Below are 69,971 nucleotides of genomic sequence, written 5' to 3'. Positions count from 1 at the left end.
GACTTAAAACTATCAAAACTAACAAATTATTTCTTTACAATCAAGAATCAATGGGCCCTATTGATCTAAACCACAAAGTAACAATGGAATTAAGCGTGAAATTGCATAAATATTGAAAAACAAAAGATAAACAATGTATGTTCAGACCTCCCAATCCATAAAATAATCAAAGTTTCACCTAATTTTCAACTAGAAAAAAAGGTTTCAGCCACTCATGGCTAAAACAAAACCAAAAATAAAGAAAGAGATGTAGAAGAGATGTGGTCACTTGCAATCCCGTATGTGTGTCCAAGGGAGAGTAGAAAAAGCATGGGGAGGCTCCTTATGTGTCTTTTTATAGTTGAAGGTGTTGCCCTAGGTCTCCTTGATGATGTGAAGCCTTCTTTTGAATTTTGAACTTTGAATCTTGATTACTTGGGAGGCAAGTATGTCTTGATTACTTGGGGGGCAAGTATGTCTTGATTACTTGGGGGGCAAGTATGTCTTGATTACTTGGGGGGCAAGTATGTCTTGATTACTTGGGGGGCAAGTATGTCTTGATTACTTGGGGGGCAAGTATGTCTTCTTGAGATTTGGCTTCCTAAACAAGCTGAATTTTGAATTCTGAATTTTGAATGTGCATCTTCCTGAGATTTGGCTTCTTGAATAAGGGAAATGTTTTTTGAAGATTTGAAATTTGAATTTCAAATTACTCTGCTGAATGTACTTTCCTTATTTAGCACTTTCCTTATTTAACACTTTCCTTATTTATCTTCACTTCAGCTGCAACTTGACTTGGGCAACAAGCTTATTCTCCTTTGTCCCTTTTTAGGCAGTTTTAAGAGCATTTTCATCAAATTACCTCTTTATACCATTTTCTGCAAAATAAGATCAAAACCACAGAATTAGAATTAAGCAGAAAAAGTGTGATAAAATTGTCTAAATTTGGTTCTATCATTTCATCATATATCATTGCAATATGTGAATCACTTCCTGCTTGCAGATTATTATGTCTGAAGGAAAATATTATATTTTTCTTATTGATTTCTCTTAGTAGAATATGAGGTTGTTATTAGTTGTTCATTTCCTGGATTGTCTAGTTCCTGATGCAAGGATGTGCAATCAATAGGTAGAGATTTCAATTAAAGTGCATCGTCCATTATCATGCATGATACAATTCAGGTCAACTCTTAATTTATCGTTTATGTTGATAGTGGGGAAGTTGCGCAAGGAAAGGGTTTCAAATGTATTGGGGGAGTAATGGCGTCTGAAGCAGTCTCCCTGTTGCGATGTTTCTATGAGCAAGGGAACCCTAATGGTAAGTAATTTCATTGATTCGGGGAAAATGCCATTATTTCTTTTGATGATTTCCTTCTTTTTCATTTTTCCTTTCTACTAATGCGTGTTTACCCCCCTTTTTTTCAGCTCCAAAGCCTCACAGGCCAGTGACTCTCCAGCCAGCAGATCACTAATACCTTTCATGCTGTCTATAGTCATGATTGAGGAGTAATTGGATAATGAAGAATAGTCATTATATCGTTATACTTGAAAATTAGGCAGACGACTGTTTAAGTGCAGCGGCATTGTAAAATGTTTGTTAGAAATTGAGAAATACTGGCAAAAGTTTTCGGAATTTAGCTCTCTTTTATCCTTTTTGCCCAACATAAGCAAAAATCATTATCTTTCCAATTGAGGAAAATGAGGATGTACCATACATTATAGAAGCTGATGGAAGCTTGGAGAAAAATTTAAAATGTAGTAACAATACTTTTATCAAACTAAAGATAAAAATTGAGTAATTTTATTAATACAAAGACTTGATTTGCTTCCCTGCTGGAGAGAACCACTAGCTATATTAAAAGAAAATAACAGGAAGGAAAAGGGTCATGAGAGATGGAACCGAGCGTCTAGCGGTTGCAAAAGCATCAATAGAATTGAATGGATGTCATTCCCTTCCATCTTCATCACGTTCTTTTGGTTAGTGCCTATTTAGATATGAGCAGTTGTATAAATTGAGGCCCTCGCTAATCTGAATACGTGTTTCAAAAGCCCTTGCAACTGGGGTTCATGGCTCGGGCTGGTTTTCCTGGAAGAAGCCCTCGCGTAGGGTAGATGGTGACTTTAAGCAATGCCATTTGGGTGAGAAGAAAAACTAATAATGAGATTGTATGTAAAAAAGGAGTTGGATCGTTATATAGAGATCCAGCAACATCTCTCTAATATTTCTGTAAGTAGAAAATTATTAAAGGGGAAGTTGAGCACGATATATCAAATTTATTATTTGTTTTATGCATGCAGCCCAACTAATTTAATTGGTTAATAAATCCAGACTATAGCATACCTGAAACAGCAGCTATAGCTACTTTTATTATTTGGGGCCATATGTCACTGGGAGTAAAGCCTTTCAATTTTTCTCAAAGACTTGCAGTATTCCCAGCATATATCTAATTAATAGTAGTAATAGCCTGGACTGGAACACTGGAAGCCCTTGAGGGAAATTGGAATCTCTCCATTGATATCCCCTACACCTGCTTGGAGGGCCATTCTAAACTTCAAAACGTTTTATTAGGTTATATATATAGGAACTTAATTCTTTTGTTTCCCTAGGTTCGATGGGTTGGCCACTACATATTTTAAATAAGTAGGTGGAATTTTACTTGCAGTCTAAGCTACAGTTTGCAAAGAATAAAACTATCACCTTGGATATGGACAAATTGCATCCTTCAAGAGTCAATTAATATCCCAATTTTCTATGCGAAATTCAACTTCCCTGGCTGAATTGTTCATTTGTATATAAATCTACAAGCAAGAAAAAGGTTAGAATCTACACTTGAGTGAAGAATAATTTAGAGGAGAGGGGAATCATTATATTAACCTTTGGAATATATCGAGAAAATGGAAGAGGGGAAGCATTGGCATGCACATGTAATCTTTCTATGTGTGTTAATTGGAGGGGAAACAAGAATTTTCCAACTGTCTTGAAAAATAAATCCTGCATAAAGACGCAAAAAGAAGTGAACTCAACTTTCCTTTCAAATCATGAGAGCTGTAATTTGCATATGATTAAGCATCCTTAATGAAATTAGTTACTCTATTGCAGAAAGAGGAGTGAAAGGTAAACTTATCATCAAACTAGCTGGCTAGGCTTATACATGCTTCTCTCTTGAAAGCTGTTCTGTGACTTCTGTTATTGCATATTATGAACTTAATTATGTGAGCAGAAGTAGAGGCAAATTTTCTACCTCTTTAATATAAGGGTCCTTTTTTTTCTTTTTTTAATCAGATATATGAATTTCACTTATCTCATTATAATTATTGTGGGTTAGTCTACGTAGAATGGGCTTAAATAAATATTTTTCTATTATTAATATTTATATATATAATTGATTAAGTAATAAATAAATAATTTAAATACAAGACCTGAAAAAAATTGCAGCTTTCATAGGAGGATGATACTCGAGTGATATCTTAGTAGGACTCCCACTAAAACATGCTTGTACACTGAGTTTTTCCTAGGAATTAACTAACATGCAACTTCGATTTCTGCAGACATTTGCGTTCTCCCATAATAGATAATAGTTAATATGCATGCATGCAATTGCAATTCATGACACAAGTGCATCACAAACGAATCCAGATAGCAACAAAGAATAGTGTATCATGCATGATTCTCTTTTGCTGATGGTGATGAAAGAAAACTACTTATAAACTTATTATTGGTGGGATGGAGTAAGCCTTCAATCCCCTTCAAAGGCTCCCAAAATTCTTAGATAAATCTTATGATTAGCCTGGAATATTGGAAGCCTTTGAGGGAGATTGGAACTTCTCCTTCTTCATTAATTCTCTCGGGTACAGCAAGGCCCTTATGTCTTTCTACGTATAAGCTTAATTTACTGGGTTTATATAATAATCCATCTGCTTAATTACTAAGAAAAAAGTTGATCGAATCCCGCCACTGCACTCTGTATATTTATCATCTGATTCTCCACTTCCATCTTTTTATCTTTTAGGTTCGATTCGTTCGCCATCATATCAGGATTTTAATTTGTCTGAAAAAAATAATTTGTATTAAAAAATTATTTTGTTATGGTAGTCAATCTCTAACTAGTCCAGAGTGCAAGAAATATTTGGCCAAGCTTTGAAATGGTTTGGATATTGCAAGGTGTCCACTTTGCGAAATTGACACACGTGTTTCAGGAGGTCCAATTATTCCTCACTTACCAAACGTGACTAAACTGTTTACCTTTCAGAAGTTCATTACGCTTGGTCTATACCTTCCCTTCCCTTCTCAACCTTCAATAATTGCCATGGTTAAAATAAAATTCCATGGTTCCTGCATTAGTACAGTCAAGCACAAACTCATGCACGTATTCGCCAACGCATACAACAAATATGAGATGGTTATGGTTTTTACCTTTATTTGGTATAAAGGTAAAGCTACCGTCCTACACAAGGAAGAGATGGCGTGCAGAGACTCGGAATTTAGGACTGTACAATCCAATTCCTATTGCCAGGTGGGTTTACCGGCTCTCGTGTTTTGATAGTGAAAATTAGGGGTGTGCATCGGTCGGTTCGGTTCGGTACCGAATCGAATCGGCCAAAACCGATTTAACTGAATTTTTTCAAATTGTAGACCGAACCGAACCAAATAAGATAAAAAACCGAATTAAACCGAACCAAATTGGTTCAGTTCGGTTCGGTTCGAAATCGGTTTTTGATCTTTTTCTCTAATTTCATTGAATTATATTATAATTTGGGCAAGAATTGATTTGAATCTAATCCAATCAATCAATCATAAAATCCAATCAATTAATCACAAAATCCAAATTAATCAACATCCTCTAACCTAATATACTTAATCAAATATAATAGTTAAATTATAAAATAATTCATAACAACATCAAAATATAACAGTAAGTAATTTACCACGATTGTGCAAGGGAGAGATGCGAGCGACGGCCATCAGGGAGAGATTCAAGCTGCGAGCGACAGCTGTGAGAGAGAGACGCAAGCCGTGAGCGATGGCCGCGACCACGATTGTGTAAGGGAGAGATGTGAGTGACGGCCATCAGAAAGAGATTCAAGCTGCAAGCGACAGCCGTGAGAGAGAGACGCAAGCCGCGAGCGATGGCCGCGAGAGAGAGACGCGAAAGATGGAGAGAAGAGACTCTGGCTTTGGCGAGTGGGTGGGTGAGTGGCTACGGGACTGGCGACTGGGTGGGTGGGTGGCTGTGGCTGCGGCACTGAAGACGCGAAGGATGGAGAGAAGAGACTCTGGCTGGCTTTGGCAAGTGGGTGGGTGGCTGCGGGACTGGCTACTGGGTGGGTGGATGGTCGTGGCTGCGGGACTGAACTGAAGGACGTGAACGGAGAAGGGTCGAGAATGGTGAGGAGTCTCCCGGCCGTCTGAGACTGAGGTTTGAGAGAGAGGGAGGTAGGTGGGACTTGGAAAGTGCCGATTGCAAAGTGAAAGTGATATAATAACCCTATCATAAAACGCAGCGTTTAAAGTTAATTCGGTCGGTTCGGTTCAACCAAATTATTTTGTCTCCAAAACCGAACCGAACCGATCAACCCGAAATTTTTAAAAATTAAAATCGAACCGAACCAATTTTATTTTAAAACCGAACCAAATTATTAAATTAAATCGGTTCGATCGGTTATTTCGGTTCTAACCGAAAAATGCTCACCCCTAGTGAAAATAGATTTACGTTCATGGGAAAAAAAATCAACTGCATAAATATTAGAAGCTATAATTTACAATTTTTGGCAGTCTAGCGTTAATAATATATCACGCCCATTATATATCCAAATCATCATCTGGATCCTCATCAGAATCTGGCATCTCATCATCTGAGTCACGAAAGTATATTATCTCACCCTCACCAGAGGCCTCATTTTTTTGAGGATTCCCAGTTGAAACAAGCGTGGCCCCATTTTTGTTTTCTGTGATAGATCTTCGACCATCATAAATTTGTATGGGTTTCCCATTTCCTATAGCACGCAAAAGAAAGGTTTTCAATATAAAAAAAACACCACAGGCACATTGACATTCACATTCACTAATAGAAAGGGGTAAAAAGTCAAATCTTTATTTGTTTTACACACCTTGGTGCTCAAAAGGGAGTACAACCTTAGCCCTTTCAGTCTGCTCCTTCTCTGACAGCTGTAGGCTAAACTGTACCTGTTGAAAGAAGCAACGATTCAAATAAAAGGAATGAACACATGAAAAATTAGTATCTGTTTGCTTTTTTTTTTATCTGAGATGATTCATGCATCATCAGTGTCCAAGTTAGTGCGCCAGTTCATTGCTTGAGAAGTTTGGTATTAACCATGTTCGTATAGATGATGAATGTCTGCATAATTGTGCCCGGAGAAGTATGTTATGTAGCATGTGAGAGAGAGTGAAAAGAGAAACTACTACTGACCTTTGGCAAAAGGCCTTGATTAATAGTTCCATCTTCAGGTGAAACAGGTGTAAAATTGATTCCTGACTGCTCAATATGAAATTCTTCACACTAACAGCAGAACAAAGAGAAAAATGTTAAAGCACTTTGCCGTACAATTGATACTATGCACAGACAGAGGGAGAGAGAGGGTCACCATCATGCGTACACGCCCATTTCGGCGCTTGAATCTGACATTAAGCTTTCCTTTCCCGAAATTCTGTTTCAACATAAAAATATTTTCCAAATCCCATCTCTGCCCCCTAGCAGATTGATTTAGTGGTTCCACATTGGCTACCATAGAGGAGATATATTCTACAGAAGATGTCACCCTCACTTCATGAAGGTCCGAATGTAGCAACCAATAGATGCAAGATACTTGATCTGCAACCAAGAAAAGATAGTGAACTGCATTTCAAAGTTGACCTCAAATCATACATTCAATGAACTGCATTTCATCATTCACTCCAAATATAACAGCTTGCATTTGCAGCCAGGAAAAAGGCAGCAGCAGATAATAGTGAAAGGAGAAAAACAATCAGAATCCCCGCAAACAGTTAAGAGTAAATCTAAGAAGAGCATAAAAATGTAATACCATGGCTACGAAGGTTGCTTAGAAGTCCTGCAACTCTTGACATAGGAGCGTGTCTTAACATTGCATTTACCTGGTTAAATTTGTGAAGACCACATTAGGTCATTAGAAGATGCATAGGGGAAAAAACTTGAGAAATCTTAAGCAAGGAAATACCAATACCTAATTAATTTTTCGATCGTCGTAGAGGTAATACATTTTGCAGTTGTTAATTTTTCTTATTCCAATAATCTTTCAAAGCAAAGGCAATCTTTTACTAGTGTAATTCATCATTTTGAAGTCACAATGTATTTCAATTGAAAAAAAAAACACGCATACACACACAAAGTCACATGTCTGCCAAGTAATAGTATGCTCAACATTGACATACACTCCTAAATCACACAAGTTCTCTCTCCCTCTCTCTCTCTCTCACACACACACACACACAAACAGAGAGCATCTATCTACCACTTGTCTAGAAGGCATATAGAAGTATTCTTCAACAATTTCTGATTCTGATAGGAATAAAATATTCCAAACTTGTTCTAGGACTATAAAAACACAAAGGAAGCAAGCACCTACATCCACTTCTGCACATAAGAATATATCCATAAATTTCTTAGCATTAATGTAGGACACTAGACAACAACAGTTGTCTGAAAAATGCCTATCCATGCAAGTTCTTTCAGAACATATTGGCATAGACAGGAAAAAGAAATTGGCAAATTGTAGTATACTCCCAGTGCACAAAAAACAGTGCACCTTACACTCACAGAAAGTTATTTTCCCTGAAATATGGGAAGTTGGTCCTATATTTATTAAAGATGGAGATGTGAATTGGGAGCAATAAATAATTTCCCAAAACCTCCTAGCACCACCTTGAGAAAAGATGACACTATATACAATGAGGCTTCCACATTACCACGAAAACACTTGCTCCTGAAGTATGTTCAGTACATGAAGGGAATTTTCCACACGTGAAACCTGTGAAGTCACAAGACTCTTAAAAAGAATTGATAAACAACCAAGCCACATGCCTATCCATAAGAATAAGGAATGTGACTACACATCCAAAGAAATAGTTTACAAGAATAAACACCTTATCACACCAGCTGACTTGCTTTAACCTCATTTCAGCTTCATAATGATGGCATTAGCCTAGTTCACACATGATAAAATATAGATAACAATAATAACCATCAGTAGCAGAATTACCGAGTCTATGGCAACTGAAAGATGAACTTTGCCTTGTCCAACCAATCCTGCAGGCACGATGCCCACACAAAAATTACTACAGGAGGAAACAACAATTTACAAGTTGTCCAAATTAAGCTACAGGTTTTCACATATAAATCACCTTTCCCCGATTCAAGAATTAAAGAGTATAAGTTGTCCAAATCCCTCACATCCTTACAAAGGTGGGTCATGCAAGAAGCTTCATCTGATGTATCCACTAGATTTCCAGAGTCCACAAGTTTATCCTTCCACCCGAGGGGATCCGTATAACAATCCAAAATCCGCAACCTATAACAGACAGTTAAGTTCACAGGTCTCCGTACATAAGTTTATTCCAACAGAAAACAATAACAATAAAATTCACATATTCTGCAAATATACACAATAGTAAAACTCCAGAACATACACCCTCAGCTAAAGATTTAATCAAGAGTGAAAGTCATTTATGTTAAATTTAGCACCTTAAGTAAATTTGAAAATATATACAGCCATGTGCACTACGTTTCCTATCCAAGGAAAACAAAGGAACAAAAAGAGAAAAGCTTTAAAATAAATAACGGTATACGCAATAGAGGAGGTTTATAAATTTCCCACATTTTCTTTTCCATTCCTTCACTAAGTGAATAAGAAGAAAGATTGAAATACATAAGCTACTTAAATTCAAAGCTTTACCATTTATGAGAGGAAGAAACATCTACTCCTCTCCTCTTCAGCAAGTCTACATAAAACGACGGGCTTCGTGTAAATGCAACAACTACAACGCCCCTGTATCAGACAGAGAAGACATGTATTAGAGGAGTATCACTCCAGGGAGAAAGGAATGAAAAATTTGGACTTACCGAGACTGGGATTTTCCGGCCAAAATAAAGGAGGACAATTGGGAGAGCACGTGAGCGAAGACGTCAAACCCGAACGGAGAATCAATAGCATCTCTTATAGTGAGAGCTGGTGCATGCTCTCCTTCAAGAGCACCATCTCGAAGGTTTCTGCAAATTGATTCCGCCATTAATGGCGATTTTTGGGAACTTGGAGGAGTCTGGCTTTGGAGCAGAAACCCTCGTTTAGGGCTTTGGAGTAGGTTTGAGCACTTTGCAGTTAAGTCCTTGAGGTTTTGTATTAACACCAAAATGCCCTATGTTTTGCATAAATGTTTTTCCCTTTTTAGGCGTTTTCTTAAAATTATGGTAGTATTATTAGATAGTAGGGTTTCAAGATCTGGTAATACAAGTTTAGATATGAAGAATGAATTTCGATTACTTAATACTAAAATCATAATTATTTAATAAAAATAAGTTAAAAGAATTTATGTAATATTAAGCAAGGGTGGAAGAGTAAAAATATTATTCTTATGAAAAATAAATAAATGAATTTTTTATACACATAAATAAAAAAGTTAGAGCTAAGATTTCAAATACATTGAAATTGCTTTTAAAAAAATATTTTCATTTTTATATTTTCTCATATTAATTGCTTTAATAATTCAATATTTATTTTTAATAATAAAAATAAGAGCATAATTACTTTGGAACTCGCGTATACACGACTGTATTACTTTGCTAAATAAATGTATTGTAACCGATGAAATTAAAATTTTATTACAAGGTCTGATAGAATTTATTATGGAGGCAAAAAGCAGTAAATCACTATTAAAGTCAAGGTCAAGGTCTTTGTAATGAATTCTAATAATCAAAGACCAAAACTAAGATGCCAAAATGAAATCACAACTAGAAATCAATTAAAAGGAAAGCTAACGTTCATCTAATCCATTTAATTAGTAATTAATAAAGAAATAGATTATTTTCAAAATAATGAATAAAATAAAATAAAATAGAGAAAATTTTGAAGGGGAAAGCGACGCCGTGTGAAGTCACATGATTATCGTGGGGGTTGAGGGTCCCACTTCCATACAATACAGAAAGGTACGGAACCGATTTTACAACCGGGCAATCTCCACCGACCCATACTCCCCTCTCTAAAATTTTAACGGTGAAGTGTCGGTTATCTTCGTCACAAAAAAACAAAGGGGATTCCGTTATGGCGTGGTACGCATCGTATCGAGAGCCACAAATGTAATGCCGTTTCTCGCGATGCAACCAACCAGACTGTCAAGTTGCGAAAACTCACGTTTGCACTTTCCTTCTCCTTTATCTATCAACCATTTTAAAAAGGGGCATTTCATTTAATGTTACAGTGGTAGTTAGTAGTTTTATGCCACGTTGCAAGGTTTTCGTCTTTATATTAAAACTAATCAGCTTTTAATTAGCGGTACTAAACTTTTTTTTTCCCTTTTTTGTATAAAATTATTTAGCTCACACACGTAAATTCACAAATTAACTGTGAGTTAAAAGTGATTGAGATTATTAAAATTATCTTTAGAAATGAGATGTAAATTTTAATTTTAGTTAAAACGGCAAGAAAGTCATATTTAGAAAATCAATAATGCAGTTTATTTTTTATTTTTTATTTTTTTAATATTTAAAGAGGGTTGAAGAATACAGAGATGGTGGAAAAGGAAGGAAATTTCGTGTGAAGAAAGTACGTTACGAAGGAAGGAAAGGCTTTATTGGCTTGAGAGATAAAGAAGAAACGGAAGAAAACTGTGTAGTCAGATCGGACCCCACAGCAGTTCTCTTCTCTATCTTCTCCCTCACTCAAGTCTCTCTCCGTAGCCTCTCTCTCTCTCTCTGTCAACTTGTTTCCCTCTCTCTTCATACCCTTTCAAACTCATCAAAATTCAGCCATTACATATACCCTTTTGCCTTCTCTCCATGGCCATTGCATATCCTTCTCTCATATCTGCATTGCTTTTCACTTAAATCTCTGGCGTTTTTACCAATGGATGCTGAGTTCAACCACCACTCTCACCATGGACCACTTCTCAGACTCAGATGCTCAGTTCAGAAGTATGATTGGGGCAAAACAGGCACGGATTCCCAAGTTGCTAGGCTATTTTCCTTGAATTCTGGGTCTAAAATTGAAGTTGACAGGCCCTATGCGGAGCTTTGGATGGGAACCCACGAGTCTGGACCGTCTTTTCTGCTGGATGCTGGGATGGAAAATGGGGCTTCAATTGGGTCTCAATGTATAACCCTGAAAGAGTGGATTGCCAAGAACCCTAATGTTCTTGGAGACAAGGTTTTTAATAAGTGGGGTTCTGATCTCCCTTTCTTGTTCAAGGTACATAATTCTCTTTTTATTTGTGTGAGGACGTGAATTTGTGTTTTTGTAATTATTCGCTCTTCTTTTTTCTTTTTGTTTTTTCAATAATTTTAATCATGGGCTTGTGAATTTTGATGTATAACTTCTGGATGTCCGTCCCTAGTGGAGTGTATGCTTTTGGGAACTGGAAGCAATAGATGCTTCTGACCGTCAATCGCAGAATTGGCCGCTCTAATTTTCCAAGTTAGGATGGCCTAAAGGCTAAGGTTTTATACGATCTTTTAACTATTATAAGTCCCATTTCCTGTACTGTCTTTTTGAGTATAATAAGGTAATAGGTCATTCTATTTACTTTCAGTCTTTCCTTTTTTGGTTCAGTAAAAATTTAATTTATGGAGTCAATTTCAAAATTTTAGTAAGATTTCATCTTCACGGCGATTGCTAATAGTGGAACATTTGATCAGATGTTTTATTATTATTATTATTATTATTTTAATTCTCAATAAGATATGTAAAATTCATCATATGATCAATCAGTTTTCTGGATTTTTCATTTTGGAAGTTTATGGGACTGGTGAGATCTCAAGGATTTGATTTATGGAGTTGTCTTGATGTTCACTATTTGTTGTCTTTTCAAGGTACTTTCTGTGGCAAAAGCATTGTCGATTCAGGCTCACCCTGATAAAGAATTGGCCAAAATGCTGCACAAGTTGCAGCCAGATGTCTACAAGGATGATAATCATAAGCCTGAAATGGCTTTGGCCATAACTGAGTTCGAGGCTCTTTGTGGTTTTATCAGTCTTAAGGTGGTTTCACTGACCTGCATAACTCAGTTACTTGCATTTACATACTTCGGTATTATTTTTGGTGATTATCTCATTTGTTTATTTTTTTTAGGTCTAAAAAGGATTAAAGTTCATCTTAATAAAAGTGATTCTTATACTTACTATATGAAAGATAAAACTCTCTTTTTTAACTGATATTATTATGTGCTTCATGGAGATTGTTAATGCTTTTCCTGTGAATTTATTTTACCAGCTCATTAATTTACCAGGAAAAAATTGATGTATCTTTTCAGGAACTCAAAGGTGTACTTCATAATGTTCCTGAGATTGTAGAACTGATTGGCAGAACAGAAGCAAACCAAGTTTTAAATATGAATGAGCAGGATGGAGAGGAGAAAGTAAAATCACTTCTGAGATCAATTTTTACCCAACTCATGTCGGCTGGCAAAGAGATAACAACTAAAGTAATATCAAAATTGAAATCTCGACTACACATGGAAAGCCAGGTAAGTGGAAATTTCTTGCTTAATGCTGGTATATTTATAGGGTAATCTGAAAGTTGTGATTGACATATATATAATCTGGACGTTGCATCTTGTAAGGTGTATGTTGTCTCCATGGTGAACATCTAACACTGGGGTAGGTAGATTATGAATTTGATAGTAGAGTTATAAGCATTGCACTGTTAAATGTTTTGATTTTTGATAGGTGATAAATCTACTTCTTTAAAAAATATGGAATGGCTGCTTCAATTTTCTGTAGTGGGGGTGTCCATATCTTGAAATATTCATTTTTATTTAATAAGGAGATGGTTAGTTGTATGCTTCCTCCTATTTTATTGGCCTTCCTTTGATTTTAATCTGGGTCTTTACATACTGCATCAGGTGAGGGAGTTGGCAGATAAGGAATGGCTGGTCTTGAAGTTGGAAAAGCAATATCCAGCTGATATTGGCATTATATCAGCCTTCTTTTTCAACTATGTGAAGCTTAATCCCGGTGAAGCATTGTATCTTGGGGCTAATGAACCCCATGCATATCTATATGGGGACTGTATTGAATGCATGGCAACATCAGATAACGTTGTGCGGGCTGGCCTTACTCCCAAGCATCGGGATATCCAAACACTGTGTTCCATGCTCACATACAAACAGGTGAGGAAATCATTCACATATTAAGGTTTTCTTTTTCATTTTCCTCCTATAAGAGTGGATATATGTGTTTCGTAGGTTTAGTTTGATATTTATTTTGTACCGGCCTTAGTTCCTCCGTTGAATTGCAATCTCAGTGTGAATGGGACCTAGCCAAGAGCTGCTATTATATTGCATTCCAACAGGCTATGCTCTTTTTTGTCCTGGGTAATTCAAATTTTTAAGATCAATGGCGTGATGCTTTACAAACTAGGAAAATTCAGGAATATCTCTTATTAGAATATTTGATAAATAGACATGTAGATTGGAGGAGTGATTCTTCGCAATGAGCAATTGGCACTTGAATATTTGTGTTTTTTTTTTTTGGAGGGGGGAGGGGGGGAGGCTGCGGGTTTGGGTGGTGGTTGTGGATGGAGTTGGTAAAGAAAACGAAACTCCTGCAGAGGAAGAAGAAACACAAGGTTAAGGTTGCCCCAACTACCTGCTATATTCTTTCATGAGCGTGTTAGAGGTGATTTTTTTTATCTACAGGCCCTTGCCTTGATCATCCATGCTTGTAAAGTTTTATTTAAAACCTGGTCCCCAAATTGTAGTTGATCTGCTTTGCTTGTCTTATTTACGCCCCCCCCTCTCTCTCTCTCAATTGACCAAGGTATAGGTGTTAATAAATCAAAGGTTACAGATAGGGATGTTCTTGCATTGGTGCATGTTATGTATATATGTTGATGCCTCTATGTGCAGAAAACAATGAAAGTGAATAGATGAAAAGAATGCAGTATAATGCACTGAAGTTTTGCTTTCTGATTGTGATGCAGGGCTTCCCTGAAATCCTTAAAGGATTTCCTCTGAGTCCGTATATAACAAGGTACCTCCCACCTTTTGATGAATTTGAGGTTGATAGCTGTATTCTTCCTAGGGGAGCATCAACAGTGTTCCCTGCAGTCCCAGGTCCTTCCATATTTGTGATCACAGCTGGGGAGGGAAGAATGCGCACCGCATCATCCAAAGAGGTTGTTAGTGAAGGAGATGTCCTGTTTGCACCTGCCAACATTGAGATTACCATAACAACTGCGTCTGAGCTGCATCTGTATAGGGCTGGCGTGAATAGCAGGTTCTTCCATATCTTGTGAGGGGGGAGTCAGAGCAGCTCTCAGTTTAGGTCGGTGATTTTCAATTAATTTTGCATGCCTCATGCTTTGTTCTGTCAACTTCTTTTATATTCATTTATGTACTATAATGTGATACTATAGATTGCATGTAAATGAAATGAAATATAGTAAAGTTACAGCGGGTAGAATCGCACCATTCTTAATACCCTGCGAGCTTCTCTTCTTCCCCATCCATACTTCATTGTCTATTATTGAACATGATAATAACGATGCTCCCTTGAGAAATTTAAGCGATTATCATTAGTGAGATTCACACCCTATCCTCCTCACACTAGTGGAATAGACCTTACACCAGTCGAAAGGAAATTCAAGCTCAGATTAAACCATTAAACCAGTTTATTCTTGGTCAATGCCTGGATACACAAGTTTCAGAGGAAATTACCAAAATGGCAAGCTAATCATGGATGAGTTCTTTCGAATGACATAAGATCTTATCTGCTCAAACCATTCAACCAGGAGAGAATAACTTTTGCGCCTTCCTCCCAGGAGCAATCTAACATCATGTCATGGGCAACTCCTTCAACACAGACTGGTGATACCCCATAGAATCTTCCTGTTTCTTGAAGTCCTTCGGCGTCCTGAAAATTTTTTAAGTTATTACTCTTGTGGTTTGAGGCAACAATATTGATCCAAAAAATTGAGAAAAAATATATTATAGTGGTTCATGTGCCATGGGATTTGAACAGCTCTGTATATTTCTGTACTCACTGAATATCTTCAAATAAAATTTCATTCGGAAAAACAATGGCATGGCTAAAATACATGGCCATCAACGCAGTAAAGAATTTAAAAATTTTAGTAATAATTACACAAGTTAGACATGATTACCACTATGAAGTCATCACTTGCTCCCACCACAAGGATTTCCATGCAAGATTTTGGCACTGAAGGTACTGGAAGTGATGCATTCAGCTTCCGGAGATCAAACAATGGCATCCTTGAACTTTCTCTCATTAGTTCCTGGTAACTGATAGGAAATTCATCCAAGTTTTCATATTCGAAAAAAAAAAACAAGCCTTTGATCGACATGCAGTCAAATAAAATTACAAGTTAAGCATTTTGAAACATTTATGCGGACAAAATATAGGAATCAGCCTTTGAATGAAATATGTAATATGAGATGACAGTCAAAATAATGGTCTGGGATCAACAAACATAATTTCCAGAAATCAAACAGCGGTTTCATGGTGAAGGACTGACATCATAACTTGCATCAGTAACACCATTATCAATTAAATTTTCCAGCTTATTTACTTCCAAGTTAACTCTTATTCAAGAATCACTGATTTTATAAAGCATTCTGGTCCTGCTATGACCACATTATGCATATATTGGCTCCCAAAATTTTAAATTGGGCATCATTTTAGCTCAGATAGTACGAGTTTGTAATTTGGAATGCCAGTTGACTTGCATTGCATTTTCTTATTCAATTTTGTGATGAAAAGCCTCATTTGGAACCAAGGATTTCTTAAGAACTTTATCCAATTGATTTCTTTTTTAATAATTTTTTTATTTGAAATAAAAGAATCCAATGCTTTTTAACTTAAAAATTTTTCATTTTACTAAAAGTTGAAGTCTTGCATGATTTTACAAGAATTCCTTAACTGTTCACGAGCATCGCTATTTCTTAAAGAGCCAATGAACTAACCGCATCACCAGATGATCCTCCATTGTTGATGTGAAAAATGTTTCCCTACAAAGAGAAAGATCAGTTTGAAAAGCTTTAGCTGCCAAGCTGCGTGTCACCTGCACATAGTCCAAATGGATTTTACTTAGTTATTAGTCATATTAAAAAAGGGAAGGCTTTTTCTTCAAGCTTGAGAGTGCAAAGCAAAAGAAAAGCAGACAATATTAATCAATTAAGAGATGAGATGATAACATTTTTCTTTAAGATGCACACAGAATTAAAAATTCTACAGTAAGTTTTTACAGATTAAACAAAGCATCAAGGATGTTAAATCATTCTGAAGAACTAGAATATGCAGCTGACAAATCCTAATGTCAGAAACTGAAATCAGAACTGTGCTCTAGGTGAGTGACAAAGGGCAATCAGAAAGAGGATGCTAATCTAGGGTTCATAATCCATTCCATGTCCCAAGATGCATGAAGGAATAAAGAGCTATGAGATTCTTCCTCAGAGTCTAACATGACTACCTTAAAAGCAGCAATAGGCTTGGAAAAGAGATACCGCCACACTAACCCACTGCATAGAGAAGCAAAACTTCAGTTCAGGCTAATTAGAATTCAACTAAAGGAACATATATCCTTTGATATTTCATGAATTTACCTATTACCCGAAGGAGGTACAGAACAGACAAGCACAGCTCCAGCGAGAACAGGGTACAGCTTCTTCATTTCTAAAATTTAGCCCATTTGGAATAAGAACAAAGTCAGCATAGGGTGAAGCTGTACATTTTCAAAACAATAAAATAGTCTATATTACTCTCATTTATATTAAAGCTCTTAAACCTGCAAGCTCAAGCTTGTAGGTGAGGGCCAAACATAGGTTCAGTATCCTTACCAAAAGAGATTTGCACCTCACAGCTAACCCCTTTAGGAAGGGCTTTGTCCAAATAAATTGAAGCATAATTAACATTTTTTTGGTTCTTGACAATATATGCTAATGAACAAAGTGGTTCAATGCATCCGTTACAATAATTTTAGACTGTTGACATGAAGGTTACCTATCAATTTTTCGTTCCTAATATTTGCAATATAGTACTGAATGATTAGCCCCCCAAATGAATGTCCAAGCAACACTGGTGGCAACTTGAGATTTTTCTGGATGAAGTGAGCAACGTCACCTGCATGTGTCTACTGCAGAATTTGTATGTGAACAAGATAAAAGAATAATTTAAGAATTTTCAACTATATGAAGCAGAATATCTAGAAAATAGAATAGAAGACGGAAAAATTAATCAAACTAGGCCACTTAAAGGTTTTTTCTTCCAGTGAAGAGCCAAAATACCTGTAGAGAACCAGCAAAAGAACCAACAGGTCCATCACTTTCACCCTGTAGATAATTGGAAAAGGAGTGCCAAGTCAGTTACACATTAACAGCTTAAAATATTCCAGTACTCAAGCTAACATATCTTGGCACCACTGTTCAGAGATAACAACCTTAAAGTGTTATGATAAGAAGAAAATGCTTATGGCTTTTTCAAAAGGAAGTTGTTAAATAAATGGCATACATTCACATGCCAAAGTCCAGACAATTACAGTATGCAATTTTTTTAAATATAAATTAAAGAAAATATTCTATTAAGGAAAAGGAAAATAATTAAAGAATGTTAAAACGAACTTATACAGTCTAAACAAAGATACTTCTCTTGCTTTATTGGAGTTTATTGGAAGGACTGTATTTTCTTCAAACCCAGTAAATCCATCCAAGAAGCAGATGAAATGTGAAAGAAAAAGTTTAAGCCCATGTTTAGAATTAAAAATTTCACAAGAATTCAATTCAATTTATTTCTTTTCTATCAATTTTCTTATTTGGAATGGAAGAATTCATTTCTTTTTAACTACAAAATTTTCATTTTCAAAGAAAATAAATCATGCCAAATAGAGGGTTGATTTTGATCATCAAATTGATTATTTATTTTTTCAGTAGAATTATATACAGAAAGATATTCATACAATGGAGAAATAACAATAATAAAGCTGCATTCCGTCTAAATTTTCATTTGAAGAACAGAAGAAAGCCTTACAGCAGAAAAGCTGATTATCAAAACTAAATATTAATGAATCAGAAAGGATCAACAACAAGAAGGAAAAGAGAAATTTTCTGCTTTGCTTCCCAAGTTTTTATGTGGTCAGGTCTATCCTCACAGAACCTTGACATCAGCTCATATACTCCCATCTAAATGGACTTCTATTTACTTTCTCAAGATCCCAATTATGAAGGAAGACTTAAATTACCACAAATATCTCTCAATACCGCTAAATTATCAACACGAAGCCAAACAATAAACAGAGAAAGAGGAAAGCAACAAGAAATAGGAGTCATATATTGAAAACAAGAAAAAAAATTAGTATCAAAATCAATCAAGGCCGAAACACAGAAATGGAGCAAATAAACATGATAATGATAAATGTAAATAAGAATTGAACAGCCATTTAGCAAAATATACAAACAGATAAATGACCTGACCCAACAGGCTAAGGGCGTAGCAATCATAGCCACAGCTTGAAAAGAAAGGGAACCAGTGCTCAGCCCAGCACCAAGCCGCATGATAACTTCCATGAACAAAAACCAGAGGTGGGTTTTCACTGCTTCTCTTATCTGTGTCCGTATTACTATTGCCTACTGTACCCTTTTGCTCAATCACCTCTATGTTCAACCCAGAAGGAAGCTGGTGGAAGAAACGAGTCTGCGCCTGCTTTAACTCGTAGGGAATCCTCATTTTGTGGGATTTGTTGAGAACAGCAAGGGGCTTTATGGTAATTCTACGGGATGAGAGATTTGGCTGGAAGATAGAGATAAGAGAAGCAGCCATTGCTGTCAAGAATCAAGCTCAGCTAACTCACCCAGTTTCACTCATAGATAATTATCTTTATTTTATTATTTCTTGTTGCCTAAAAGGTAACAACCGTAAATTCAAAAAAAAAAAAAAGGTAAACCGTAAAAATTTTAATTAAACTTTTTTTTTTTATCGATTTTCAGATTTAAGATGACAAATTCAATTGTTTTCTTCAAAACTTCATTTTAAAAGCGACAATACTCATGCATAATTATGCATAGTTCTATAAATTTTTTATTAACTTATTTCCTTACAAATGATTTTTTAACAAAATGCCTACTTTGCTTATCAAGTAAAAAACATCTGTAAGTTTGTTTTTTAATGTATTTATAGTAAGGTATATAATTCATTTTATTATTTTGGATTAAACTTAATCTAGACATAAATTTTTCAAAATTGAAAGGTTACATGTTTGAGTTCAGCTCATGTAAGAAAGCCTCTTGCAAAGATAGCCTCGTGCATGGGGGATACCCTGAGCCTCCTCGTTTATCAGGGGACAAATATTGAAGCAGGTTAGGATCCTCTATAGGGTCAGGCATACCAATGTCTCCCAACCCATTCTGTGGGGTCTGCTAAACTCCCACCCTATATATGCTCGCATAGGGCACTTCCAAAATTTTAAAGAGCAGGAGAATCATTATCGTATCAACGTTTCACCATTTATGCTCAAGCAGGGAAGTCTTTCATCTTTAGGGGAAAAAAATCTTATGGAAAAAACCTGATAACTAATACTCCACACCACTGGATATGAAAAATTTTGTCAAGACTGAATCTATATACTTGTAGTGTAAGATAAGAGTGGAACTCACAGTAAACCATATAGACCTGGTCTAAGTAAGTTTGTTCACTAGTGGATATATATATAGACATATCCTTTACATGGGCCTACCAAACAAGTTCAGCATCAGAAAATGAAATTTCCACTTGGAGCTTTCATGCTTTCAATTTTTTTACTTAACTGTAAAGCAAAACATTATGGCAGTGATACCCACATTTTCATATAGCTAATATCCAAGTTACTATTTATTAATTAATAATACAAATTAAAATCTTGCAATAATACACATTTGTTTGCACCTTACTTATAAATTCTACTCTCAATTCCTTACTCACTCCCTCTTCCATTAAGGGTCTAAGAAGCACTCTACCTGAAAATTTTCTTCATGGCTGAGTTTACAGAATATTTGCAGAGGCTCAGACCTTCTCAGCCTTTCATGGAGATGGATATGAACGCCCAGATGTTCAAGCAACTACCAGAGATAAATTCAAGCCCCTTAGAGAATTTCAGTGTCCCTGACTTCTCAGTAGACTCTTTCTTGGCCCACCACCAACAACCACCACCAGATCAATTTCCAGCAAGCTACGATCACTGTGGTTTTTCAAGTACTTTTCATCAGCCTGACATCTTGAATTCTGCACCAGTGGTTCACGCTGTCACTTCCACCTCGAGTCAGAATGTTTTAACTAACAGCTGCAAGAAGAGAAAAGCAGATGCACAATCAATCAGCAGTTCTTCCAAGAACATTTCTCCTACAGCCTCTACTACCAATACAAAGAAAAAGAATGTGTGTATCTGTCTGTTTCTTAAATCTTTTCTTTAAGTTTCAGTTTCTAACTTTCCATATCCTTCCAAGCCGATAAGTATTTGTTCATGGTATTCTCAGAAGTTAGGCAGAGGTAGAAAAGGGAAGAACAAAGAGAAAGAAGTAGATGAAGCAGAAGAAGTTGTTCATGTTAGAGCAAAAAGAGGCCAAGCTACTGATAGTCATAGTATAGCAGAAAGGGTAAATTTGCATATACTCAATAAAACTGAAATAGTATCTAATGGTTTGGCCAACTGGACAGTCAAAGAAGTGAACAATTTGACTGTAAAGTTGTTTGTTATGATCAGGTAAGAAGAGAGAAAATCAATAACAAGTTGAGATGTTTGCAAGACCTTGTCCCAGGATGTCACAAGGTAGAACTTTCATATGAAAATTTTGTTTTATATATGCATGTTACTACACATATTTTCTTTGTTTTAAACATGAAACCTGACATGGGTATCTGAACTCACAGTCAATGGGAATGGCAGTCATGCTGGAGGAGATTATCAATTATGTCCATTCATTGCAGAACCAGGTTGAGGTAAGCCTAATATTTACAAAATCTGATGGGACATATTTTTTTATGATTTTATCTTTGAAGTTGATAAATTCACCTGCAGATTTGACAGTTCTCATTTATTGTTATTATTGATCTTTTTTCTTCCCAATATTCAGTTCCTTTCTATGGAGCTTGCAGCAGCAAGTTGTTCTTATGATTTCAACTTGGAAACAGAATCTTCCAGAAAGGCTCAGGTGCTTTTTTAACTTTAGCTTTTTCTCAAATTAAAAGACAATAATAAAAAAAATAAGAAAAAGAAGTAAGAGAAAAGCCTCCTGATATCTTGGGTCCTTACTAGGCTGCCTTATTTTGTTTGCCTAACCTATTACAAGATATGGTCAATAGATTCTTTTTTTATTAAAAAAGATTATTTTCTTAGTATCAAAAAATATAAAAGCAACCAAGAAAAGCAATTTCGAGCAGTCACTCTCCCACCAAAAACACAAAGCCATGTTGAGCAAGTGCTGCAAGTGCCATTTCATGTATGAATCCATTGTATCTCACAACTCACAAGAACTTGCATGAAAATAAATTAAATGTTATTTATATTCTGGACAAGTAAGAAAATGAAGCATCAATGATGCAGGGAACAAATTCACCTGGGGCACAAGAGAGGCAGAAATGGTGGAGAGAAGGAAATGGAGAGCTGGGTTACTTCCAATCAACATGGTCCATTTGACTGGTATTTTTTGGCCATTAGTGTGTTGTTGCTAGCTACAGAAGCACATGAACATGCCTCCCATCCATTTTCCTACAAGACAACTGTGTCTCTATATATGTAGCAGACATGCAAATGATATTTTCGTTACTTCACAAAAAGGTCAAGAAACAAATACAAAAAACGAAGAGAATTATATTTCTGTTTATTTGTCGAATTTTAAGGGTTTGATTTTCTTTTCTTTTCTTTTCCAATTTGACTGAAAGAATTTGTGGTTTCTAGTGTTTCTATACATGTACTGATATTGACCTGTCGACAAGAGCACTGAACCACAGCTGGTCCTGGATAGATCTTGACTTCTCTTGTATTGCCTCTTTTAAATATTTATGTCCATTAATTATGCGTCATTTTTTAAACATTTTTTGTCATTTGAATGACTTGGTGACCCTAATTGCTCAGTTTTACCAGACACTTCCACATGTGAGTCCTGGTTTTTTGGCCTTACAAGCAAGAGAGATATCAGCAGCGAGTTTGCAACTGTTGACAGAATGTGATCAACGTCCACTAATAATGATTAACTAGCTATAATTTAAGCATGATAAGAAATTTAACATTTAGCTGTTCAAAATGATAACTAAATACTAAAAAGTGCTGATTTAAACAAGCATTATTCATGATTCCTGTTAATGTAAAATTTGAATGTGATCATTAGCTATTAATGAAAAAATCCTATGGCTGATGAGCAGCTGGACCAAGTATGCTACAGAGAGATACAAGAAAAGTCCAAAAGGAATAGACTTTACAAGTAGTGGCTGTTTTCTTTTATTAGCTTTCTGTTGTCTGTTGTTCTTTTAGGTGATAAGTTTTACATTCATGGGCACATGTTGATGTTAACAATTGCTGTGAAGTCCATCAATTAGAGGAGGAGGCATCACCCCATCTAATCAAAATTGCTTCTTTACAAAGGCTTAATGACACCATCTGAAACTAGACCATTTGGTAAAAGATAAACACATCTGTTGTGATCAGTTTCTATCAGATGAAAACCTCAGTTTGCTTGTGGAAGGACAAGCAGACTTTCAAATAGAAACATAGAAAGGACTTTGGAACATCTAATTAAGAATTATCTCAAAAACATGTCCTACAAACAAATGTATATCTCTATGAACAGAATCTCATGGATGTTGCCAATTCATATAGCTGAATGATTGTAATGAATAAATGTAGTAGAATAATTATGGAGGCAATAAAGGGGAAAAAATGAAAATTTAAAGATGCATTGCATCCAAAGATATAAGTTAGAATACAGCTTGTGAATGGGCCATGTTATGCTCACAAGAGGATGAAGCAATATGGGTTCAAAGATTTCTTAAATGAAAAGTACCTTGAGAAGAATCTTTAAATTGGCCATACTACCACTCAAAGTAAAAAAATAATAATAAAAAAAAAGTTTATTCTGTGTGCATTCTCTAGGAAGAAATTGAGAAAGTAACCTATCTTTTACATATTTCAAGAACTGGCTTGGAAATGATTAACTCATATTTTCATTCTACAAAGAAACCAAATGTTTATTTAGCAAAGGCTACAATTCCCTGTTGGAGGATGTGGAATAACAATAAACTTATTTTCTCTGTTGGAAATCAATTATAGCAAAAATTCAATTCAATATCAACTTTTTTAATTTAAAAAGAAAAGGGTGAAATATTTTCTAATTTGTGGCTTGTTAAAGTGAATAGAAGAACATTATAGATAGCATTGATTTGATTGTGGATAATGTGGATTGATTTGATTGTTGATAATGGTGATGCCTCATGAGTCTTTTCCTTCCATTTTATTCTATCCATAGCCAAAATTTCTGTGAGCTCTTAATTGTTTATAACCCTTTAGCCCATGTCATTTCTTTATCTTCCTAATCTTTTTTCTGACACATACTAGGCTACTACATGCATTTGTTATAATTTAAACAACGAAAACAAAATTTTAAGCAGTCTTTTTAACCACTAACAAGTTTGATGTATGAGTATGCATAGTATAAGAAACTATTATAAGTGGTGAGTGAGCAAAAAGGTATTGTTCAAATTGGCCACCTTAACATCCTCAACAATAATTGATAGCTTTATTATTTTGGAATTAATATATTTAGAAAAAAGTTTTTTCTTAATAACAAATTCAAAGATAATACCAAAAAATTCTATATATGTGTTTTAAGAACAATGGAGCCATGTATAAAATTTTGAAGTGACTATGAAGAGATGTTTATGTTTACATGTGTGTATACATATCACTATGTAAAGATCCATTTTTGGTTGTCTACATGTCCCTCTTGTCTGTTTGGTTGTCTGATTGATTTTAGTTTCTCCTACATTCAATTAATAAAAAATAAAATTTTATATTAATACGTAAGTTCTATCATATATATATTTTTTTAATTTTAAACTTATGTTAAAATTATATTGGAAGGGTGTTGAGTGAAAAATTTTCCGTTCACGTTATTCTAATTAGTATTATTGTTATTGAAAAGCCCAACTGTGTTACAGAAATTAGGCCTTCTAAATCCGAACCATTCATACTCCGGCCCACGTATGGAAGCCGAGGGCCCAACACCGTTCAGGTTCAATCGGCACGGGGAAAGAGGAGAATGCGTGCGTGCGTGCGTCCTCTTGTTTCTTGAGAGACTCGGTTTCGGTTTGTTCAACACTCTGATGCATAGCATTAGCATCGCTGATTTTCGATTTAACAGTTTTTAATTCAGCTATTCTCCTTTCAGTTTCTGTATTTCATTACCGAATTAGCTGCAGAAATCGACACTTTTCGAATCAATTTCCTTTAGTAGAAAGGAAAATGATGTCTCCAAAGCAGACGAGTGAAGATCGAGGATCTCCTAATTTCAGGTGACTCGTTACTCTGAACCCTAACTAACCTTCTAAGGAAATGCTGGAGACTCTGCCTAGTATTGAATTCATTAATGCCTTTCCAAGAATTCGTAATGTTTCGCTTCCTGTCTTGTGGTAGTTACTTGGTACCGCAAAAGTGATGTGTGGTATGATAAATATGGTGCTTTATGTTATTTTCTTTTGCTATACAATCTCAGCGATCAAGTAGAGCATGAATGAGAATAGAGAAGTGGACTGGTTCTTTACTTTGGGACCATTTATTTAGCAGCATTTCTGAATTAGTTACTAATCTTATGACTAGTTGCTTGATTGTTAAGGAAATTGAGGCAAAAGAAACCGGGGTGAAGTGTCCCGTTCTCATGCTTTTAAATGTTTGATTTAGCTTAGCATATGAATAAAACGAATAGAGGAGGAAAAAGGAAAAATCTTAAATAATCTTAAATTGACCTGAGCTAGGGAAATGGTTACATGAAATTTTTCTTGAGAGTTTAATGTTCAGTCTTCACTTAAAAAATTTATGTACTACATGCCTGAGGTTCAATAGACACAATGGAATTTTCCTATGTCCCTAAAAAGAAAGAAAGAAAAACACAGAGAGGCACACACACACACACACAAGCAAGTACTTGCTTAAAATATAGTTTACCAATTTGCATATAGAACAGCAATGTGCCTATTTCTTCACTTCCAATTTGATTTCACTTAACTTCTACATTTTAACTTCAACTCTAAAGGTCTAAATCCTGTTTGATGCTGCAATTTTTCACTCTCTGTTATATTTTTTCATTTATTATTTGCAAATTTTTAGTTAGAAAATGTGTTGAATTTGGAATGGAATTATTCATTTTTTAGCATTTTATTAGTTTGGATGATGTGTTTTTTTTTTCTTTAGTTGCCCTTAGTAAATCAATTTTGATTCAGAATAATGATTTTTTTTTTTACCTTTTTACAGGCACACTCCATTGCAGATAATCCATATTATTGGAAATTTCTTGAGAATATGGTCAGTTTATTCCATGTATCGCTATTTGTCCCAGACTGGAGCTTCAGTGGTACTTTTTATCTTCAGTTGTCTAGTTCCTTCGTCCATCCTGTTTTTAGTTTTGCAAAAGCCATGGAAAGGCAGACCACTCTCTAATCAACAGGTTAATCAGGAATTGCTTACTTTCTTTTAGTTTTAGTATACAAGTTGAAGGAAACTGAAAGATTAATTAACATTGTGGGATTCCTTTGATCCACTGGATCACCCTTTTCTATTCTGCAATTTTTGCTTCTTCTTACTTGGTCTTTATAGTTGTTCAGGTAGTGCCATCTATCATAAACGGTGCCATAACAGCTTTATACTTCATTTTGTGGGGAAAGGGCCTCAAGTCATGTGGACCAGTTAGGTAGGTTTAACTGCTTCCAGAATCATTGTTAATGCTCTTAAGTTCCTCAAGTGCTTACCCCCTTCCTCTTCTTAATTTGAGAGGTCATGTATGGCGATTGAGATATAAGCAACCTCTAGGAATGATATAAAATTGGATATTCTAAGTGAAAATTATGTGCATATGTGATGTGGGATGCAGGATATTCCTAAAACACAAGTTTTATATTAACTTGTGCTCTAACCTCTAAGACTAATGCGGATTGACTTGGACTATCTGGAGTCTTGTCTTTTAAAATTCTTATTCTGCCAATATTTAGTCGAGGCAATTTGACATGCTAAAGCCACATCTAACCTAGCTTTTTGCTACCTCCCCAACAACACCCAAAACCATTTCCCCCCCTTCCTTATGGATGTATTCACTCCAACCAAGGGATATCAACCACAAGTCTTGCAGGAAATGGTGTATGATGTGTGCATCCGATGAGAAATCAGTGGATCATGTTTTAATGCTTTTCTATGTGGAAAGGAAGTTGGGATTATGTTCAGCCTTTTAGATGTTCTTGTTGTGGGTTTTGTATTGTTATGTGTTGTTCAAAGCCACTGTAATTCCTTGTCAAAGTCTTAGAAAGTACATAGATATTTGTTATTCATTGTTCCATTGTCCTGTATTATGTTTAACTTGGTGTATTGTGTTCTTAGTTGTTACTATTCAGCATTTTGTTGGTAGTTAGACACTAGTTTATTTTATTCTTCATTCTGACTGTAGAGCTATTTTGATGGAGTATTCTGGTGCTGTACTTGGAGTATTATCTGCTACATTATATGGTCGAAGAAGTCATCTCTGGAAAAAGGTATTTTTTAATAAAATTTCTTAAAGCAAGTAAGAGTGTAGAATTTTTATATTTGGTATGTTCAATGTGATTATGTGAGATCTCATGCCTTATAGATCCCTTTCAAATTCTAAAACCATTTACAATTCTTTTCTTTCTGAACTTCCATTTGATTCTTAATAGTTTAATACATATACTAGAATGGTTCCTTTATGGTCTTATACTGCTGATAGGATAGCAATGCCAAATTTGTTTTGGTCAGTTACCAAGTATAATAAGGTAAGTATCTTGGTGTGTCTATCTGATCTGATAATCAGCTTCACTTCACCAGTCAATTGGTATTGATGGCTTTAATTTAAAAGAGATTCTTTTTATTTTATCTCACTTATTCAGTGGATATTTTATCTTCTACCAGGTAGGTGGGCTTGTTGCAATGTGGGCATCTTTCTACCTTTTATCTCAAGGGTGGGCTATGGCCTCATATTCACCTTTTTATATCCTTTTGTAGTTTGAACATTTACTTCATTTTAATAAGCAGTATTGTTTTTATTTTGGGGTGTTTTTTATTACTTTATTTCTTTCTGTTCATTCATGTCAATTCTACAAACTACCTCTTGTTAATTTAATGTGAAAAATACCATTCAAAGATACTGATGATACTGAGGATAACACTGAAGAAGTTTTGAGTATGACAGCAATGGTGGTTCCTATCCTTGCTGGAATATTATCAGCTTTAAGAAGGGTGATTGCACGGCGTGTTTCACTCAAGGTATTAATGTTCATCTACCTACATTATTGCTTGCTTTCTATTTTGGCAAACAATTTGAAGTAGCTGTTGTTTAATCATTAGCTCTTCTCTCTCTCTCTCTCTTGTGGGGGAGGAGCGAAATGGGAAGATATCAGAATGATGGTGGCACTTTATTTATTGTGATTGTTCTTTGTTTTTAGAATCAACTTAAAAGGAGGCTTCATGCCATAACCATTACTGCTGCAACATGTTTTCTGTTTCCAGTGGCCATGTGGGACTTCATCATTGTATGTCTATTTTGATTTGTTGTAGAGTTATTTCCATGTTTAATCGCTGTGGCTGCCTTGATTGGAAATAGCTTGCTGCTTCCTTTTTTTATTGCAATTTTTCAGGGATCAACTTCTGATAGCAGCATAGAGTTGCCATTTTCAGCTTGGGCATTTCTGAGCACTATTCTTTTTGGAGTTATCTTGATATTTTATGTTGACAGCATTGCAGAAGAGAGGTAATTTTTCTTTATAGTTGCCTTTGTTCTGCTCTTGACTTTTGGTTTACTCATGAGTGTTAGTTTTTTATGAGTAATTGGTGTATGTTCCCTGCTTGTGCATATCTGCTCTTTGCTTTCTTATCATAACAATTGCCGGTGCCCCTCCATAGGCTATGCATAGTTACCTGAAATTATTTGATTTCATTTTTCTTATTTCTATGATAAAGTGTTTCATTTACATGTCAAGCAACTATTTCCCTGGACCTGCCAAATGACTGTTTTTATAAACCAAACATATCTTAGGCACAGGTACCAGGCTGTAGACAATGTGATTTTTCAAATATCTTATGATAAGGCATCAAGGGCACACTAACATTCCATTGACTGTGTCATTTTACTGCTAGTGTCAATTTGGCAGTTGATTATTTAATCCATAGTCCACTATGCTGTAGGTTTCATACTAGGAGACATAGTGAAAGAAAAGTTAAATGACACAAGTAATCTGTTACAAATTTAATGACATTTAGAATGATAGCATGATTATAGGAAGTTGCATGGTTAATTAATGATGAACCAATTTTGCTTGTTTGTAGATTGCACATGGTTTTCTCTTCTCCACGGCACTTAATGGTAGCTGGAGGATGCATTATTATCATGGAGATCGTCTATAAAATGGACTTTTCTCTACCAGGATTCATCATCTGCTCATTAATTTTGGGATTTGGTATGTGCAAAATTCTTTCATTTTGTTCTGTTTGCGGTTGTTTTTATGTTTCCATATGGTGTGCATTTTATTTCTATTTTTAGAACAAATTGATCACTCATGGATACAAAACGAAGCCACTTTTTTTCTTCAGGTCAGACCACTGTTCATTACCTTTTAGACTTGAAAGTATTGAAAGCATTTCCTTTGAATATGAATAATTCTTATATCCAGAATACATATACTAAATATACTTATATACACGTATATTGAATATATATATATATATATATATATACATATTGAAAAGTAGTTTTGGCAAGTGTAATATTTGTTTCGGTTTTTCGCAGAGTTTTGAAACTATGGTTTTGCTCATGCCAAATATTATATATTTTATTTTATGATTTTCATTCTTATCATTTCCTTTATCCTATACTAATGTCAATTAATATGGAAGAAACATTTCAAATTTCTTGATTATGTGCACGCTTATAGAAGATCAGAAAGAATGGAGTATTAAACTGATTTCATATAGAAAGATTAAGGATGAATACTGCGTTTATAAAAACTCAACTTACAAACTAACAATAGTGTTCAAAACTTGACTCATCTGATTAGGCTTCGTTGGACAATTGACTTTTGGAGGACAAAAGTTGAGGACCATAAATGTGATCCATTTTCATGTTCATTTCTTGATTGGCATAATTTTTTGTTCATATGGTCCGCTTGCAATTAATCGACATGTCATATGTGGAATTGGTGTAGGCATTTATGAGGCAACCTCGTTGGAACGAAGTAAAAAGGGTTCTTTTCAGCATTCGGATCCTTCAATTGGCATGTTGGAAGAAGAACAAATACAAGCGTCCTCGCTTCCAACTTGAAGCATGCCATGTTTATCTTTCAAAGTTGTCGAATCTACACAAGCACTGGGCATCCCCGTCCCAGTCAGTGAATTGTTCCCATTTTTATATGAAACGTCTCCTTTTTCTGAGGCAAATGAAGGATTTTAATTGAATATTCGGGAAAAGTGACAAGTCTAGTTAGAATGTCCCACGTACATGATTCTTATCGATTGCTGATTGCTTTTTGTATTGAAGTGTACATAAATCATGTAAATGCATTTGAGGCACTTGATTTCTCTTTCTCGAACTGTTGTAGCTTTTATACGTTTATAAGCTTCCCAAAACCATTTTACTCTTATCAATATTGCGTGCACTTTTTCCTTCTTTTCTTTGTTTCTTTGACAGTCACCCTATCTTGAGGGATTTAAAATGCCAATTACCGTTAGTTTCATATAAGAATTGTGTTGATGATAAGATTTTCGCTGGAGATCGGCTTCTGATTTGTGAATATTAATTGTACATGACTACATATGCTCCTAATAAATCTATCATTTTGCTTTTAGAAATGAAAAGTCGTGTGATTTTTCATTTATGATAGAGAGAATGAAAAGGTTCAATTTCTTGCAACGAGAAGAGAGAAGCATAATGGTCAACAACTGCATCTGCGTTCAAATTGGAGAAATTAATTTAAAACCTCAAATGAATCCGTTCAATTGATTTTGCATAGAAGAACGAACAGATTACATGCCATGTCTAGTACTTCCGTCGTTTTTTGTTAGTGCTCTAGTGATAACATGAGTAACAATTCCAATGGGGCAAAACAGGAGACACAGAGAAACAGAATGCCGAGTCTCAATTTCATTTTCCAATCCATCATGAAACACTTGCCTGGATAAATCACAACGGTGTAAAGTGTTAAACTTGGAAGTGAAAGAGACGGGGAAGGAAGTAGAGAGGGAGAGAAAACTATACCTTGCGGCAAAGAGATCAACAGCTAATAAGTGAATCCAAGCTGAAGCTAATGTCATCTCACTGGAGAACATCTTAGCAATACCAGATAACTGTGTACAATTAAATCAGAACTTCTTAAAATTACCTTCTTCACAATGAATAGAGATAGCACAGAAATTTAAGAAAATCACAGATATTTATGTTTATGTTCACACCTCCGGTAACCAGTATTTAGTTGCAAACATTAGGCGTAGCGTGTCAGGTGTCCAGGAGAGGTATAGAAGATACGCATACAGAAGTCCAAGCACAACATATGGCATGCTACTTTCCATAGATTTTCTAGTCTGCATTACACATAATTGAGTCAATTATGTGCACAACTTGAACTGCGGACACAATTTTTTTACAAGAAAAGTAGCCCTGAGTTAATGTTTACAGTGGAGCATAATTTGTCCGCTGGAAATATTGACTTGAAATTATATTGACTAAAATGCAACAATTGAAACCTTTACAAAGGAAATATTGGAAAAACATAATCATGATTGAAAAAGAAAGAATATGATTGTGAATAAAACAATATCTGATAAGCATATTCTTCATAAATATTTTACTTATTTCATGAAGAGGTTAAATATTCATATCTGATAAGCATTTATTTAAACCAGTAGCAAAAGCTAAAGAGATTAAGTTGGAGTTCCCCAAAACATACAGGAAGCATACCAGTTCTGCTTTAGGAGCTACCACCATGAGGGTGTAAAATGGGAGAACAGCTGCAGTTCCTAAAGTAAAGACACTGCTTGCGATTTGAGAATTTGTCAACCCTGTAATGCCAAGGAATTAGAAAATGATAAAAAGCAACTACCACAAGTTTCGGCTAATAGCCATTCTGAAACATTCCAAATGATATGTAAACAAAAAATCATATATGCTCTATTTTATTCTTTATTCATTATAACGTGAGAAGCCAATGCAATATGCACAACAGATGCAAGACAATAAACATAATGGGTAGAATTTGCTCCTCCAAGTAGCAATAACAAGTAATGATCACAAGCCTCCCAACACAGCACACAAGTAATATCACAAATAATCGAGTCTTGTATACATATAAATATCACTGCGGTCTCTTAGTACAACATCTAAAGGAATACAGGAAATAGAAAGGGGGGGAGGGGGAAGAGCTTAGTTGTGGATATTTGGAGAAATATAGGTCCCTCTTCTCTTCTCTTTTTTCAAGAGAAGAAGGAAAGAGGCACAAAGAAAACAAACAACAAATCTGCATCACCTAGAGAAGGAAACAGTAACTGTGCTTATGGCGTAAATAATGCAAACCTCGGACAATATTCTGCATAGATTTCCCATGCAAATACAAAGAACAGAAGAACGGACTTGCTTGGTAATCTACATAAAAACATATTATGAGTAATGAACACACAGCTATACAGAGAAAGGAATTACATGATGCATGCACTCTGGAGCATTTTTGACAGACAGTGAATCTTGCAAGTTTTGGTTGAATAGTGATTCTTGAACCTCCCAGAAAACTCCAGTCACTAAGTAAGTTAGCTTCCACTCTTGCAACTCGTTGGCCAAAAAGTTCAGTGGTATTACTTTTGAAGGAGAACGAGAATTTTGGACCAACCTTCTCAATTTGCTGAGATCTTATATTCCGCTCTGGATAGCAAATCTATAAGAAATGAAATTTAAACCTTAAGAACTCAAGCTCATGAATGCAAACTTAATTCCCTTTTTGGTCCACTCTATTGGTAATCCAAACCAAAAGGCAAATTCAAAGCAGCAGAGCTGCTTTAGAGGTGAAGACATGAAAATTCTATAAATCTGTTTCCCATCTACCACGTAAATGAGATACATATGATCAATGATGAATCATAATCGAATACCGAAAGAAACAGAATATAAATATATACGAAAATGCATGCGTTACATCAGTGAACCCACCAGACACTGATGTAAAGTTGGTGAAAAGGACACAAAACTTAATTGAGTTTCTTGTCAAATGCATATTTCAGGCAGCTGATATATAAAAACATGGATACTACTGATTAACAATTCTAAAACATGGGCAAGATATTTAAAATGGTAACCCCAAAATATCAATCCAACAAATGGGGGAAAACAGCCATATTAAATTTGCAGGCCAACTTATTTATTTTCAAGGAAATTCAATTACCAACTCCAATCCAAAAGAAATTCGTCCAAAAATATCTGGTCTTTCATATTAGAAAAAGGGATTCGGAGGTGAAGTGAAGAAACAAAATATCACCTTCAATCGTTGCAATACTACAGCACAGAAAACATATCCTCTAGAAAATAATAGTAACTCAATCGCGTAGATAAAGGGAAGACACAATTAGAATACAAAAGAATGAGAAAAGCACCCAAAAAAAAATACCTTGAGCGGAAGTTGAGGGAGGCAGAAGCAAGAAGAGAAGGCCATATCTGGAGAAAAATAGAGATATCCAACAATAATGGCCTCTTCATCCGTTTTCCACTAGCAATTTAAAAGTAAAACGAGACACCAAGTACGATGAGGTGGGTACTTCCCACTATAGTAAATGAAACGGGCACGACGACGCTACTGCAAAGTTTGGCAAACAAAGCGAAGAAAGCCGCATACGGCGCACTCAAACCGCATATAGTACTCACACAGACAGTAACCTAATGAATAGACTGATAACAGAGTACCCAACAGTATTACTGCTCAGGGCAATTAGACGACAAACACCGAAACTTCTCGTGTACTTATATTCAATTCAAACGTTTTAACTTTTGTTTCTATATGTAATTTCAACTGAACTTTAAAGTAAATATTAAAAATTTGATATTTAATATTGAATTTATATATATATAAATTACATAAAAATAAAATAGATAAATTTAAAATTTATTCAATAAATATTAATATTATTAATAAATTAATTTTTTCTGTATTTTTAAAAATTTAATAATCATATTTTTATTTTCGTCAACAAAATAGTCTTTTTATATTCATTAAAATTTTCTGTTAAAAATAAATAAAAAAGGGAGAAAATTTTTAAAATTTAATTTTATTCTCAAATAAAATCTCTTATTTTGTCCTTAGATATTGTTATTATTAATAAATCAGTCCCTATATTTTCAAAAATCTATTAAAACGTTCTTATTTTTTTTCATATCTATTAAAACGTTCTTATCATTTCTTTCCGTCAATTAAATAGTTCTTATCTTTTTTTCATACCTATTAAAATGTTATTATCGTTTCTTTCCGTCAACGAAATAGTCCTTCTCATCGTTTCTTTCTTTCAATGAAATCGTCTCTCCCTATATTTTTAGAAATTTATTAAAAAACTTTTATCTTTTCTCATATTTATTAAAATGTTATTATCATTTTTTTCCATCAACGAAATAATCCCTCTCATCGTTTATTTCCTTCAATAAAATCGTCTCTCCCTATATTTTCAGAAATTTATTAAAATATCATTATCTTTTCTCATATCTATTAAAATATTATTATCATTTCTTTTCGCCAATGAAATAGTATATATCTTTTTTCACATCTATTAAAACGTTCATATCGTTTTTTTCCGTTAACGAAATAGTCCCTCTTTCTCAAAAAAGAAGAAAAAAAAAAAGAAAATGATGATGATTAAGAGAATAAGAATAAGAAAAAGAAGAAGCAGAAGAAGAAGCAGAAGAAAAAGTCTCCTCTTCTTTCTCCTCAAAAAAAAAAAGAAAAAAAAAAGAAGGAGGATGAAGAAGGAGGAGGATGAAAAAAATAGAATAATTTAGTCTTTTACTGTATTTTTAATAGAAAAAAAGATAGAAGAATTATTTTATTAACAAAAATAAAATATAAGGATATTTTAATAAATTTTTAAAAATACAGAAATTCATTTATTAATAATGTAATATTTAGAGACTAAATTATAAATTTATTAATAAAATAATTTAAATAATAAATTTAAAATTAAAATATTTAAATTGACATGATCGGACAACACATTTAAACTGGCCTAATGAAAAAGAACAAGCTGGTGGAGAGCACTAAATAAAGAAATAAAAATAGAGACAAGAGCTTAAAATGGACCCACTAGCACAGCATTGTTTGGTAGTTTGCGGAGGATCCGTAACTGGGTGGATAGGAGTACACATGGGGCATTGTCGTTTCTCTTGCACATGGTGGAGTCCTTGCACGTTACAACTTCCAAGGTCGTAGCCATGTGGCTGCTGATGGACGCCGTGACATGGCCTTCCTTACTAAACTAAAACCAAACCGATTTTGACATCAAAATTTTAATTTGATTTAATCTGTTTATAAGTTTTTTTTTTCTTAAATTTGCAATTCATTAAAGATAAGTATCATAAGGCATGAGGCCTACATCAAGCATCTGAACAGAAAGCTAGAACCAATAAAATTAAAGTAAGCAAAGGGAAGCTCAAAATTATCCCTAGGACGTGAACCAAGCACTTGACCTGACCAATAGATCCAACAGAAACACTAAAACTCTGCCTCTATTATGGTTGCTCGAGTCAGCCAAATAGGAAGGGATCCCTTAATAGAGGTAGATCTCCACAGATAAACAACTAGAAGACCTGGCTTTAAGACACACACTGAAGCTGAAGCATCACCAGGAGACCACCTGAAGATTCGCAACCACTGTAGCTCACAAAAATAGAAGGCCCGCACAGCTATAAACTGGATACCGCTTTGGTACGTTCGGACTGTAAATCAAATTGAAATTAAATTGATTAAAATTAAAATTAGATCAATTAATTAATTTTAATTTTTAAACTGAACATAACACGGTGCAGTTTTAACAGTAAATCAAATTAAAATTAAATTGATTAAATTTAAAATTGAACCAATTAATTAATTTTAATTTTTGAACTTGATAATAACTTTAAATTATTTATAGAGGATCAGTTATAGTTCTTTTTCCTGTGAGTTAAAATTAGACTCAGATTGGAATTGACCAGCTCAAATTGATTGTCCTATTCTATTTTTTATTTTTTAAATAAATTAATTTAAAAATTTATATATAATCAAGTTAAAGATAAATTTATTTTTAATTTACAAAATATATTATTTATATTTAAATGTAATATTTTTTTATTTTTTTATATCATGTAAATAGATATATTTTACCGTTTATTTATTTAATAAAATATATATGCAATAATATTTAAAATTCATATTTATTTTTTTATATCTTATTTAAAATTTTTATTTTTATTTTTTTTAATTAAAATTAAATTAACTATTTATAATTTAAATTTAATTAAAATTAAAACCGAATTTATAAAAAAATAAACCGTGACCGGTTTAAAATCAAATTAAAGTTATTTTGAATTATTTTAAATTAAATTAATTTTAATTTAATTAAAAAATAAATTGAACTGCTGGTTTCAAATCGAAACCGGCCCATGGCATCTCTACTACAAACACCCAAATCTAGGCTTTACTGGTAAGGAGCCACCGTTAATAAATGAGGAGATCATGCTTAAGATCGAGACCACTACTTTGACCATAGTAAAAAAAAAACTACATGCAAACCAAAAAGGAACCAGCTTATAAGTAGTGTTGTTCCTCCACCTTATTTTTTAACCTTATAGAAAAAAAAAAAAAAAAAAAAAAAACATGTAAACTTATTAATTATAATAAATTTATTATGATCAAAAGGTATAATAAAACACCATTATCAATAGATATATAAAATCATTCTATATATAATAATTGTATTTTAAGTTTAATATAAATGGGTCATTGAAGCCTAGAACAAGTTCGTAATGACAAAGGCCAATGGCCCAAAAACAAAGCCCTAGAATTATGCTTGGTGAAGGAGCTATGCTTCCATCAAAAGAACGACGCCAGCAGCACTTGTGGATAAATTAATTTATAGATGAAGATATATAAGACTTAATTTTTTTAAAAAAAAAAAAGAAAGAAGAAGATAGTGGAGAAATTCAGTGAAAGGAGCCAACCCAAAACGTAGAGCACGTGCTTAGTTTGTAATGATGGTCTAATTAGGAGCAAGACACGTACCTAAACTTTGACTGGAGAAGTAAGACGATCCCAGCGGTCGATTATGCTTACGCGACTGATGTGGCCTGGGACAGGGATAGGGACCCGCTTCATTTCCTTGCTTTGACACGGTTTCCTCGTTCTCCGGTGCGAAAATGGCGGTGGTGGTCTGCATTTAATCAGCCAAGCTTAGCTGCCTTCTCTTCCTTTTTCTCTCTCACGTTGTTTTCCTACAAAAATAATGATTTTGTCCAACATCAGTTTCCTGGAACAATGGTGTCAGATTTTACATGGATTCCAGCTACCTCCAGCTGCGTCTGTTCATCTCCATTTTGTCCAAGTCAAATCCTCGCTTTTGATTTTTCAAAATCCCAACTTCCAAACACTATTTTTATTTAATAATATTTTTTTCCGCTTTAATAAAGTTTTTCTTTAAAAAAAAAATAAATGACGCTTTTTTATTTGTAAAAAAAATTATTTAATAGTGTTTTAATTTTTTCAGTCATTTAGAATTATTGTTAAAATAATTTTTTTAAATATATTATTCAAAGAATATTAAAAATTAATTAAAAAATAAATTTACCGATAATTTAAAATAATTTTATTTTAAAAACATTTAAAATAGTTTTTTAATGTACTTTTTAACTCTTTATCCTAATATCGAACATACATTTAAAAATTTAGTTTACTGATGAATGCACCTAAATAAATTTAAAAGCTTAAATTTTATTATTTAATTTCAAAAAAAAAACATAAAATCAAAAATATACTTAATACCAAAGTAAAGTTAACTTTGAATGGAATACATGCTTTCAATATAATCTATTCTCTATTACTTAAATGAAAATCCTTAATTATATTTAAGTGTTATCATTGTTTTATTTAAAAGTCATTAATAATTATAATTTTAGACAACGATAATTCTAAAAATAATATTCAATTAAGAATTAAAATACTAATATTTAATAATTAAAATAGATTTTAAAAAACTATTTCTTATTATAAATAATTATTTATTATTCCAAAAATCACATAATTTATATATATACAAACACTTGATCCTTTTTATTTATTTATATATATATATATAAAAGCCAAACTCCAAAAAATCAAAAATAAAAAAACGCCTCCGTTTTTAGCTGTTTTTACCGAGTCCACAGCTACACAACATCCAATCCATCCACCTCTATAAATCCGTCTCCCTTCTTCCTCGTGGCACCTTCTCTGGCTTTCTTCGACCGGAGGATTCCTTCAGGTAACTTTTCATCTTCTCTCTCTCGCTCTCCAAAACATGTATAGTCATCTGTAGAATTATGGTGGTTTCCACTTTAAAATCAAAATTTTCCTTCACAATCTGCAGATCTATACTTGCTATTTTGTTCTGGTTTCTCTTTTTCCCCAACATTTCTAGTCAAATATTAAAATAAAAACTTTAATTTTCTAATTTTGGATCTGATCTGTTTACTCTTAGCCGTGTGTTCTCTTTTTCCTCTGTTGAACTATTCTATGGTTATTCTGTTAGTGATCTTATTCTTAACGGTCCCTGCAGAACTGTTTTCATGGTTTGTTCTTTCTCTCTGTCCCTGTGTGTACTTTGTTTTTTGTTTTGGTTTCATTTGTTCGACTGAAGGAAACAGGAAAAAAGGGGAAAAAAGGTAGGGTTCGAAAATTTCTCTAATGTTTGTAGCTTGATTTGGTTTGGATTGGTGTAGTTTTGACTGGCTTTGGCTTGCGAGAAAAAGCTTTTTCTTACTTTTTTTTTTCTTGGAGAGTTTGAGGTTAGATCTGTGGTGGAATTTGTCAGATTTAGCCTTGGTTGGTGGGAAAGTGAAGAAAAATCTGAGAAAAAAAAAGAACACAAACGAATTTGAAAACTCTTTTCATGTTTATATTCTTGGGATTGCAAATCTAAGATAATTCAACTCGACACATTTAAGCCTTGTGGTTGGATATGATGATACGAATTTTGTTTCATTGCCTTTCGTGATGTGAAGTAACATTACAATTATGTTTGGTAATTGTCTTTGGTGATCTGTTCAGTGGTTATTCTGTTGGTTTAGTACGAGTTAAATAGTTCATTAATTGATCTTTATAAATGGTTGCCAGACTTAAATCCTCTTTTATGCATGATTTATCTGACATTTGTGTATTTTGATATGGACAGGCGTTCTGTAGAATTATCGTCAAAATTTGAAGATGAATCACTTTAATCTTCATATGAACGCCATTGCCTCCTGTGATGAGACCGAGAATAGAGGCTTGGTTTCAATTTGTGATTCCAAGGGTCCTGTTGTTTGCCCCAAACCGCGCCGAGTTGCAAATCTGGCTAACTATTCCAGCAGGACTTTGAGATGGCACACGAGGTAAAATTTATTTTCTAGTAATATTTTTGCTTGCCAATTGAAGTTTACAACTCTGACTGTTTTAATGTTTTTGTGTTTTCTTTGAATAACAGTCGTCAAGCTGAGATGTGTGACTCAAAAGCTGGGGCAGAGCTTCTGGACATTATCCTCATGAAGGTAAATTTTCCTCCTCCAAACTCTGCAGCTCGAGGTTAATATTTACAAATGCCTAAAAGAGACGATGTTTTTTTGGATCACTATTTCCCAACTGAAATTTGTTTCCTGCTCTTTTATGTTATTTATGGGCATCCTCTATGAGATGTGCTTATTATTTTTCTTAAGATTATTTAGTGAGCATTAAATATTTTCTCAGATAGGATTCTATAGGATGCCGGTCATTTTGAAGGTTTGTGCCAAATTGAGATGTTTTTTTTAAATTGTGGTGTTTCTCTTAACAGGATGGTCATGGGACGGAACAATCTGCCGCCCATGTAGCCTCACCACTCCCATTTTTTTGTGGGTCTCCTCCTGCCCGGGCTGCTAACCCAGTAATCCAAGATGCCCGATTTGGAGATGAAAAACTTACTCCCATGTTGCCATTGTTGATTCCATCGCCTTCAAGTTCATCTTCTCCGACATCACGCAAAGGAGGATGCATGAGAATGAAGTTTGGGCTTAAACCAGCTGCAGTTAGAGTAGAAGGTTTTGATTGCCTCAATAGGGATCGCCAAAATTCCAGCATCCCTGCTATGGCTTAGGATTCATAAAGATTAATTGTACATAGAAGGAAGCTGAATTACCACCAGATTCACAAAACACAGCAGTCGTAACAAGAGGGAAATTGGAATCTTTTTGGAGAGAGTAAAGAATTGCTATAGTAGTGTATATATGATATGTTTTTGCTGGTGGTCATTACTAATATCTCTGTAATTAGTTTGGTTGAAGAAAGAAGTGAAAGGGAAAAAGAAAACCTTGTGTTCTTATGAGAGGCTTGAATTTGTTTGAGAGCTAAGCTCTTTTGTAATGTAAGATAAAGAGGGTTAGTGTATGGGAGGGTCTTTTGGTTTCATTTGATGATCACCATGAAAAATTTCTGTATAGTTCCTATCGGTGATTGAATTTTGGTCATTTACTCTCTATGTAATTCATTAATTGTAATGGCTTCATCTTTCTTTACACCCTTACCTTTTATATTCATTATTATTTTTGGATTGAAGGAAAGAATAGAGTAAAATAAAGTCTAAATATATGAGAGGAAAAGGTCATTTTATAAATTGTAAAATTACTGTTTTTGAAAAATATATTATAAACTATAAAATTATATGTCATTTTAATATTTTATTCTTTTATTTTCTTTTTAAATTTTTTCTTCAATTTAAGTATGATATTGATATTTTTCTTTTACATTTTGTTTACTTTCTTATTTTTCACCATTCCAAATAAAGATTAAATTTGTGAGAGAGAATTGTTGCCCCTTTACCCGGCCATTACTCCAAGAAATGATTAGGACATTCTATCCCTACTGGAAGCATGACTTGGCTTGAATGTATCAAATAAGATTGCTCTCTTATAGGTGGATTGATCTTCAAGACACCAAATCGATAAAGACTTAAATTTGGTTCCTGTTACAGCACAGCTTTTTGAACAGTGTGCATATATGAATATGATGATGGACCTTGCTAGCGTGATTTATACATTTGTCAACGCAGCGTACCTATCACAAAGAAATTGTAGTCTAAACAATTGAAATGGAAGACAATTTTCCTTTTGAATAGATGATGAAAAAGAATGATATAAAAATTAAATTCCATTGACTTGGTTCTCCTGCTTTCGCTCTAAGAAAGAGAATGCCTGATTTGACCAAGTAATTTTTAATTTTCCATCTTTATCACAAGTTCCACAGCTATCTATCACTAAGAGGAATCCTTGTTCCCAATAATTTATGGTTTCCGTATTCATCGACCTCTGAATCTCTTCCCCAAATCTGATATTTTGTGGCCATCAATCTTTTGCAATAAGTATTCATGCTTCGGCTTCTTTTCTTTCTTTTATTTTTTTTTCTTTCCTTTTCTAAAATTGCAACTTGTTAACACGTCATACGACTATGTGTATTATTTTATTTATTATTATGAAAATTTGTGATTACCGCTCCTTCAATCTAACTGATAAAAACACGCTAGAAGAAACAAAATTTACAAATGCAGCGTAGCAGTGACTTTCCTTCAAAAAATGGTTCAGTTCCTTCAAAAAATTGATCAATTCTGCACACATATCCTTCAAATCTCTGCTCATTCTATATTTATTTAAGGTGCATTTGTTTATGAAATGCACAGACTCCTTAACCCTCAATCAATAGTTCTGTAGAAGTTATCTGCAAGCTGTTAATTTTCCTTGTTAAAAAGCCTATAAAGGTGTCTTCTCATTTTGAAAAAAAAAAGTTATTTCACAGAATATATATAATTGAACTAGGTTGAAATGGGCGGAGATCTTAACCATTGATGATAACATAGAATCTACTGTACTCAATAGTTATGATAAAACTCTCCATAAGGAGATTATACCAGATTTCTGCATCACCTTCTCAACCTAATGCCATTACCACCCATTCTCCTACCAATATTAGCCATATTGGATAACTAGAGGGTATGTGTTTTTAGATAAAGAACCCACACAAGAATTCATATCTTCCTTAAAAATCTTGCACCATTAAATTTCAACTGCAGAAAATGGGTAATGTAAATTTGTTTGAATTAAATCAAATTAATGATTGTATATTGTATATATATCTCAAGGCACAAAAGAATGAGAGGATTGGACTGTGATTATTGGATCATTTTGAATATCTTTAACAGGTCCAAGGATCCCATTCACTGCAAATTTAATCGTTGGCCCAATTCATATTCATTGATTATCAACCCAAAGCCCAGCTTCAGCTTCAGCTTCGGTGCCTCACAACCCACTCAATAAAATATAAATATTTTATTTTCATCCAATTTATATTTAGATGGGAAGAAAATCAGAGCAGTCATTAAAATATTTATTAAAATTAAATTAGATTAGGCAAAATTTAATACAAGTTGTGTGTGATTAGATATGGTTATGAAATTTAGGAATTGAGTGGGACCCGGTGCGGGGGAAGATGAGGCGCCCGTGTTCCTCTAGCCTTCTCCAGCAAATACCAGAAACCAGTGTTGTGTTTTAAATCCCAAAAGTGGTAACACAACACTTGTTCCTTAAAACCAGGAGCTATGACCATGACTCACGTCTCTTCCTCCCCCATGTGCAACTTCTCTGTTTACGCCCCCCTCCTCTTCTTCCACCTCATTCCTTTGACCTCTTTTTTCCCCCACATTTTTCTTAATCTAATTATTGAATTCTATTTAATTATTTTCTTTTAAAAAAAAATATGAGAATATATATTATAAAACCGTGAGCAGTTGAGCAGAAACAATGTAATTAGATTCTGAAGTTAAGCTCTTCAGACCAGTTTGATTAGGTCCAAGAAACACCTGGTTTTGTCTAAATAATAATCATCATCAATCAGGAGGGGATAAATCTAAGAACCAACAACATTAAAATATTTACAGGAGGGAATTTTATATTTTAATTAAAAAAATATGAAATGGATTAAAAAATTAAAATTTTATAAATTTAATTAATTTAATAAATAAATAAAAAAATCTGTATGCCCTTCAATTTTGGGAACCCAAAATGGCAGGATTGATTAGGTGGTAGCTATACATCAATGCATGCTTCTTAAATTTTCTTCTACATATACAATACAACCAACAACCCTCCTTTGTCTTTTATCAGCTATCAATCTCTTCTTTCTTTTTTTGGCTTCAAAATAATTAGATGTTTGATTAGGAAATCACAGACATTGTTCTCTTTGTTATTATTGCCTCCAAAGGAAAATTAATAAAATATATATTATAATTATTAATAATAATTTTATGATGAAATTAGGGCTTAACTAATTAAAGAATTGAATGTTAATTATATTTTCCACTGCCTTATAATAATAATAATAATGAAGGAAAGTGGGTGACAATTTTCTATTTATATACAGAGTGACGCAGCAAAAAAAAAAAAAAACTTCCAATATTCACTCACAGAGACAGCCCCTGGTTTTGCTAAAGCAGTAATTAGGTTCCTAAATACCTGGAGCTAATGCCGCTTTCCGTTACACCAAAACCGTCAATTCCATTCCACGTAACCACTCAGCTTTTGTTTTTTATATTTATTTTTTACTTCCGTCTTTTAACATAACTTGAGATAAGCGAGTACTATAACGAAATTGTAATTTGTTAAAATTAATTAATTAAATTTATTTTATTCTATTTTTTAAAAGAAAACATATTAATCAATTTAATTTTTATAGAATTTTAGTTATTCATATCATTTAGTTATCATATTTTTTTTGAAACTCATGACATTTAATTATTATATTTTAATTGTATATAATGCTGTTGATACAATTAAGTTTAATTTTTTTGAAACTCACCAAGGATTTAGTAATAATTTATATTAAATTTATTTTATTTTATAAAATAAATACAAACTCATTAATTTAACAATAATTAGGTAAATAATTATAATTATAATTATAATATATTAAATTAGTAATAGTAGTGTATTATAAATAAATAAATATCTTTGGTGATACAATTATATAATTGGAAAATAATAGTTTATAATTTTTTTTGCAAAATCTATATTATTTTCATGAATTATAACACATTGTTTAAATATTTGTATTTTTCAAATTATGTAACAAAAATTACAAAACTAACATTTGACTAATAATTTTAATTTTCTTAAACGCCAACTGGACATATTGACTTGATAGACTCATGGACCAAACAAAGAGAGAAAAGAAGAGAATGGTTTTACACGTGGTGGCCTCACATTTTGCATGAGGATACGAGCGGAGCCGTAGTCTCCGACTTTCACTTTCTGGCCAAACTCGGCTGGGTTGTCCCCCGCCCTAACTCCAATCATACAAATCACCCACCTAAACTCCACATTTTCCATTTCCCAATTTCAAAATTATATTCCGTTAGAACGATGGTGCATAAATTGGATTGAAAAAAATATTTTTTTTCAAAAATTAATTATTTTATTATATTTACTACAGGATGTCACGTGTATTATTATATTATTTATTATCTCCAAATTATTTTTATTTAATATCTCTTTTATACTTTCTAGATTATTAAATGAATTTAACATATTTCACAAAAAATAAAAAAATAGTTTGGTTAAATGGGTCTGCTCTCCGAGTCTCTTCTAGTACTAGGTGTATGCTATAAGCCATGAATCAGCCTAGCTGGCTAGCCTATCCTCGCTCTCTAAGCCTCCTAGTCTAGACACCTAGCTAGGCCTTCTAAAACGATCCCACCAGGGACAACCACTTTCAGCTGCGGTTAGTTTTTTCATGTAAAAATTTTCCTATAAAACTGGGGAGTGTTTAATTTTGCACAGTTGCATTTTTGTCTTCAACCCTAACAGACAACCTCTGAAAAAGTGAATGCCACGCGCTGCCTATATGTTTTGCATGTGTTTTTGGACACTATTGCATGACACGGTCCCCAACCCCCCACTTGCTTGAACTCTCCAGGCCTGAAGCTCTCTCTCGGTTTCCCCAAAAAAATCACCACTTTCTCTCCTAATTTTCCATTTCTTAACGCCTTCACAAGCTGTCCGCTCCTGGGTTTAATCATGGTTTTCTCGCAAGCTTTTGTTCTTTTGGATTCACAAGCAGCCAAATTTTGGTGACTGCATCGAGTTTTGATTTTTACCGTCAGGCTTTGATCCCCTAGCCTCTCTTTCCTGGAAAATTTTGAAGCATGCAAGAAAAGTTTTTTTCTGTGGAGCAATATTATTCCTTTAATGAGAGAAAATTTAAAAAAAAAAACTTGTTTAGGTCATGTCAATCAATAATAAAATGTTGGTGGGTGTATGAATTTGGGTAATTGCTCATCATGATAGCTTGCAAATATCCTTTAACTTTAGCTTTCATTATAGGTTAACAATTTCTGGATTACTTTATCTAATCAAATATATCCTATTAAAGTATCTTACTTATTCACATTACTTGTCATTTTCTTTCATTCGATAGAATAATCTCAAAGCGATTGAAATTACGTATTAATATATTTTTTTTATTATAATATTATTTCAAATAAATTATTTTATAAAAAAATAATTTAAATAAATTTTTTATTTCTTTTAAAAATATTTTTAAATTAAAAAAAATTAAATTGAATTAAAGCAATAGTATATATATTAATTTTTTGGGCTAGAAAACAAGTAAATAAAGGCCAAGTCCAATGATTTAATGGTACAAAGAAAAATAAAAATAAATTAAATATATAGTGATAATAAATTAAGGTTGGGGAGTCATTGTCTTCCAAATTCTTTGCAGCCGCCCATCAATTAAATATTGGAGGAAATTATTAGATGTGGAACACCAACAATGGGGCTATGTACAATTTTTTCAAAACAATAATTAAATTTTAATTTATTGATTTGATTAATTTAAATATTTATATTAAATTTACTTATTAAAAAATAAATTAAAGAAGAAATGAGATGAGTCATCTAATATTGACTTCAAAACTTATATTGAATAAAATGTTGCATATCAGCATAAGTAACAGGTCAGATAAAGCTAATTATTACCGCATCTCTAAAATATTTAATTATATATTTTTATCATTAAAATGTAAAAATAAATTTTATTTATAAGTTAAAATTTAAACATATCAATAAAATAATAAATAATTAAGTTATTATATTGTAATAAAATTAATGCATAAATTTATTAAAACAAATGAAAAATAAATTTATCAGTATAAAATAAATAAATACAGGACTATTGTTAGATTATCAATTAATTAGATTTTTCTTCGGCAATTCAACGTCAAGCAAACACGTAAATTAATAAAATAATTAACTTATTCTATAAATTATCTGTTAAAATTAAATTTTAAAAAATTATTCTTAATAAACTCACAAATTTAATTTAATAATAAATATATATAAATAAATTTAAAAAAAATTTAAATTCTACTATTTTAATTCTCAATTTTCATTTTAAACATAATAAAATATTTTTTTCTCCATAAAATAATTACACCTTAGTTTTTTTTTTTTTTTTTATCAATCTCTGCATATAGTATTAAGCAGGGCCCGTAATAGGGCAAATTTATATCCAAGTTACCAACCAACTGGGTTCGAAAAAGGGACAAAAATCATTAAACAACAAATAAAAGACAATAAACAAGGATGGAGGTTAGATGATGAGAATTTATTACATAATAAAAATAGTAATATTATATAATTAGCGTTTAAATACGAATTTTTTATTAATAAATTGGAAATTTACTAATGTATATTTTATTAATAATTAGGATGTACTGATATTATTATTAAAATAGAGCTAACGGGAGGAGTCTAGAGTTAAGCAAAAGTTAAAATCTAATCTAATCCAAGTTGTGATGCCCTAAGATGATAAGCACAACAGACAAGCAAAAAGCCCCTTCTCTCCTCCAAAACCGTTGGCGATGCGCCCACAGACCCACACTCCCACACGTTACACGCGCCCACGCTCACTTCCACAAATCCGGAAACCGGTTACTGGTTTTCTTCCAAAGCAGTTTCGAGCACACGACCTCCCGAAAACCAGGAGCTTTAAGTTGTACTATTTTTTTAAAATTTTTAAAATTTTATTTTTTTAAAAAGCCCGGAGCTATCCCCACAGTGGACCCCCCTCTTTCCCCAATATGTGGCGATTCGACCGCACTCTGACACCAAAACGTGCCTGCCACGCGCTCCTCTCTTCCATTCTTAATTTTTGAACCCATTTGCATGCGTTTCTTAACCTTTTCTTACTCTCTATTGTACACCTGTTCTTTTTTTCTTTTATTACCATTCTACCCCTAGTTCGTTTTATTCCCGCATACCAAAATTATAAATTACTTGTAATAATATAAGAGATGCCAAAACAATATTTCTAGTTTTTTTTTAAATTAAAAATTAGAGATTAAAAAAATAAAATATGAGATTTTTAAATTTATTTAGATATATTTATTATGATATTAAATTTGTAAGAATTACTAATTATGTCATTTAGTATTTATAAAAAATAAATTTAAAAAGATATTTACTAATTATATTTATAACATTAAAAATAATAAATAATTTATTATATAAATAAAATAAATTATTATATTAAATATTTATAATCCTCGTATTTTTTTATTAAATATTTTTATGATTTATAAACGATTAATTTTTATGATTTATAAACAATTGATTTTTAATATTTATCAGTATTTTCTTAATAGTATTGTTTTTCAATAATTGAATTTGAGTTGAATTTTATTACTGCTATCGAGATTTGTCGGACTCTTCTAAGTTTCGTAGTCGAGAAAATCAAGTTTATTTAAGATTTTTACGAAATTGGAATAGTTTCGGTGGAAGAAAGAAAAAAGAATGGAGGAATTATGGTTGAAACTTAAGGGTAATTAAGGAAAAACAAGTGAAATCATTGGTTACCACGCAGAACAGAACAAGCAAATAGGAGTTTTGCTTGTTTGTTTAGATGTTAGCAAGCACGCAATGCAACAGTGTTCACCCACCAATACTAATGTGAATTGGGTTCCATCTAGTGGGAGTTGTCGTCACGCTCTCTATGCGAGACTGATGGAAACAATCCAACATCCTATAATCTCAATTAAATTTTTTTATTTTTTTTAATAATGTTTAAAAAAAGTTTGTACAAAACCCCAACCTCCTTGATTGTGGAAACCAGTGTTTTGGAGATAAAAACAAGTTGCGTCCCCAGTACCTCTAAACCCAGCGGCTTCTCTTCCTTCTTAAATACCCACTTCTCTCTTTTCATTCTTCCCCCCCCAAATCCCACAATCTATTCTCTCTACCTCCAAATTTCCCATTTCCTCAATTATTTTCTCCCAAAATGCGGATGAGTTGTAATGGATGTCGAGTTCTGCGCAAGGGCTGCAGCGAGAATTGCAGTATTAGACCTTGCTTGCAGTGGATCAAGAGCCCTGAGTCTCAAGCCAACGCCACTGTCTTCCTTGCTAAGTTTTATGGCCGTGCTGGACTTATGAACCTCATCAACGCTGGCCCTGAACACCTTCGTCCTGGTATGTCTCTGATCATCGTCGTGATGGGTTGATTATTTTTGGTTTTAAGTGGTTGAAGATGAAATGACCTTGTTTTTATTTTGTTTGGTTGCAGCGATTTTCAGGTCTTTGCTTTATGAGGCTTGTGGAAGGATAGTGAACCCGATTTACGGGTCTGTTGGGTTGTTGTGGTCTGGGAGCTGGCAGCTCTGCCAAGCTGCGGTTGAAGCCGTGCTAAAAGGTACGCCGATCACTCCGATCAATTCTGAAGCGGCGGCCAATGGGCAGGGACCTCCGTTGAAGGCTTACGATATTCGTCACGTGTCCAAGGATGAAAACTCTGCTGCTTCCAACGATCCCAACCGAGTGAAGACTCGTTGCCGGGTCAGGAGAGTTGTGAAGCCGAAAGTTAGTGATAACAAGCCATGTGCTGGTGTTGGGTTCGGCTCTGTGGTCGAGCCAGCACGGGATGAGCTAACTCGATCCACGAGTCACGAGTCATCGGTGAGTCACCAGTCGGAGTTGGCAATGGTGGATGGCGAGAGCAAAGAGACGGAGAGCATGGTCTCCGTGGAAACAGCTGAGGCTTCGCTGATGTTCCGAGCGGAGCCGGAGTCAGCCGTGAAGGGCAACGAGGGAGTGCATGATCACGCAAGTACGGAAATGGCAGGAGTTGGATTGGAATTGACCCTGGGTCTTGAGCCAGTGTCACGTGCAAGTCACATGGTCCCAGTGAAGAAACGGAAACTCGAAGTCGAGGCTTATGGCTACGGGTCGTCTGATGATGAGTCGTGTAAGATAGAGCTGGGATTGGACTATCCTGCTTGTCACTAGACACAAACAAAAAAATAAAATGTAACTAATGTGAGAAGGTCCAGTTTTGGCGGCTCAGCTCGATCCATCGGCTCTTGTTTAGAAGAGAAGTCAGTTTTTTTTGTTTTGTTCTCTCGTTTGGAACCATTCGTGGTGAAGAAAAAGTAAAAACAGAAGAAGAGTAGAGGTGTACAAATTTGGTTTTTACATGAATAGACATGGTAAATCAATAGAAGTATCTTGTTACTTTCACTCATTCGAAGGAACTCTTTTATATTTATGGCTTTTATTTTTGATCCAATCCAACTCTCAAATAAAAAGCATAGGAATCAATCATTCCAATCTAGAAGTCTCTTGATGAGGTTTCCGTATAACAAAACCACGGTAATATCGGAGGGTTTAAAAAATAAATATTGAATTTTTATTTTTAGTTAATATTTGTAGGAGAGCATGAGAAATTAAGATTTAGTAATAATTTTTTTTCAAGTAAAAGACAAAGGGACAACAGGGTAAACCTGGGACGGAGAGGTGGTCGTACAAAGAAGGAAGGGAGCAGCGAAGGTCTCTGGGGAGAAGTGGGTTATTGTACATAGGTATCAGGTGCACATATATATTTATAAATAAATAATATTTTTTAATGTTCATGATAAATTCTACATGTATATACAATGCTGAGTAATAGCACAATTGAAGCCACTTGCAACTGTATGACCTAACCCAATGAATGAGATAAGGAAGTATCAGAGTTACCTAAGTTGAGATTTGTAGGCTAAATTAAATTATGAATATGGTGGAAGATGCATGCCAAATTAGAATTGGTAAAAATCATTTTATATTTGTCTTGTTGTAGTGCTAGAGTTATTAATAATTAATTGGCTTTGCTTTAGAGATTAGCTTCTACTACTAGTTCCTAGATGCATAGAATAGAAGAGGTGGTTTAAATGTTATGGAAAAAAAGCCTTCTTCAATACGCATGCCTCACTTCAAGCATTATTTCCTCTCAATTATATTTAGGGATTTTGATTACCTAGGGTTTGTCATAGGTTGCCCAATTAGTAAATTGTTCTTTTAAATGAGCTTGGATGACAATCAAGATGAATTTCACCGATTATGAATAGTTTAATTAATTTTCCTTTACCCTTTCAGCATAAAAGCAGAGATGTCTGGAGTTTTTATTATTATTTACTATATGTGAAAAAAATTATTGATAATTTGCAAAAGATTCCAATCGGAAATAGTAAGAAAGAGGCAATAGAAATTACGTGTAAGAATGACAAACCATGTTCGTGGGAAGCTTTAAATTCTCCACCTTTACCAGCAATGGGCAATGGGTTTAGGGAGAAATTAAGAGGCTATGATTACATAATTAAGGCAAGTTATTGTGTGGTCAATTTATTAATTCAATAATTTTTTTTTATTGCTAACTTGCCACTCATGTTTTCATCAATATACAACCATACCCTATCTCTTTCAATCCTTTTTTTTTTTCCCCATAAAAAACAAATTTACATCTTCATAATAAAATATAAAAATCTTAACTCATTTCTAAAAATTAACTTAAAGATAACAAATCTCAAACTAATAGCTTATTTATTAATTTTGTGCCATAATCAACAATCATAATTAAATTTGATTTATACTTTTCATAATTAATTAGTGTTTATTTTTTCAATTTTATTAATAATTTGATATCTTATTATGTATTTAATTAGTTAATTATCACAAATTAAAGCTTTTAAAATGCATAAGTAAGCTCTAGACACCATGAATAGAATCATAGCCTTTTAATAAGAATATTATTTATTTATAGAACATTAATTTGATTTTTTTGCCCAACAATTTAAAATTTGAAGAATAACAATTTCATTATAAAAACTTTTAAGGAAAAAACCTTTCTCATAAATATTTAATTAAATAAATAATTTAATTAATTATTACTCTAATATTCTCATTGTTAACTTTTAACGCCTGATATTTATAAGAGTATAACTATTTACTAGGGGTAGGGGTGAGTATTCGGTCGGTTTGGTTTAAAATCGAATCGAATAAACCGAAAATCAAAATTTTAGTGTTTATAAAAACCGAATCGAACCGATTTTGGTCAAAAATCGAATCGAACCGGTCTGATTCGGTTCGATTCGGTTCGGTTTGATCGGTTTCGATTTTTAATAATTTTTTTATTTTTTACACTTTATTTTTAATATTTTAAAATTTAATTAAAATATTTTAATTTTAATATGATTTAATTTTTCTATATTATTGAAAAAATATATTATTATCACTAATCGGTTTGGTTCGATTTTTTCAGTTTTTTTCTGATTAAAATCGAACCGAACTAAAATAACTAAAATTTTTAAAATTAAAAACTGAACCGAACCGAAATGTATAAAAAACCGAATCAAAATTTCAAATCGATTCGGTTCGATCGGTTTTTTCGATTTGAACCGAATACTGCTCACCCCTACTATTTACTCTCTAAATATTATAAAAAATAATATGGTAAAATACCTTTTAAATATCTATTTTTCTATTTTTGCTAAAATAAAAATTATTTAAGAAAATGTTTAATATTAATTCTAAATATTTTTAAATCATCAGGATTTGTAATATTATTTATAGTATTTTTTTCAAAATGAGAATTTTAATTTAATTTCTTATATGTAATATAAAAATGAACTAATGTTCAATGTTTATTATAGATTCATCTATTTATTGTAGTAATTTTAATTACATAATCATTTATTATAATTTTTTTAAATTTGTTTCTATAAAATTGACTTCGTAAATGTGTTTTTTTTTTAATATATCAAAAAGGAATTTAATTTATTTTATGAATACGGTGTTGATAGCTTTTTAACAAATGTGTGCGTGTGTGGAATTTAAAAATTTTACTATTTATTGAGTAAATTATATTTTCATCTTTAATTTTAATATAATTAATAAATTAATTATTATTTTTTTAAAATTAAATATTTAAATTTATTTATAATGAATTCGTCATTTATTTTTTTTTAAATTAGAGATTTTTTATTTATTTTTATTATTAAAATATATTTATTATTTTTTTTAAATTAATAAATATATTTGAGATATTAAATTTTAACATAATTAAAAGATCGATATCTATATTTTTAAAATTATATACTTAAATCATTCTATAATCACTCCATTATTATTTATTATAATTTAAATATTTAAATATTTTATTTTTTATTTAAAAAATATTTAAATCTTATATTAATTTTAATCAATAATATATCAGTTAATAAGATTTTAACGCTTTTTATTTTTTAATTTTTATTTATTAAAATATATTTATAAATTTAAAATTTTTAAAAAATATTAACAATTTTAACTATTTTTTTAAGTAGTATAAAATAACCTTTTAGTAAATTATGTACTTTTATAAAAAAATATTTTATGAAAAAATTATACTTTTAGAAAAATAATAATTATCCATTAATTTTTAATTAATATCTATTGTACATGGAAAAATTATAATTTTAAACTATCTAAACGTAAAGAAATTTAAGAATTGAATTTTAAAAATATAAAAATTAATTTATTAATTACACTAAAATTTATATATAATATAAAATTTTATTTATATTAAAAAAATTTAAATATTTATAAGAGTATTTTTAATATTTAAAACGTTTGTTTTGTCATTAATAGTTGATTAATAGAATTATAAATAAAAAAATATTTAATTTAAAATAAAATAATTATAAAAATTTAAATATTTAATTTTAAAAATATAAATATTTAATTTAGATAAAACAATTACATAAAAATTAAATATTTAATTTTAAAAATATAAAAATAAATTTATTAATTATGTTAAAACGTGTAATTACTTTTTTCATTATTATCGTTAGCTTCTCTCAATATATATAAAATAATGGTTATAAATTTACGGAAAATAATTTTAATTAAATTTAAAAAATTATACAGTATATTTTAAAATATATAAATTAATTAAATATTTTTCATATTGCAAGGAGTAAGTAGTAATTTTTCAGAAATGTGAAAGGCTTGTTTATGCCCAAAATCCCACCACCCCGTCCATGGTGGCCTGCTCTGCTGTTTGCAAGTGGCAATTAACTCTGTCTGGAGCACAAATCCAAATCGTCTCTCGCAGATGCAACTCGGACAGCTGCATCTATACTCATTATCAATCTCTCACAGGTACTCTCTTTATCTCCCAAACCCTAAAATTTCTTTATTTGCTCATTTCTAAGCTTAATTTTCACTCGCCTTGGGATAACTTTTATTTCAAAGTTTATTGATAATATCTATTATCGATTGGTCCCGAGAAAGAGTTAGGAGCTAATTGGTTCAAATTGTGAGTTTAATCGAGCATCCGCTGCTATTACATTGCATTGTGTTATCGGGTGATTTGTAGACATGCAGAAATTACTACTCTTAATGGGATTGCAGCGTGTTTTTATTTACTATGTACTTATTTTTGTTGCTTTTCCGAGTATTTGTAACCCTTGATCGTGGCCCGCATATGCTAATCAAAATTCATTTCTTAAATTTAGATGACTTAAATTTTGGCATTAATATTGTTAGAGCTCTATAATTCTGATTTCTGAAAAATTGTTGGTGGTGTTGTCTGGAACACGAGGAAGCATCCTAATAGATACATTATTACTATGAATGCTGGGTCAAATATTAGTCTAACGGAACATGTATGTAACTGAGTTTATAGAGCTGAATATACCTGGAGCTTTTTGATCGGTAGCTTTAGTTGCTAAGAGGAGACATGGCAAATATGACTGTTAGATTTTGAATGTACTCTGATATGCCATAAAAGCTCTCAGATTGAGAAAAAAAAAAATTCCACCCTCTTATTAGAGTCACGTAAATTCTGCAATGCTTTATTGTAATGCCAGCATGGCAGCCTTTCATTTTCAGTTGCCTCCTTTCTCACTCCAAAAATGATGATGCAAGGTGATAACAGCACTATGGTTTGCAGGTGTAGCTTAGAAATTTTCTCTTTTTTTCCCTGAATCTTGGTACCTTTCATATACATCAACTCGCATTGTTTGTATGGTTTCAATAATAATGGGCCTGGCTATTGATTGATTCTATTGTAATTTATGCATTTGATTTTCAGATGATGAAAGTTGGTTGTTTCTGCAGGGAAAACCAGGTTTCCCTTGCCTTTTAGTTTCTGTCCCTGTACCAGTATATATGGGAACAAGCAAATTTTTTAAAGAAACATCAAAATAAATCAATTCAAGGGAAAAGGAGTCCATAGAAGAGGAAAATGGAATAATTTTGACCATGAAGAATCTTTAGGGAATTCATTTTCTGTTGATACTGTTTACCACATACTCTGTCCTTCAAGAAAAATTGGGGGTGTTATCGGAAAGGCTGGAAGTATAGTTGAAGCCTTACGGGAAGAGACACAGGACAAGACTAAAGTTGCTGATTCAGTTCCTGGTTCAGATGAAAGAGTAATTACTATTTATAGTTCTCCTGAAAAGGTTTTAAGGAATCAGAATAATGATGAGGATTCAACCACAGGGAATGAACAGGAGACCGTGGAGCGTCTTTGTGCTGCTCAGGATGCTCTTTTGAAAGTTCATGAAAGGATTGTTGAGGAAGGTCTTTCTGGCAGGATGGCACCTGATTATGATAATGAAAACATAGTTGTCACAGCTCGGCTTTTAGTTCCCAACAATATGGTTGGATGTCTTTTGGGCAAACGTGGAGATTGCAAAGTGAGACTGGTGGAAGCATTCGTGTTCTTCCTGGTTGTGCTATGAGCACTGATGAATTGGTTCAGGTAACATCTCTAGCCTCTTCACGTCTTTTAGTTTTGCTAGAATTGGGCTCATGGCACTTTTGTGGACCTGCTTCACTTTTTTCAATGCAACTATACAATGGTGACTATATAAAAATTTATTTGTCTATAGAAGAGCTTGAGTTGGTAAAATTTTAAAAATGTTTAAGTACTCTTTACACACTATCATTATTTCTTGTATTATAAATAGATTTATTATTTTAAGAATTTATTTAATTCTCATAAGAAATTTAATTTATGGGTAAGATATACTATAGTCTTTGTATTTTAGTGAAATCTACACATTAGTCCCTGTATTTTTAGAAGTCGGCTATTTAGTCTTTGTAATTTTATAAAACAGCAAATTAGTGCTTGTAAAGCAGGATTTTTTTATTCCATTCACAATTTAGTCTCTATAATTTCATACACTCCAACATTTTAGTCCCTGTAGTTTAAATACACACAACAAACTAGTCCTTAAATGAAAATACAAAATTGATGATTTAACTGTATATGTCATGGTAGGGATTAGTCTTTATATGTATATAATGCGGAGTAATTAGCCTTGTATTTTATGGCAAACTTAGTATGGATTTAATTTTTGCTGTCAACATCCGTTGGAGACCCATAATAATTTTTCAAAAAGAAAATTTCGAGACGCATAACTTTTAAAAGTGTGACGAGAGCCGCAGGTCTGTCACAAAATTCGAGGCGAAAATTTCATCATTTAGAGGGACAATTTTACAATTTTATTACTTTTTTAGATTTTTTCGTTATTTTTCATATTAGGGTTTTTTTTTAAATTATAAATAGTCATTTTCTTGGCTGTTTGAGACACTTTTCAATTTTCGAGAATTTAATAAAAAATTTTGGTTTCTAATATTTGGTTTTTTGAATTTTGTGTTAATAAAATGTTATTGGTTAAAATTTCTGACGGAGCCTAAACAGTCCTTTTTGAGTTGGTATCAGAGTGAAGTTCATCTATGGGCGACAACCAAGAGGCGCGACTCGTTGCAATTGAGGCATGCTTGGCAAAATTGAGGGAGATGATCTGACAGGTAGCCCTACAACGAGGTAACAACCAACCTGCCGTAGCCGAATGCCCACAGCCAGTTCTAAATCCTGTGGTCGTAAATCCCCAACGAGATTATCACGAAAATTACAAGATAAAAATAGACCTTCAAAAATTTTCTGGTTTGTTGAATGTAGAATCTGTCCTTGATTGGTTCGTGGAGGTTGATCGGTTTTTCGAAGTTATGAACGTGGAGGAGGATCGAAAGATTGCGATTGTGACTTATAAATTAAAGGGTGATACAACAGCATGGTAGAATTCTGTTCAAAATGAACACTATCGAGGGAGACTGGAACCTATACAAAATTGGCTGTTAATGAAGCAGATGATTGAACAGCGGTTCTTGCCTAGTGATCATACTCAAGTTTTGTGTAACTGGTATCGTGATTGTATTCAAAAGAGTCGAAAGATGGATGAATATATAGAGGAGTTTTTGCGGTTGCAGGCGAGGTGTGATAAGTGTGAGAACGAAGCCCAACAGGTTGCTCATTATCAAAGAGCGCTGAATCACAAAATTCGTTGTATGATAGGAGTAGTTGCGATTTTTACTTTGGTAGATGCCATTGAGATGGCGAAAAGAGCGGAAGTACGTGTTGAATGGCAGCCTCGATATCTGTCTAATTGGAATTTTAATTACAAAAATTTTCGTTTGGCAGGAACTCAGCAGTATAAAGGTAATTACAATAGACAACTTTTTAAGGTTGTAAATTCTGATAATCATCAGAATACTGTGGAAGAAAGGAGAGACAGTAAGGGAAAGATAGTCGTCAATACAACAAATAAAGGAGGAAAAACCAATTCTTATCAGAAATTAATCAGAGACATATGTTATCGCTGCAGGCAATCTAGATAAATTGAATAATTGTCTAGAATGCAGGGAAGTTAATAATGATTGTTGGCATGTCAATATGGTTGAGAAGGTGGTTGAATCTGAAGAGGAAGTGGATAAAGATGCTGGGTCTATTGCTTGTTCTAAAAATGGGGAGGTCATCTATGTGGTGAAGAAAATTTTATACTCAACGAAACAGGAGGATGAGACGCAAAGAAGAAAGATTTTCCAGGTGAAGTATCGAGTGAGAAAAGCAATTTGCTGGCTAATTATAAATAGCTGCAGTTGTGAGAATCTGATAGCTAAGCAATTGGTGGATAAATTGCAGTTGTATATGCAGCCTCACCTTTTGCCATACAAAGTTGGGTGGATTAAGGAAGATCCGAAATTGAAGTTAACAGAATCTGCAGCGTGTCTATTTCGATTGGTAAATTTTACACTAAATCTGATAATTGTGATGTTGTGAATATGGATTACTGTGAAATTTTATTAAGCAGTCATTGGTAGTTTGATGTTGATGCATTGCATAAGGGGAAAGAGAATTCATACATGTTTATATAGAATTGGAAGAAGATTATTATTTTGCCTTTTGGTTTTATGAAATATTTTAAAGTGGAAGGGAAAACTGCTGTTACTGTTTCTGCGAGAGTGCAAAAGCTATCAAGTACAGTTGAGAAGTCTGGAGGTACACTGGCTTTTTGGTGAGAACAAAAATAGAAGTGCAGGATGCACCATTTTTATCACCACCTGTCAAAGAGCTTGTAGAAATATAATAATTGTTATTATCTCACAATAGAGATTACAATCTATTTATACATGAGAGACAGTATCTAAACAGGAAGGAAAATCAAGCCTATGATTATACAATCCCTAAAATTAAGCAGCTGACCCATCTATCAATATTTACTTCCTATATTAACATATTTACTTTCTATAACTTATAACACTCCCCCTCAAGTTGGATCATAAATGTTAATCATGCCCAACTTGTTACATATATAATCAACTCGAGTCCCATTCAGAGCTTTAGTGAAAATATCTCCTAATTGTTCTCCAGTTCGGATATGTCCTGTTGATATTATCTTTTGTTGGACCTTTTCACGAATAAAATGACAATCAATCTCGATATGTTTAGTCCTCTCGTGAAATACTGGGTTGGAGGCAATGTGGATAGCTGCTTGATTATCACACCACAACTTAGCAGGCACCGAATTTGTGAACCCAACTTCTTCCAACAGTTGACGTACCCACAAGATTTCACAAATGGCTTGTGCCATGGCTCGATATTTAGATTCAGCACTAGAACGGGAGACCACATTTTGCTTCTTACTTTTCCATGAGACCAAGTTACTTCCCACAAAAACACAATACCCAGTAGTTAACCTCCTATCAACTTTCGAGCCTGCCCAATCAGCATCAGAAAAGCATTCAATATTTGAGTGCCCATGGTTGCCATAGAATAGGCCTCACCCTGGGCTCCTTTAAGGTAACAAAGAATCTGGCCCAGAGCATCCCACTGGGCAACAGTAGGAGAAGACATAAACTGACTTACCACACTCACTGAATATGCAATATCAGGACGAGTCACCGTCAAATAATTCAGCTTGCCAACTAATCTTCTATACCTTCCAGGATCTGCAAATGGCTCACTGTCTTCTGTGGTAAGTTAAGGTTAGGGGTCATTGGGGCACTACAAGGCTTAGCACCCAATTTTCCTGTTTCTGCCAACAAATCAAGAACATATTTTCTTTGAGATAAGAAGATGCCTTTCTTACACCGCATAATTTCGATTCCTAAGAAATATTTCAAGGAACCCAAATCCTTTGTATGAAACTGTGTTTTAAGAAATTCTTTTAGGGATGTGATGCCAGCAATGTCACTTCCTGTAATAATGATATCATCCACATATACTACAAGCAGAATTACTCCATTATCAGAATTTCTATAAAACACTGAGTGATCACGCTTACTCATCTTCATTCCAAACTGTTGGACCACCTCACTAAACCTGCTAAACCATGCCCGAGGACTCTGTTTCAAGCTATAAAGCGATTTTCGAAGTTTACAAACCTTACCTGACTCTCCCTGAGCAACAAAACCAAGTGGTTGCTCAATATAAACCTCCTCCTGAAGATCACCATGAAGAAAAACATTTTTAATATCCAATTGATGCAAAGGCCAATCATGAGTAGCCGCCAAGGAAATAAACAATCGGACATATGCGAGCTTGGCAACTGGAGAGAATGTATCAGAATAGTCAACTCCATAAGTTTGTGCATAACCTTTGGCCACTAAACGGGCCTTGAGGCGAGCAATAGATCCATCAGGGTTTACTTTCACTGCAAACACCCATTTGCACCCAATAGCCCGCTTTCCTGGGGGCAAGGACATTAACTCCCAAGTACCATTAGTGTCAAGGGCCATCATTTCCTCTTCCATTGCAGCACGCCAACCAGGATGTGACAAAGTCTCAATAACAGTTTTGGGAATTGAAATAAAATCTAAAGCAGTGACAAAACAACGAGAAGAGGAGGATAATTGATCATAAGAGACACAAGATGAAATAGGATAAGTGCAAGTACGTTTACCTTTGCGAAGAGTAATGGGTAAATCCAAATCAGACAGTGAAGGATTAGTGGGAGCAAGATCAGTCGACGAAGAAGCAGGTAGCGGAACAGAGTCAGAGTCACATGAAAGATGGGAGGGCGACCTGGCACATGAGCGAAAGGTGTAGGAGTAGTCTGAGGAGACAGAGAGCGAACAGTGTATAACAAGAGGTCATCTTCCTCCTCCTAGGTGTTATAAACAGATGATGGCGGAAAAAACGGAGTGGACTCAAAGAATGTTACATCCGCAGACACAAGATACCGATTCAGATCAGGAGAAAAATAACGATACCTTTTCTGATGTCGAGAGTAGCCAAGGAAGACATTTGAGTGATTTGGGATCCAATTTAGTAACCTGTGGACGAACATCACGAACAAAATAAGTACAACCAAAGATGCGTGGCTCAATAGAAAACAAAGATTTAGTGGGAAACAAAATGTTATAAGAGATATCATCATGAAGGATGGAGGAAGGCATGCGATTGATCAAAAAACAAGTAGTGGATACAGCATCAGCCCAAAAACATTTAGGTACCTTCATTTGGAATAAGAGAGTTCTGGCTATTTCAAGAAGATGTCGATTTTTTTCTTTCAGCAACTCCATTTTGTGAAGGAGTGGCAACACAAGAGGACTAATGAAGAATCCATTTTTGTAACAAATAAGATTGAAATTCCCCAGAGAGATACTCTTTAGCAATATCACTTTGTAATATACGGATGGAAGTATTGAATTGGGTTTGGATTTCAGCATAAAATGCACAAAAAATAGAAAATAATTCTGAACGACTCTTCATTAAAAATAACCAAGTAGTATGAGAGAAATCATCAACAAAAGTAACAAAATACTTAAAGCCAGACTTAGACACAACAGGACAAGGACCTCAAACATCTGAATGGACTAATTCAAAGGGGGACGAAGCTCGTTTATTAACTCGAGTCAATGTAGATAAACGATGATATTTGGCAAATTGACAAGACTCACAATCTAGAATAGACAAAGAATGAAACTGTGAGTATAACTTCTTCAAAGCCGAGAGAGAAGGATGCCCCAAACGACAATGAACATCAAAAGGTGTTAAACGCGTGGAGCATACCAAAGATCGAGGAGATCGAGATAGTTGCTGATCCAAGACGTAAAGACCCTCTGACTCACTCCCTCTACCAATAATCTGCTTCGTCGAAAGATCCTGAAAAACACAGTGATCAGGAAAGAATGAGACACAACAATTCAATGCACGAGTGAGTTTACTCACGGAAAGCAAATTAAATGCGAACTTAGGGGGACATAACACAGAGGATACAGAAAGAGAAGGAGTTAAATTGACATGACCAGAACCCATGACAGAAGATTTAGTGCCATAGCAAGAGTAACATAAGAAGGCGATGGATGAGACTCAAGATTGGACAAAAGGGTAGAATTACCTGACATATGATCGATAGCACCAGAATCAATATTGCTCTTGCTCAAGCATAATTTGCAACAGTTCTATCCACAGCTCTACAAAGATGTTACCCTTTGTAGTTGTACAGGAGAATACCAGCGCATACAGTTGATCTTATTGCCCTTCCTACAGGTTTTCATAACAGTATTGCAGCAAATAACTTAGCATATTAGTATGTAGACGTTTTCAAAGAGGTACAACCATACCTTGCGGAAGCCAATGACAAGTATAAAGTTGCGGCCTATAAACATAGGCGTTTCAAGTCCTTCAATGTAGGTGATCAAGTTATTGGTGTATTTGCGCAAGGAACATGGTGGAGGACAAAAAAAGTTTGACTTAAAGAAAATTGGTCTATTTTGGATTATTCAGAAGATTAATGAAAATGCCTATGTTGTTGACCTCATAGGTTATATGAAAATTTTCAAAACGTTTACCGTAGCGGATCTATTTCAGTACTAGTACTTGCTGATGACAACTCGAGGTTGAGTTCTTTATGAGTGGAAGGGAATGATGCGGAGCAATTAGTCTTGAATTTTATGAAAGACTTGGGTCAGACTTAATTTCTGTTGCCGACATTCATTGGAGGTTTACAATAGCTTTTCGGAAAGAAAATTTCGAGATTCATTACTTTCAAAAGTGTGACAAGGGTCGTAGGCCTGTCACAAAGTTCAAGGCGAAAATTCATCATTTAAGAGGTTAATTTTGCAATTTTATTATTTTTAAAGATTTTTTCACACTTTTTTAGGTTAGGATTTTTTCTATTATAAGTAGCCATTTTCTCGACTGTTTGAGACACTTTTCAATTTTCGAGAATTTAATAAGAAATTTCGGCTTCTAACCTTTCATTTTTTGAATTTCGTCTTAACCAAACGTTATTGGTTAAAACTCTTGACAGAGTCTGAACAGTTCTATTTTAACAAAGTAAACTATATAAACTAAATTCTAATTTACTTTTAATTTATTGTAAGTCAGTTGAACTTATCGTTGAATTTTATTTGGAATTTCTGATCAAACTTACCAATTTTGATATATTTTATGCAATTTATTAAATGTGTATTAATTCAATGCTACTTTAGTCCTTGCTAATATTGACTCTTGATGCTCCCCTTTATCTGGTTCAATGTGATTGGTTTTACATGAGTTTTTTCTTTTGGGATTTTTTGAACACTACCAAAGTAAATGTTAAATTGATTTGCAGTAGGTGCATTTCTAATCATTGAGGGCTTTGTATCCCTTTATGAGTTCATATACAAAAGACTCATGTCTACTAAGGATGTTGGAGAAGGTATCATGTTACGCTGACTGGAATAGACATGGGGAAATTTGCTCACTCATTTTTGCTTATTTCCAGTTGTGCTGTTCTATTGGGGGGGTATTGATCTCACTTGATGTTCCTTTAACGCTTGGAGTAAGGTTAATAAGTTGGCGTGGTAGGATTGAGAACTCGCATTTATACTTTGCTTGAGATGAGAGGCTCTGGAATGCTGTCCCCAAATTAGAGAATTTGACTCTCATTTAAGGGTTGTGGTCTCTTGTATTCGCAGGTAAGCGTCTTACATCAGTCCATCCTTTCATGTGACAACCTTTCCTTGGAAGTAATGATTGCTTAGATAGTCTGTCAGCTACTTGGCAGCTTGTGAGCCAATTTGGGATTTCGGGCTGTGCCTTCTGGAGACTACTTGCCAATGGTCTGGGTCTCTATAATGAGAACAACTTATGATTTATATATGTATGGGGTCGGGCTGCTGATTCCAGCCATGCCATTTTGTACATTAGCATCATGTGGAACTAAGTTGATCCTCAGGGTTTGGGTTTTTTCTCTGTTACAGTTTATGCCGTAAATTCTTGGTCTCTGTATATCTCTCTTCTGTTTCGACCACTGCTCCTTTAGTAGTTCCAGTGTTTTAGCTTCTATAGAGAAAGATCTTACTTTTGAAACCTCTAATGCTGACTACAGTAAAACACAATTAAAGAAGAGCTTTTCAACTGTTACCTTCAGAAGTTTGTACTTAATCACTTGAGACAGGATATTGAAATACTCTTTCCCAGGACTGTAAGCAAATTGGCACTGCTTTTCTATACAAAATAGGGCCAAGAATTGGGATACCAAGAACACTTAAAAAATTATCCTCAGGCTATTAGCATTCATGGGATTCTTTTGTACTTATGCCAATAATTGAATAAGATAGTACCATTAGAACCCATATAAGAGTGCTGTAAGGCGAAGAAACTACATATGTGATCTGAAAGTGATGAACTGAATTTGATATGATCCTGTCGCAATGGAGTATGGTGTTTTTGACCCTATGATTAAGTGGACATGTGAATGTTATTTGGCTTTCACAGGGCTTTTGGAATTGCCATTTTTATTCTTTCGACTGTTTTTCAAAGCAAATACTGGATTTCTTACTTGATCTTCACCTTGTGAATCAGCATGGTGGACTGCATGTCCTCTTGTTAAGACAGGCTTCCCTGGCTGTTAGCTTGGTTCTTATGAGCTACTGGAACAGGTGCTGGTGTGATATTTAAGAGTCGAAGACGGGATGACCATTTTCCCAACTGTGCTGACGTGATCTGTTTGGCTGATGCACCATGTATTGGATGGAATTTTCTAAGCTCAGGTTTGAGAGACATGTCCCCATATGTGAACACATTGGGAAGATCCAAGCATACCTTGATTAAGATGGTGGATGCAAAGGATGGACCAGACATACAGAAGAGGTGGGTGGAGTGACCTTTGCTCACTACATTATTATAGAGGGTGCAGGAAATTGATCTATTGTTAGGAAAATAAGAGTAGTTCTGAAGGACCGATTGTATTATGTGGTATGCATTTGATCTCTCTTTTCCTTTACCATCTTCTTTTTTCCCTCATTGTTTCTATTTTCAGTTTGATGCTTTGTGGAAGAAACATTAGATATTTCCTGATAGTTTGGGGATAAATTACCTTGCTTTCAGGTTCTGAATTCCTTCTATGACCAATATCAGTTTTGGGATAAATTACCTTGTTTTCAGGCTCTTAATTCCTTCTATGGCCAATATCAGTAGTGTGGACTTTTAAGTAGGGTTAACCCTGCCAGGTTGTTAGATATGCTAATTGTTACAAAGTTGCAATAGTGCGTCCTGGGCCTTAATTAAAGTTTAATTTGGATTCTCATCAAGCTGGAGTAGTTTGGTGAATAATGGGGTTTTCACTGAATTTGGTCGACCAACAATTTTGAATGATTGCATTTGCTTGCTTGTTTTAAACAATTGTATGAACACACGTTCTCTTCTGAAAGTGTAGTGCACAAATACATGTAAATATAAATGTGATTGCCACAATAATGGAGCAGATGCTTTATGATGTTCTATGGAACTGTAGTTATGCTTTCATGTGATAATTCTAGGTTCAAGTTGCATTCCGATCTCAATGCTTCTTTAATCTGTTAGGAACTTGTCCTGAAAGAAAAATGTGATTCTCCTGCGAGCCCAACAAAAGTGTAATTTTGGACAATATGTTTCAGATATCTACAAAACTAGATGTGGCAAAGAGGGCTCTCTATGAAATATCTACTCTATTGCATCTAAATCCCCGAAAAGACAAACCTCCAAGTTTGCCTATGTCTTACAATGGTCAAAATTTTCATCCTCCTGGTGGTCCCATACCAAACACTTGTCCACCTGGCAATCCATTGTGGCCTCACCGGAACTATTCTTCCCAAAATTTGTCTCTCATGCCATGGATGGGGGGATGTGGGATTCAGCCCACAAGATTTGGGCCTGGTGGTTCTAATGGTGCTCCTCCAGGACATGGTGGTGAACCTTCAGATGAGTTTTCTATGAAAATTTTGAGCTCTGCATGGAAAATTGGTGGGGTAATTGGCAAGGGAGGCTCCAATGTAAAACTGGTTCAGCAGGCGACAGGCACTAGCATTCATGTTGAGGATGCTTCTGAAGAGTCGGATGAACGTGTGATTTGGGTCTCTGCTTTTGAGGTCTGCCTGGTTTTTAAATGTTATAACTTCTTTGCTTGCTAATTATCCTAAGATTGTTGTGCTGCTATGCTACTAAAGTATTTGCTGATATTTTTTCAGGCTCTACGGAAACCAAGATCACAAACGATTGATGCAGTTCTTCAGCTTCAGAATAAAACACGTGAATACTTTGAGAAAAGTACAATAACTACAAGGCGTCTTGTTTCTTGAGTAAGGTTGGCTGTATCCTTGGACAAGGAGGTCAAGTTATCAATGAAATGAGGAGGAGACCCCAGGCACATATTTTTTTTTGCTCCAAGGATGATAAGCTTAAGTGGGTGGCTGAAGATGAAGAGCTTGTACAGGTGAAATGGTCATATGAATCATTTTATAGTTTATATGTATTGCTAATTTTTCAATGGTGATGTTTTGATCATTATTTTGTTTCCTGGTCATCATTTGCAGTTTGATCTTATCATTACATTTGGTTATTTAATACTTCAGATATCTGGGAATTTCACTGTTGCCAAAGATGCTTTGGTAGAGATTGCGTCAAGGCTAAGAGTAAGAACACTGCCAGATGCAAATGCTGGAGCAGAACCTGGGCCTGCACAAAGCTTGTCAGGTAGAGGGCCCCCACCTTCTGGTACAATGGGAGCTAGTAATTCTTCTGGATATGAGCCTATCAGGGTAAACATTTTTTCCCTCTCTCATTTTAGCCAACTTCTGCTAAAGTGATTGCTTAGTGTTATTCTGGTAAAGTACACTCTCTGAGTTTGTACTTTGTAGTTATCTTATAAGTTTAGATAAAATTTTGTTATTCTATTGCAAGGTGTGTTTTGATCATGTCAGTCATTCTTATGCTTTTATGCAGGATGTTGGACACAAGTACGGACCTCAAAATTATCCAGTTCCTCCAGCTGCTATTGGGTACTGTTGCTATTATAACTTGTATGCTGACCGTGTATCTGAATACTGTGACCAAGTTGTTTTCCGTCTTCAATTTCTGATACCCCAAACTGAACAGTGCTTTGGACGCTAATATTTCAAATAATGAAGTCAATTCTTTTTTAGGGGTTGGGACGATTTCAAACTTTGGTGAGGTAAGCCACTAAAAGATTCAGTCTCTGTTGTGATGGGGATGGAAGAGGAAATATCATAATCAGTTGGAAATAAAAAGAACTTGGAGTTAAGCTACTGATGTTCTGAATGTAACCCTAATTATATCTGCCAGAGAATGTCTGGAAGTCCCAAGATGAAAATTTCCTGAAATTACAGTTTTAGAGTCTATTTGGTTTAGTTGTTAGTGACAGTTTATTTTAATTAGTTTAATATATTGTAGATTTTTTTATTAACCAAATAGCTATGAGGTGCTCTCCAATAATGGAAACAAACACCCGCAGTCAAGTTTGTTGCTGGAAGATTGGGATTTGTGCTCTCCAATAATGGAAACAAACACCGACAGTCAAATTTGTTGCTGGAAGATTGAGATTTTGGATTTATGATGAAGATGTTATATTGGTTTATTTATTTGTTTAGTGCAAAGTAATGTCATTGCACTGTTGTGAGTAGTTAATGACTTGTAATTACCTTGTGCTCCAATTTAAATACCATAATCCCTTTTGCTCATATATTAGAAAAGAAGGTTGAGAAGTAATTGCTCCATTACCGGGCTTTCAACATAATGTGAAACAAAATTGAATCATTTGATGAAATTGGCCCATATTAAAAGGAATTTCAGAGTATATCTGGAACTTTAATTATTTGATGCTATGTTTGGATATCAAAATTTAGAATTATTAGCTTTAATTGTAATATAGGCTATGGATAAATTATGGATTTCAAAAAATACCATATTACTTAATAAGGATCTTTTAAAGTAGATTTTAAATAACATTATTTTATAATTCATTTCGAATCACATTGAATGAAATGCTCTCTATGTTATGGACCTGACCTAAAGTATATTCATGACTCTAATAAAAAAACAAAATATATAACTTTATCAAGTTCAAATCTCATATTTCAAATTCTCCATCCATCCAAACATAAGGCATATCGTATTATAGACATTATTTGAAATTTTTGTTTGTTGCAAGGTTGTGATAGCATTTTCTTTCAATTTTAGGTTGCTGGAATAAGCATAAAGCTTGAAGATCCTCTGGCTGGTGGCCCTGAAAACATTGTTGAATTCCATGGATCTTCTGAGCATCTGAATGCTACACATAATTATCTTCTAACCCTTGTTTCTTCTTCTTCTTCTGGACAGAACAGGAATACCCAACAAGGTTCCTACCAAAACAATATGACTGCACAGAAAAGCTCCTATCAGAATGTGAATGCTCAGCTGAGTACCTATCAAAACAAGAATGCTCAGAATAGCCCCTATCAGAACATAAATGTGCAGGAAAGCTCCTATTCTCCAACTCAGCAAGTTGTCTATACCAACAACAATTCTCCAGAGTCTACCTACCAAAACATTAATGCACAGCAGGGCATTTATCAGTACTGAGTATTGACTGCATTTTCTGAAATTTTTGTATTATAGTTTGCTATCAGTTTCTTAAACAACTGGTTGATCAGCCTACCACAGGACAGGATAAAGTAGACATCGTTCTATTGCGTTGTCTTGTGCATTTTCAAGCAGTGAAGAAAAATTTTTGCTGTGATGCTTGTGCAAATTGTAAACAATCTTCTCGGAGTATGGGAACGTACAAGATAGTTCTAATATTAGATCTCTGTGTGGAGTGTGATGTTATTGTTGTTTTTCATGACTGAATCACTAACGTCTGATTGGGAATTAGAATCTGTTGGAATTGTAATTATTATTTATTATTTTAATTTTTCTTTCTGTATTAAGTTTAGCTGTGCAAAAGTTTCCTGAGATAATTCTGTTTTGATGGATCTTTTATTGTTTCTTGACAAATTAAATTCATGTACTTCTCTTTATTTTTATTGTTATTATCATTTATTTATTTATTTATTTGTCTTTGCATGTTTATGTTACTGGATGAATGAAAGCTTTCTCATGGATTTTGTTCGATTCTTAACGTGTTTCAGAAGGGAATGTCTTGAATCAGGCAACAATCATTATTTCATTAAACAGTTTACAGCAAAAAGAACTAAAGCAGCAGACTGTTATGGCGCTGATTCATAGTGGATAAACTTTGGTGTCCACCATTGATGACTTCACATCAGACCGAAGTAAGTAATACTCGACCTATGATCTAGTTTGAGGGATCTATTAAAGTTTCTTATATGATTGAAGGTTGGCAGATTTGTTTTTGTAGTTGGTTTTTATTTATTGTCTTATCCACAGTTGTGTATTTAATTATACAGTAAAGCAACAGAAGATGTGATGTTTAACCCCATAATTTGGAAGCACAAAACAATGTACCATCTCTAGCAATAAGGTTAGAATGTATTTCTAAATTTAGAAGTATATGCTGTAATTGAGTATGTTTATGTATTATCTGCAACTTAGTGGCAATCCTGAGAAACATCTGGTAGCAATTGGTACGGTGAATGATAACTTGTGGTGGACTTGAATGTCAAATGACATTTCATTTGTACTGAATGGCACACTTACTGTGCTTAATTTGTGGGGCACTCAAAGGGAAAGGATAAGGCTAATTATAAGTACCAATGCCTATTATGAGCAACTAGAAAGAGTCACGTAGATGTTCATTTCCTAACTTAAAGATTAAAGAACAAGTGCATCAACAACTTGGCCACTTTTTAGAGGAAATTGGGGTTGACTTCTGTTGAAAAATTCCATGTTTGAATGTTTGTCATCCAATATAGTCCCCCAATAGAGACACTTTGTGTTATCCACAAACAGCTGGGTTATATACATCTTGTCAATACAAAGTAGTACATCTAATCCCTACATCACCACAGGAAGCATCACCATCCCATGTTTTTGATTGATACTTGAACATTTGTAAATTCAGTGCCCCCATAACACCATGCAATCAAATTTGTCTGCATAAAGTAGTTTCAAAATTTTGTTTATCCAATTCCCCACTTGTCCAAGGTATTTGAGTGCCCATCACCAACTCAAATTGACAGGCCAATTTGTATATGGCAAGTGTTACCAACTGTAGAGGTGATAGTGCTGTCAGCATTTCACTTTGGATTCACTTGAAAACTTTCCAGGGGCATCATTCAGTGTGATCAAGTCTGTGGGAGTCATGGATATGGTTAACGAGCATAGGAACTCTAATCCACGTGCTTTTTCCCTTGGGTTAATCTTTTGCAGGGGAAAAAAATGCAAGTTCTAGAAAAGTAAAAAGCAACAGAGCGGATCGTATTTCTGTTGTGGGCTTTTTCACTGACATGCAAGTTTTTAGATATAGGTGTTTGGGGGCTTGCTATAAGAATCTTGGCCGTAGATTGGACTTATGATATTCTTTTTTTTTTCCCTGTAATAAAATTGGTTTTGGCTTATTAGGAAAAAATAAAATATCATGTTTGGTTCTTCTTGCTACCTGATGACATATTTTTGAGGTAAAACGGTAATGGAATGTGTATGAAATAAGAATTTAGTAAAAGTGTGAGTAAGGAATTTATTTCATTATATTCCATCACGTTCAATTACAGTGTAAAGATAGTGCATTTAGAGTGATTAGTACATATCAATATATCCTGGGTGCTCTCTATGTACATTCTCTGTCTTGGCTTTCATTTTATAGAATCAAATGATGAATGGCATTTTTTGAATTTTCATCCATCAGGAACTATTTTATATCACGTCTTTCATTCGTACAAGGAATTTGGAATTATCCTTGTACCAGAAGGATTCACTAAATCACCAGGGAAAGGTGCATATGTTATCCACACATTGCACAAAAGGAATGAACCGGTTGATGAAGATAAAGCTTCACAAAGGTATGGATACTGGGGAATGAGGCATTCATTTGTAGCCACTAGAAATATGAGTGATCTCTATACTGCACTAGAAAGTAAGAGTTGTTACCAGAAAATGCAATCATAGTCATCATCACCTGCAATACAAAATGAGAAGGGAGTGAAATCCCTGTCAATGTGCTTTCTATGAAGCCTCATTCTCTAGTAACAGTGCGTTTTTGACTCTTCTGGAATGAAAAAACCTAGTGCTCCTCCTCAGTCCTCACCCATCAAGTTTTCACTATGCAGGCTCATGGTCACCTTTTCCTCGCACGCTATCCACGTTAATAATGAAGTATGGAATCTAGAATCTTCTTTTGCTTTAATTATTTTTTTAAAATGCAAAATATAGATAAGGCTATTGTGGATGAAACCTTTCTAACCAAATGCTA

General features: G+C 33.9%; 9 protein-coding genes and 1 pseudogene across 10 annotated transcripts in view; 7 read left to right on the top strand and 3 right to left on the bottom strand.

Annotated features, from left to right (window-relative positions):
• LOC110603220 (tRNA-specific adenosine deaminase TAD2) overlaps positions 1-1,641 on the top strand; it is a 13,401-nt gene extending 11,760 nt beyond the window's left edge. Inside the window, exons 7-8 of the mRNA XM_021740926.2 lie at positions 1,194-1,297; positions 1,405-1,641. Of these exons, the coding sequence (XP_021596618.1) occupies positions 1,194-1,297; positions 1,405-1,451 (151 nt within the window). The 3' untranslated portion in view covers positions 1,452-1,641. The remainder of the gene's footprint in view (positions 1-1,193; positions 1,298-1,404) is intronic.
• Positions 1,642-5,695: 4,054 nt separating this feature from the next.
• Positions 5,696-9,359, bottom strand: LOC110603040 (elongator complex protein 5). Its single transcript, XM_021740695.2, has 9 exons — positions 9,075-9,359; positions 8,908-9,000; positions 8,357-8,523; positions 8,215-8,261; positions 7,021-7,090; positions 6,583-6,809; positions 6,408-6,497; positions 6,088-6,163; positions 5,696-5,973 (listed from the first exon to the last, which is right to left on the bottom strand). Exons 1-9 carry the CDS (start codon positions 9,239-9,241, stop codon positions 5,780-5,782), a joined length of 1,131 nt encoding a protein of 376 aa, XP_021596387.1. The 5' UTR covers positions 9,242-9,359; the 3' UTR covers positions 5,696-5,779.
• Positions 9,360-10,736: 1,377 nt separating this feature from the next.
• Positions 10,737-14,641, top strand: LOC110609069 (mannose-6-phosphate isomerase 1). Its single transcript, XM_021748393.2, has 5 exons — positions 10,737-11,412; positions 12,033-12,200; positions 12,473-12,685; positions 13,064-13,330; positions 14,143-14,641. Exons 1-5 carry the CDS (start codon positions 11,071-11,073, stop codon positions 14,455-14,457), a joined length of 1,305 nt encoding a protein of 434 aa, XP_021604085.1. The 5' UTR covers positions 10,737-11,070; the 3' UTR covers positions 14,458-14,641.
• Positions 14,642-14,794: 153 nt separating this feature from the next.
• LOC110609070 lies at positions 14,795-19,044 on the bottom strand. The gene is made up of 8 exons (XM_021748394.2): positions 18,642-19,044; positions 17,465-17,509; positions 17,181-17,310; positions 16,784-16,853; positions 16,651-16,699; positions 16,145-16,242; positions 15,325-15,463; positions 14,795-15,074 (listed from the first exon to the last, which is right to left on the bottom strand). The coding sequence occupies exons 1-8, from the start codon at positions 18,990-18,992 to the stop codon at positions 14,928-14,930; spliced, it is 1,029 nt and encodes a 342-aa protein (XP_021604086.1). The 5' UTR covers positions 18,993-19,044; the 3' UTR covers positions 14,795-14,927.
• A 279-nt stretch (positions 19,045-19,323) lies between these two features.
• LOC110608761 (transcription factor BEE 1) lies at positions 19,324-22,236 on the top strand. 2 transcript variants are annotated; one of them, XM_021748050.2, is made up of 6 exons: positions 19,324-20,581; positions 20,684-20,800; positions 20,908-20,973; positions 21,075-21,143; positions 21,278-21,355; positions 21,748-22,236. In XM_021748050.2, the coding sequence occupies exons 1-6, from the start codon at positions 20,180-20,182 to the stop codon at positions 21,838-21,840; spliced, it is 825 nt and encodes a 274-aa protein (XP_021603742.1). In that variant the 5' UTR covers positions 19,324-20,179; the 3' UTR covers positions 21,841-22,236. The 2 variants fall into 2 exon arrangements, with proteins under 2 accessions (XP_021603742.1, XP_021603741.1); XM_021748049.2 differs by having other exon boundaries at positions 20,073-20,581; positions 20,681-20,800.
• Positions 22,237-24,424: 2,188 nt separating this feature from the next.
• On the top strand, positions 24,425-30,054 carry LOC110609370. Its single transcript, XM_021748902.2, has 11 exons — positions 24,425-24,504; positions 24,587-24,710; positions 25,666-25,858; positions 26,016-26,101; positions 26,849-26,933; positions 27,328-27,406; positions 27,551-27,681; positions 27,861-27,947; positions 28,053-28,165; positions 28,741-28,871; positions 29,616-30,054. The coding sequence occupies exons 2-11, from the start codon at positions 24,661-24,663 to the stop codon at positions 29,729-29,731; spliced, it is 1,071 nt and encodes a 356-aa protein (XP_021604594.1). The 5' UTR covers positions 24,425-24,504; positions 24,587-24,660; the 3' UTR covers positions 29,732-30,054.
• A 301-nt stretch (positions 30,055-30,355) lies between these two features.
• On the bottom strand, positions 30,356-33,375 carry LOC110609371 (protein ABA DEFICIENT 4, chloroplastic). The gene is made up of 6 exons (XM_021748903.2): positions 33,057-33,375; positions 32,102-32,330; positions 31,364-31,464; positions 30,859-30,987; positions 30,665-30,753; positions 30,356-30,580 (listed from the first exon to the last, which is right to left on the bottom strand). Exons 1-6 carry the CDS (start codon positions 33,099-33,101, stop codon positions 30,433-30,435), a joined length of 741 nt encoding a protein of 246 aa, XP_021604595.1. The 5' UTR covers positions 33,102-33,375; the 3' UTR covers positions 30,356-30,432.
• Positions 33,376-37,782: 4,407 nt separating this feature from the next.
• Positions 37,783-40,183, top strand: LOC110602647. Its single transcript, XM_021740221.2, has 4 exons — positions 37,783-37,920; positions 38,830-39,028; positions 39,121-39,184; positions 39,466-40,183. Exons 2-4 carry the CDS (start codon positions 38,862-38,864, stop codon positions 39,763-39,765), a joined length of 531 nt encoding a protein of 176 aa, XP_021595913.1. The 5' UTR covers positions 37,783-37,920; positions 38,830-38,861; the 3' UTR covers positions 39,766-40,183.
• Positions 40,184-47,845: 7,662 nt separating this feature from the next.
• On the top strand, positions 47,846-49,228 carry LOC110607695 (LOB domain-containing protein 41). The gene is made up of 2 exons (XM_021746844.2): positions 47,846-48,180; positions 48,275-49,228. The coding sequence occupies exons 1-2, from the start codon at positions 47,991-47,993 to the stop codon at positions 48,991-48,993; spliced, it is 909 nt and encodes a 302-aa protein (XP_021602536.1). The 5' UTR covers positions 47,846-47,990; the 3' UTR covers positions 48,994-49,228.
• Positions 49,229-54,194: 4,966 nt separating this feature from the next.
• Positions 54,195-67,560, top strand: LOC110609149 (annotated as a pseudogene).
• The last annotated feature ends 2,411 nt before the right edge of the window (positions 67,561-69,971 follow it).

The sequence above is a fragment of the Manihot esculenta genome, chromosome 2, assembly GCF_001659605.2.
Source record: "Manihot esculenta cultivar AM560-2 chromosome 2, M.esculenta_v8, whole genome shotgun sequence".
Lineage (NCBI taxonomy): Eukaryota > Viridiplantae > Streptophyta > Magnoliopsida > Malpighiales > Euphorbiaceae > Manihot > Manihot esculenta.
The sequence above is the reverse complement of the archived record's forward strand: the minus strand, read 5'-3'. Positions and strand labels throughout refer to the sequence as shown.

Coding starts and splice junctions, on each gene's coding strand:
- LOC110603040 (XM_021740695.2), bottom strand. CDS start 9,241: ATGGCGGAATCAATTTGCAGAAACCTTCGAGATGGTGCTCTTGAAGGA. Junction 7,091..8,214: donor TTTCAGTTGCCATAGACTCG/GTAATTCTGCTA, acceptor AAATTTAACCAG/GTAAATGCAATGTTAAGACA. Junction 5,974..6,087: donor ACTCCCTTTTGAGCACCAAG/GTGTGTAAAACA, acceptor TGCGTGCTATAG/GAAATGGGAAACCCATACAA.
- LOC110609069 (XM_021748393.2), top strand. CDS start 11,071: ATGGATGCTGAGTTCAACCACCACTCTCACCATGGACCACTTCTCAGA. Junction 12,201..12,472: donor GTGGTTTTATCAGTCTTAAG/GTGGTTTCACTG, acceptor GTATCTTTTCAG/GAACTCAAAGGTGTACTTCA. Junction 12,686..13,063: donor GACTACACATGGAAAGCCAG/GTAAGTGGAAAT, acceptor ATACTGCATCAG/GTGAGGGAGTTGGCAGATAA.
- LOC110609070 (XM_021748394.2), bottom strand. CDS start 18,992: ATGGCTGCTTCTCTTATCTCTATCTTCCAGCCAAATCTCTCATCCCGT. Junction 17,311..17,464: donor CTTTTGCTGGTTCTCTACAG/GTATTTTGGCTC, acceptor ATTCTGCAGTAG/ACACATGCAGGTGACGTTGC. Junction 15,075..15,324: donor CAAGTGATGACTTCATAGTG/GTAATCATGTCT, acceptor AAAAATTTTCAG/GACGCCGAAGGACTTCAAGA.
- LOC110608761 (XM_021748049.2), top strand. CDS start 20,180: ATGGCTGAGTTTACAGAATATTTGCAGAGGCTCAGACCTTCTCAGCCT. Junction 20,582..20,680: donor CCAATACAAAGAAAAAGAAT/GTGTGTATCTGT, acceptor TGGTATTCTCAG/AAGTTAGGCAGAGGTAGAAA. Junction 20,974..21,074: donor TTGTCCCAGGATGTCACAAG/GTAGAACTTTCA, acceptor CTGAACTCACAG/TCAATGGGAATGGCAGTCAT.
- LOC110609370 (XM_021748902.2), top strand. CDS start 24,661: ATGATGTCTCCAAAGCAGACGAGTGAAGATCGAGGATCTCCTAATTTC. Junction 27,407..27,550: donor GGCCTCATATTCACCTTTTT/ATATCCTTTTGT, acceptor TGTGAAAAATAC/CATTCAAAGATACTGATGAT. Junction 28,872..29,615: donor CTCATTAATTTTGGGATTTG/GTATGTGCAAAA, acceptor GAATTGGTGTAG/GCATTTATGAGGCAACCTCG.
- LOC110609371 (XM_021748903.2), bottom strand. CDS start 33,101: ATGGCCTTCTCTTCTTGCTTCTGCCTCCCTCAACTTCCGCTCAAG. Junction 31,465..32,101: donor CTCCAGAGTGCATGCATCAT/GTAATTCCTTTC, acceptor TTGGCATTACAG/GGTTGACAAATTCTCAAATC. Junction 30,754..30,858: donor CTAAATACTGGTTACCGGAG/GTGTGAACATAA, acceptor AATTGTACACAG/TTATCTGGTATTGCTAAGAT.
- LOC110602647 (XM_021740221.2), top strand. CDS start 38,862: ATGAATCACTTTAATCTTCATATGAACGCCATTGCCTCCTGTGATGAG. Junction 39,029..39,120: donor ACTTTGAGATGGCACACGAG/GTAAAATTTATT, acceptor TTTGAATAACAG/TCGTCAAGCTGAGATGTGTG. Junction 39,185..39,465: donor TGGACATTATCCTCATGAAG/GTAAATTTTCCT, acceptor TTCTCTTAACAG/GATGGTCATGGGACGGAACA.
- LOC110607695 (XM_021746844.2), top strand. CDS start 47,991: ATGCGGATGAGTTGTAATGGATGTCGAGTTCTGCGCAAGGGCTGCAGC. Junction 48,181..48,274: donor CCCTGAACACCTTCGTCCTG/GTATGTCTCTGA, acceptor GTTTGGTTGCAG/CGATTTTCAGGTCTTTGCTT.